We start from the raw sequence: 72,089 nt of genomic DNA, 5'->3' as shown, positions 1-72,089 counted from the left end.
GCTCATCTCTAATTATGACATCATAATGGAATTTTGCATTATGACATCATTATGGAATTTTACATTATGACATCATAATAGAATTTTTACATTATGACAGCATAATGGAATTTTGCATTATGACATCATAATGGAATTTTTACATTATGACATCATAATGGAATTTTGCATTATGACATCATAATGGAATTTTACATTATGACATCATAATAGAATGTTGCATTATGACATCATAATGGGATTTTACATTATGACATCATAATGGAATGTTGCATTATGACATCATAATGGAATTTTGCATTATGACATCATAATGGAATTTTGCATTAGGACATCATAATGGAATGTTACATTATGACATCATAATGGAATTTTGCATTATGACATCATAATTCAATTTTTACATTATGACATCATAATGGCATTTTGCATTATGACATCATAATTCAATTTTTACATTATGACATCATAATGGAATTTTGCATTATGACATCATAATTGAATTTTGCATTATGACATCATAATTGAATTTTTACATTATGACATCATAATGGAATTTTACATTATGACGTCATAATGGAATTTTTACATTATGACATCATAATAAAATTTTGCATTATGACATCATAATGGAATTTTTACATTATGACATCATAATGGAATTTTGCATTATGACATCATAACGGAATGTTGCATTATGACATCATAACGGAATGTTGCATTATGACATCATAATGGAATTTTTACATTATGACATCATAATGGAATTTTGCATTATGACATCATAATGGAATGTTACATTATGACATCATAATGGAATTTTGCATTATGACATCATAATAGACTTTTTACATTATGACATCATAATGGAATTTTGCATTATGACATCATAATGGAATTTTACATTATGACATCACAATGGAATTTTACATTATGACATCATAATGGAATTTTGCATTATGATATCATAAAAAATTTTTTACATTATGACATCATAATGGAATTTTGCATTATGACATCATAATGGAATGTTACATTATGACATCATAATGGAATGTTGCATTATGACATCATAATGGAATTTTACATTATGACATCATAATGGAATGTTGCATTATTACATCATAATGGAATTTTACATTATGCCATCATAATGGAATGTTGCATTATGACATCATAATGGAATTTTACATTATGACATCATAATGGAATTTTGCATTATGACATCATAATGGAATGTTACATTATGACATCATAATGAAATGTCACATTATGACATCATAATGGAATTTTGCATTATGACATCATAATGGAATGTTACATTATGACATCGTAATGGAATTTTACATTATGACATCATAATGGAATTTTGCATTATGACATCATAATGGAATTTTACATTATGACATCATAATGGAATTTTGCATTATGACATCGTAATGGAATTTTACATTATGACATCATAATGGAATTTTGCATTATGACATCGTAATGGAATTTTACATTATGACATCATAATGGAATTTTGCATTATGACATCATAATGGAATTTTACATTATGACATCATAATGGAATTTTGCATTATGACATCATAGTGGAATTTTACATTATGACATCATAATGGAATTTTGCATTATGACATTGTAATGGAATTTTTACATTATGACATCATAATGGAATTTTACATTATGACATCATAATGGAATTTTGCATTATGACATCATAATGGAATTTTACATTATGACATCATAATGGAATGTTGCATTATGACATCATAATGGAATTTTACATTATGACATCATAATGGAATGTTGCATTATGACATCATAATGGAATTTTACATTATGACATCATAATGGAATGTTGCATTACGACATCATAATGGAATTTTACATTATGACATCATAATGGAATGTTGCATTACGACATCATAATGGAATTTTACATTATGACATCATAATGGAATGCTGCATTATGACATCATAATGGAATGTTGCATTATGACATCATAATGGAATTTTACATTATGACATCATAATGGAATTTTACATTATGACATCATAATGGAATTTTGCATTATGCCATCATAATGGAATTTTTACATTATGACATCATAATGGAATGTTGCATTATGACATCATAATGGAATTTTACATTATGACATCATAATGGAATTTTACATTATGACATCATAATGGAATTTTGCATTATGACATCATAATGGAATTTTACATTATGACATCATAATGGAATTTTGCATTATGACATTGTAATGGAATTTTTACATTATGACATCATAATGGAATTTTGCATTATGACATCGTAATGGAATTTTTACATTATGACATCATAATGGAATTTTGCATTATGACATCATAATGGAATTTTACATTATGACATCATAATGGAATGTTGCATTATGACATCATAATGGAATTTTACATTATGACATCATAATGGAATGTTGCATTATGACATCATAATGGAATTTTACATTATGACATCATAATGGAATGTTGCATTACGACATCATAATGGAATTTTACATTATGACATCATAATGGAATGTTGCATTACGACATCATAATGGAATTTTACATTATGACATCATAATGGAATGCTGCATTATGACATCATAATGGAATGTTGCATTATGACATCATAATGGAATTTTACATTATGACATCATAATGGAATTTTTACATTATGACATCATAATGGAATTTTGCATTATGCCATCATAATGGAATTTTTACATTATGACATCATAATGGAATTTTGCATTATGACATCATAATGGAATTTTACATTATGACATCATAATGGAATTTTACATTATGACATCATAATGGAATTTTGCATTATGATATCATAATAAAATTTTTACATTATGACATCATAATGGAATTTTGAATTATGACATCATAATGGAATGTTACATTATGACATCATAATGGAATGTTGCATTATGACATCATAATGGAATTTTACATTATGACATCATAATGGAATGTTGCATTATTACATCATAATGGAATTTTACATTATGCCATCATAATGGAATGTTGCATTATGACATCATAATGGAATTTTGCATTATGACATCATAATGGAATGTTGCATTATGACATCATAATGGAATTTTGCATTATGACATCATAATGGAATTTTACATTATGACATCATAATGGAATTTTACATTATGACATCATAATGGAATTTTGCATTATGCCATCATAATGGAATTTTTACATTATGACATCATAATGGAATGTTGCATTATGACATCATAATGGAATTTTACATTATGCCATCATAATGGAATGTTGCATTATGACATCATAATGGAATTTTGCATTATGACATCATAATGGAATGTTGCATTATGACATGATAATGGAATTTTGCATTATGACATCATAATGGAATGTTGCATTATGACATCATAATGGAATTTTGCATTATGACATCATAATGGAATTTTACATTATGACATCATAATGGAATTTTACATTATGACATCATAATGGAATTTTGCATTATGATATCATAATAAAATTTTTACATTATGACATCATAATGGAATTTTGCATTATGACATCATAATGGAATGTTACATTATGACATCATAATGGAATGTTGCATTATGACATCATAATGGAATTTTACATTATGACATCATAATGGAATGTTGCATTATTACATCATAATGGAATTTTACATTATGCCATCATAATGGAATGTTGCATTATGACATCATAATGGAATTTTGCATTATGACATCATAATGGAATGTTGCATTATGACATCATAATGGAATTTTGCATTATGACATCATAATGGAATTTTGCATTATGACATCATAATGGAATTTTTACATTGTGACATCATAATGGAATTTTACATTCTGACATCATAATGGAATTTTGCATTATGACATCATAATGGAATGTTACATTATGACATCATAATGGAATGTCACATTATGACATCATAATGGAATTTTGCATTATGACATCATTATGGAATGTTACATTATGACATCGTAATGGAATTTTACATTATGACATCATAATGGAATTTTGCATTATGACATCATAATGGAATTTTACATTATGACATCATAATGGAATTTTGCATTATGAGATCATAATGGAATTTTACATTATGACATCATAATGGAATTTTGCATTATGACATTGTAATGGAATTTTTACATTATGACATCGTAATGGAATTTTTACATTATGACATCATAATGGAATGTTGCATTATTACATCATAATGGAATTTTACATTATGCCATCATAATGGAATGTTGCATTATGACATCATAATGGAATTTTGCATTATGACATCATAATGGAATGTTGCATTATGACATGATAATGGAATTTTGCATTATGATATCATAATGGAATGTTGCATTATGACATCATAATGGAATTTTGCATTATGACATCATAATGGAACTTTACATTATGACATCATAATGGAATTTTACATTATGACATCATAATGGAATTTTGCATTATGATATCATAATAAAATTTTTACATTATGACATCATAATGGAATTTTGAATTATGACATCATTATGGAATGTTACATTATGACATCATAATGGAATGTTGCATTATGACATCATAATGGAATTTTACATTATGACATCATAATGGAATGTTGCATTATGACATCATAATGGAATTTTACATTATGACATCATAATGGAATTTTGCATTATGACATCGTAATGGAATTTTACATTATGACATCATAATGGAATTTTGCATTATGACATCGTAATGGAATTTTACATTATGACATCATAATGGAATTTTGCATTATGATATCATAATGGAATTTTACATTATGACATCATAATGGAATTTTGCATTATGACATCATAGTGGAATTTTACGTTATGACATCATAATGGAATTTTGCATTATGACATTGTAATGGAATTTTTACATTATGACATCATAATGGAATTTTGCATTATGACATCGTAATGGAATTTTTACATTATGACATCATAATGGAATTTTGCATTATGACATCATAATGGAATGTTGCATTATTACATCATAATGGAATTTTACATTATGCCATCATAATGGAATGTTGCATTATGACATCATAATGGAATTTTGCATTATGACATCATAATGGAATGTTGCATTATGACATCATAATGGAATGTTGCATTATGACATCATAATGGAATTTTGCATTATGACATCATAATGGAATTTTACATTATGACATCATAATGGAATTTTACATTATGACATCATAATGGAATTTTGCATTATGCCATCATAATGGAATTTTTACATTATGACATCATAATGGAATGTTGCATTATTACATCATAATGGAATTTTACATTATGCCATCATAATGGAATGTTGCATCATGACATCATAATGGAATTTTGCATTATGACATCATAATGGAATTTTTACATTATGACATCATAATGGAATTTTGCATTATGACATCATTATGGAATTTTACATTATGACATCATAATAGAATTTTTACATTATGACAGCATAATGGAATTTTGCATTATGACATCATAATGGAATTTTTACATTATGACATCATAATGGAATTTTGCATTATGACATCATAATGGAATTTTACATTATGACATCATAATAGAATGTTGCATTATGACATCATAATGGGATTTTACATTATGACATCATAATGGAATGTTGCATTATGACATCATAATGGAATTTTGCATTATGACATCATAATGGAATTTTGCATTAGGACATCATAATGGAATGTTACATTATGACATCATAATGGAATTTTGCATTATGACATCATAATTCAATTTTTACATTATGACATCATAATGGCATTTTGCATTATGACATCATAATTCAATTTTTACATTATGACATCATAATGGAATTTTGCATTATGACATCATAATTGAATTTTTACATTATGACATCATAATGGAATTTTACATTATGACGTCATAATGGAATTTTTACATTATGACATCATAATAAAATTTTGCATTATGACATCATAATGGAATTTTTACATTATGACATCATAATGGAATTTTGCATTATGACATCATAACGGAATGTTGCATTATGACATCATAACGGAATGTTGCATTATGACATCATAATGGAATTTTTACATTATGACATCATAATGGAATTTTGCATTATGACATCATAATGGAATGTTACATTATGACATCATAATGGAATTTTGCATTATGACATCATAATTCAATTTTTACATTATGACATCATAATGGCATTTTGCATTATGACATCATAATGGAATTTTTACATTATGACATCATAATGGAATTTTTACATTATGACATCATAATGGAATTTTGCATTATGACATCATAATAGACTTTTTACATTATGACATCATAATGGAATTTTGCATTATGACATCATAATGGAATGTTACATTATGACATCATAATGGAATGTTGCATTATGACATCATAATGGAATTTTACATTATGACATCATAATGGAATGTTGCATTATTACATCATAATGGAATTTTACATTATGCCATCATAATGGAATGTTGCATTATGACATCATAATGGAATTTTGCATTATGACATCATAATCGAATGATGCATTATGACATCATAATGGAATTTTGCATTATGACATCATAATGGAATTTTGCATTATGACATCATAATGGAATTTTTACATTATGCCATCATAATGGAATTTTACATTATGACATCATAATGGAATTTTGCATTATGACATCATAATGGAATGTTACATTATGACATCATAATGGAATGTCACATTATGACATCATAATGGAATTTTGCATTATGACATCATAATGGAATGTTACATTATGACATCGTAATGGAATTTTACATTATGACATCATAATGGAATTTTGCATTATGACATCATAATGGAATTTTACATAATGACATCATAATGGAATTTTGCATTATGACATCGTAATGGAATGTTGCATTATGACATCATAATGGAATTTTGCATTATGACATCGTAATGGAATTTTACATTATGACATCATAATGGAATTTTGCATTATGACATCATAATGGAATTTTACATTATGACATCATAATGGAATTTTGCATTATGACATCATAGTGGAATTTTACATTATGACATCATAATGGAATTTTGCATTATGACATTGTAATGGAATTTTTACATTATGACATCATAATGGAATTTTGCATTATGACATCGTAATGGAATTTTTACATTATGACATCATAATGGAATTTTGCATTATGACATCATAATGGAATTTTACATTATGACATCATAATGGAATGTTGCATTATGACATCATAATGGAATTTTACATTATGACATCATAATGGAATGTTGCATTATGACATCATAATGGAATTTTACATTATGACATCATAATGGAATGTTGCATTACGACATCATAATGGAATTTTACATTATGACATCATAATGGAATGTTGCATTACGACATCATAATGGAATTTTACATTATGACATCATAATGGAATGCTGCATTATGACATCATAATGGAATGTTGCATTATGACATCATAATGGAATTTTACATTATGACATCATAATGGAATTTTACATTATGACATCATAATGGAATTTTGCATTATGCCATCATAATGGAATTTTTACATTATGACATCATAATGGAATGTTGCATTATGACATCATAATGGAATTTTACATTATGACATCATAATGGAATTTTACATTATGACATCATAATGGAATTTTGCATTATGACATCATAATGGAATTTTACATTATGACATCATAATGGAATTTTGCATTATGACATTGTAATGGAATTTTTACATTATGACATCATAATGGAATTTTGCATTATGACATCGTAATGGAATTTTTACATTATGACATCATAATGGAATTTTGCATTATGACATCATAATGGTATTTTACATTATGACATCATAATGGAATGTTGCATTATGACATCATAATGGAATTTTACATTATGACATCATAATGGAATGTTGCATTATGACATCATAATGGAATTTTACATTATGACATCATAATGGAATGTTGCATTACGACATCATAATGGAATTTTACATTATGACATCATAATGGAATGTTGCATTACGACATCATAATGGAATTTTACATTATGACATCATAATGGAATGCTGCATTATGACATCATAATGGAATGTTGCATTATGACATCATAATGGAATTTTACATTATGACATCATAATGGAATTTTACATTATGACATCATAATGGAATTTTGCATTATGCCATCATAATGGAATTTTTACATTATGACATCATAATGGAATTTTGCATTATGACATCATAATGGAATTTTACATTATGACATCATAATGGAATTTTACATTATGACATCATAATGGAATTTTGCATTATGATATCATAATAAAATTTTTACATTATGACATCATAATGGAATTTTGAATTATGACATCATAATGGAATGTTACATTATGACATCATAATGGAATTTTGCATTATGACATCATAATGGAATTTTACATAATGACATCATAATGGAATTTTGCATTATGACATCGTAATGGAATGTTGCATTATGACATCATAATGGAATTTTGCATTATGACATCGTAATGGAATTTTACATTATGACATCATAATGGAATTTTGCATTATGACATCATAATGGAATTTTACATTATGACATCATAATGGAATTTTGCATTATGACATCATAGTGGAATTTTACATTATGACATCATAATGGAATTTTGCATTATGACATTGTAATGGAATTTTTACATTATGACATCATAATGGAATTTTGCATTATGACATCGTAATGGAATTTTTACATTATGACATCATAATGGAATTTTGCATTATGACATCATAATGGAATTTTACATTATGACATCATAATGGAATGTTGCATTATGACATCATAATGGAATTTTACATTATGACATCATAATGGAATGTTGCATTATGACATCATAATGGAATTTTACATTATGACATCATAATGGAATGTTGCATTACGACATCATAATGGAATTTTACATTATGACATCATAATGGAATGTTGCATTACGACATCATAATGGAATTTTACATTATGACATCATAATGGAATGCTGCATTATGACATCATAATGGAATGTTGCATTATGACATCATAATGGAATTTTACATTATGACATCATAATGGAATTTTACATTATGACATCATAATGGAATTTTGCATTATGCCATCATAATGGAATTTTTACATTATGACATCATAATGGAATGTTGCATTATGACATCATAATGGAATTTTACATTATGACATCATAATGGAATTTTACATTATGACATCATAATGGAATTTTGCATTATGACATCATAATGGAATTTTACATTATGACATCATAATGGAATTTTGCATTATGACATTGTAATGGAATTTTTACATTATGACATCATAATGGAATTTTGCATTATGACATCGTAATGGAATTTTTACATTATGACATCATAATGGAATTTTGCATTATGACATCATAATGGTATTTTACATTATGACATCATAATGGAATGTTGCATTATGACATCATAATGGAATTTTACATTATGACATCATAATGGAATGTTGCATTATGACATCATAATGGAATTTTACATTATGACATCATAATGGAATGTTGCATTACGACATCATAATGGAATTTTACATTATGACATCATAATGGAATGTTGCATTACGACATCATAATGGAATTTTACATTATGACATCATAATGGAATGCTGCATTATGACATCATAATGGAATGTTGCATTATGACATCATAATGGAATTTTACATTATGACATCATAATGGAATTTTACATTATGACATCATAATGGAATTTTGCATTATGCCATCATAATGGAATTTTTACATTATGACATCATAATGGAATTTTGCATTATGACATCATAATGGAATTTTACATTATGACATCATAATGGAATTTTACATTATGACATCATAATGGAATTTTGCATTATGATATCATAATAAAATTTTTACATTATGACATCATAATGGAATTTTGAATTATGACATCATAATGGAATGTTACATTATGACATCATAATGGAATGTTGCATTATGACATCATAATGGAATTTTACATTATGACATCATAATGGAATGTTGCATTATTACATCATAATGGAATTTTACATTATGCCATCATAATGGAATGTTGCATTATGACATCATAATGGAATTTTGCATTATGACATCATAATGGAATGTTGCATTATGACATCATAATGGAATTTTGCATTATGACATCATAATGGAATTTTACATTATGACATCATAATGGAATTTTACATTATGACATCATAATGGAATTTTGCATTATGCCATCATAATGGAATTTTTACATTATGACATCATAATGGAATGTTGCATTATTACATCATAATGGAATTTTACATTATGCCATCATAATGGAATGTTGCATTATGACATCATAATGGAATTTTGCATTATGACATCATAATGGAATGTTGCATTATGACATGATAATGGAATTTTGCATTATGACATCATAATGGAATGTTGCATTATGACATCATAATGGAATTTTGCATTATGACATCATAATGGAATTTTACATTATGACATCATAATGGAATTTTACATTATGACATCATAATGGAATTTTGCATTATGATATCATAATAAAATTTTTACATTATGACATCATAATGGAATTTTGCATTATGACATCATAATGGAATGTTACATTATGACATCATAATGGAATGTTGCATTATGACATCATAATGGAATTTTACATTATGACATCATAATGGAATGTTGCATTATTACATCATAATGGAATTTTACATTATGCCATCATAATGGAATGTTGCATTATGACATCATAATGGAATTTTGCATTATGACATCATAATGGAATGTTGCATTATGACATCATAATGGAATTTTGCATTATGACATCATAATGGAATTTTGCATTATGACATCATAATGGAATTTTTACATTGTGACATCATAATGGAATTTTACATTCTGACATCATAATGGAATTTTGCATTATGACATCATAATGGAATGTTACATTATGACATCATAATGGAATGTCACATTATGACATCATAATGGAATTTTGCATTATGACATCATTATGGAATGTTACATTATGACATCGTAATGGAATTTTACATTATGACATCATAATGGAATTTTGCATTATGACATCATAATGGAATTTTACATTATGACATCATAATGGAATTTTGCATTATGAGATCATAATGGAATTTTACATTATGACATCATAATGGAATTTTGCATTATGACATTGTAATGGAATTTTTACATTATGACATCGTAATGGAATTTTTACATTATGACATCATAATGGAATGTTGCATTATTACATCATAATGGAATTTTACATTATGCCATCATAATGGAATGTTGCATTATGACATCATAATGGAATTTTGCATTATGACATCATAATGGAATGTTGCATTATGACATGATAATGGAATTTTGCATTATGACATCATAATGGAATGTTGCATTATGACATCATAATGGAATTTTGCATTATGACATCATAATGGAACTTTACATTATGACATCATAATGGAATTTTACATTATGACATCATAATGGAATTTTGCATTATGATATCATAATAACATTTTTACATTATGACATCATAATGGAATTTTGAATTATGACATCATTATGGAATGTTACATTATGACATCATAATGGAATGTTGCATTATGACATCATAATGGAATTTTACATTATGACATCATAATGGAATGTTGCATTATTACATCATAATGGAATTTTACATTATGCCATCATAATGGAATGTTGCATTATGACATCATAATGGAATTTTGCATTATGACATCATAATGGAATGTTGCATTATGACATCATAATGGAATTTTACATTATGACATCATAATGGAATTTTGCATTATGACATCGTAATGGAATTTTACATTATGACATCATAATGGAATTTTGCATTATGACATCGTAATGGAATTTTACATTATGACATCATAATGGAATTTTGCATTATGACATCATAATGGAATTTTACATTATGACATCATAATGGAATTTTGCATTATGACATCATAGTGGAATTTTACGTTATGACATCATAATGGAATTTTGCATTATGACATTGTAATGGAATTTTTACATTATGACATCATAATGGAATTTTGCATTATGTCATCGTAATGGAATTTTTACATTATGACATCATAATGGAATTTTGCATTATGACATCATAATGGAATTTTACATTATGACATCATAATGGAATGTTGCATTATGACATCATAATGGAATTTTACATTATGACATCATAATGGAATGTTGCATTATGACATCATAATGGAATTTTACATTATGACATCATAATGGAATGTTGCATTACGACATCATAATGGAATTTTACATTATGACATCATAATGGAATGTTGCATTACGACATCATAATGGAATTTTACATTATGACATCATAATGGAATGCTGCATTATGACATCATAATGGAATGTTGCATTATGACATCATAATGGAATTTTACATTATGACATCATAATGGAATTTTACATTATGACATCATAATGGAATTTTGCATTATGCCATCATAATGGAATTTTTACATTATGACATCATAATGGAATTTTGCATTATGACATCATTATGGAATGTTACATTATGACATCATAATGGAATGTTGCATTATGACATCATAATGGAATTTTACATTATGACATCATAATGGAATGTTGCATTATTACATCATAATGGAATTTTACATTATGCCATCATAATGGAATGTTGCATTATGACATCATAATGGAATTTTGCATTATGACATCATAATGGAATGTTGCATTATGACATCATAATGGAATTTTACATTATGACATCATAATGGAATTTTGCATTATGACATCGTAATGGAATTTTACATTATGACATCATAATGGAATTTTGCATTATGACATCGTAATGGAATTTTACATTATGACATCATAATGGAATTTTGCATTATGACATCATAATGGAATTTTACATTATGACATCATAATGGAATTTTGCATTATGACATCATAGTGGAATTTTACGTTATGACATCATAATGGAATTTTGCATTATGACATTGTAATGGAATTTTTACATTATGACATCATAATGGAATTTTGCATTATGACATCGTAATGGAATTTTTACATTATGACATCATAATGGAATTTTGCATTATGACATCATAATGGAATTTTACATTATGACATCATAATGGAATGTTGCATTATGACATCATAATGGAATTTTACATTATGACATCATAATGGAATGTTGCATTATGACATCATAATGGAATTTTACATTATGACATCATAATGGAATGTTGCATTACGACATCATAATGGAATTTTACATTATGACATCATAATGGAATGTTGCATTACGACATCATAATGGAATTTTACATTATGACATCATAATGGAATGCTGCATTATGACATCATAATGGAATGTTGCATTATGACATCATAATGGAATTTTACATTATGACATCATAATGGAATTTTACATTATGACATCATAATGGAATTTTGCATTATGCCATCATAATGGAATTTTTACATTATGACATCATAATGGAATTTTGCATTATGACATCATAATGGAATTTTACATTATGACATCATAATGGAATTTTACATTATGACATCATAATGGAATTTTGCATTATGATATCATAATAAAATTTGTACATTATGACATCATAATGGAATTTTGAATTATGACATCATAATGGAATGTTACATTATGACATCATAATGGAATGTTGCATTATGACATCATAATGGAATTTTACATTATGACATCATAATGGAATGTTGCATTATTACATCATAATGGAATTTTACATTATGCCATCATAATGGAATGTTGCATTATGACATCATAATGGAATTTTGCATTATGACATCATAATGGAATGTTGCATTATGACATCATAATGGAATGTTGCATTATGACATCATAATGGAATTTTGCATTATGACATCATAATGGAATTTTACATTATGACATCATAATGGAATTTTACATTATGACATCATAATGGAATTTTGCATTATGCCATCATAATGGAATTTTTACATTATGACATCATAATGGAATGTTGCATTATTACATCATAATGGAATTTTACATTATGCCATCATAATGGAATGTTGCATTATGACATCATAATGGAATTTTGCATTATGACATCATAATGGAATTTTTACATTATGACTAGAGATGAGCGAACACGTTCGGCCCCGCCCCTTTTTCGCCCGAACACCGAACTTTGCGAACACCTCGGTGTTCGGGCGAAAAAGTTCGGGGGCCGCCGTGGCAGCGCGGGGGGGTGCGGCGGGGAGCGGGGGGGAGAGGGAGAGAGAGAGGGCTCCCCCCTGTTCCCCGCTACTGCCGCCCGCGCCGCCGCGCATCTCCCCGCCCCCCGGCGGCACCCGGACACTTACGCGCGAACACTCCAGTGTTCGCTAAAGCCGGTGTCCGGGTGCGGATGTGTCCGTTACGGACACGTTCGCTCATCTCTAATTATGACATCATAATGGAATTTTGCATTATGACATCATTATGGAATTTTACATTATGACATCATAATAGAATTTTTACATTATGACAGCATAATGGAATTTTGCATTATGACATCATAATGGAATTTTTACATTATGACATCATAATGGAATTTTGCATTATGACATCATAATGGAATTTTACATTATGACATCATAATAGAATGTTGCATTATGACATCATAATGGGATTTTACATTATGACATCATAATGGAATGTTGCATTATGACATCATAATGGAATTTTGCATTATGACATCATAATGGAATTTTGCATTAGGACATCATAATGGAATGTTACATTATGACATCATAATGGAATTTTGCATTATGACATCATAATTCAATTTTTACATTATGACATCATAATGGCATTTTGCATTATGACATCATAATTCAATTTTTACATTATGACATCATAATGGAATTTTGCATTATGACATCATAATTGAATTTTTACATTATGACATCATAATGGAATTTTACATTATGACGTCATAATGGAATTTTTACATTATGACATCATAATAAAATTTTGCATTATGACATCATAATGGAATTTTTACATTATGACATCATAATGGAATTTTGCATTATGACATCATAACGGAATGTTGCATTATGACATCATAACGGAATGTTGCATTATGACATCATAATGGAATTTTTACATTATGACATCATAATGGAATTTTGCATTATGACATCATAATGGAATGTTACATTATGACATCATAATGGAATTTTGCATTATGACATCATAATAGACTTTTTACATTATGACATCATAATGGAATTTTGCATTATGACAACATAATGGAATTTTACATTATGACATCACAATGGAATTTTACATTATGACATCATAATGGAATTTTGCATTATGATATCATAATAAAATTTTTACATTATGACATCATAATGGAATTTTGCATTATGACATCATAATGGAATGTTACATTATGACATCATAATGGAATGTTGCATTATGACATCATAATGGAATTTTACATTATGACATCATAATGGAATGTTGCATTATTACATCATAATGGAATTTTACATTATGCCATCATAATGGAATGTTGCATTATGACATCATAATGGAATTTTGCATTATGACATCATAATGGAATGTTGCATTATGACATCATAATGGAATGTTGCATTATGACATCATAATGGAATTTTGCATTATGACATCATAATGGAATTTTACATTATGACATCATAATGGAATTTTACATTATGACATCATAATGGAATTTTGCATTATGCCATCATAATGGAATTTTTACATTATGACATCATAATGGAATGTTGCATTATTACATCATAATGGAATTTTACATTATGCCATCATAATGGAATGTTGCATTATGACATCATAATGGAATTTTGCATTATGACATCATAATGGAATTTTTACATTATGACTAGAGATGAGCGAACACGTTCGGCCCCGCCCCTTTTTCGCCCGAACACCGAACTTTGCGAACACCTCGGTGTTCGGGCGAAAAAGTTCGGGGGCCGCCGTGGCAGCGCGGGGGGGTGCGGCGGGGAGCGGGGGGGAGAGGGAGAGAGAGAGGGCTCCCCCCTGTTCCCCGCTACTGCCGCCCGCGCCGCCGCGCATCTCCCCGCCCCCCGGCGGCACCCGGACACTTACGCGCGAACACTCCAGTGTTCGCTAAAGCCGGTGTCCGGGTGCGGATGTGTCCGTTACGGACACGTTCGCTCATCTCTAATTATGACATCATAATGGAATTTTGCATTATGACATCATTATGGAATTTTACATTATGACATCATAATAGAATTTTTACATTATGACAGCATAATGGAATTTTGCATTATGACATCATAATGGAATTTTTACATTATGACATCATAATGGAATTTTGCATTATGACATCATAATGGAATTTTACATTATGACATCATAATAGAATGTTGCATTATGACATCATAATGGGATTTTACATTATGACATCATAATGGAATGTTGCATTATGACATCATAATGGAATTTTGCATTATGACATCATAATGGAATTTTGCATTAGGACATCATAATGGAATGTTACATTATGACATCATAATGGAATTTTGCATTATGACATCATAATTCAATTTTTACATTATGACATCATAATGGCATTTTGCATTATGACATCATAATTCAATTTTTACATTATGACATCATAATGGAATTTTGCATTATGACATCATAATTGAATTTTTACATTATGACATCATAATGGAATTTTACATTATGACGTCATAATGGAATTTTTACATTATGACATCATAATAAAATTTTGCATTATGACATCATAATGGAATTTTTACATTATGACATCATAATGGAATTTTGCATTATGACATCATAACGGAATGTTGCATTATGACATCATAACGGAATGTTGCATTATGACATCATAATGGAATTTTTACATTATGACATCATAATGGAATTTTGCATTATGACATCATAATGGAATGTTACATTATGACATCATAATGGAATTTTGCATTATGACATCATAATAGACTTTTTACATTATGACATCATAATGGAATTTTGCATTATGACAACATAATGGAATTTTACATTATGACATCACAATGGAATTTTACATTATGACATCATAATGGAATTTTGCATTATGATATCATAATAAAATTTTTACATTATGACATCATAATGGAATTTTGCATTATGACATCATAATGGAATGTTACATTATGACATCATAATGGAATGTTGCATTATGACATCATAATGGAATTTTACATTATGACATCATAATGGAATGTTGCATTATTACATCATAATGGAATTTTACATTATGCCATCATAATGGAATGTTGCATTATGACATCATAATGGAATTTTGCATTATGACATCATAATGGAATGTTGCATTATGACATCATAATGGAATTTTGCATTATGACATCATAATGGAATTTTGCATTATGACATCATAATGGAATTTTTACATTATGCCATCATAATGGAATTTTACATTATGACATCATAATGGAATTTTGCATTATGCCATCATAATGGAATTTTTACATTATGACATCATAATGGAATGTTGCATTATGACATCATAATGGAATTTTACATTATGCCATCATAATGGAATGTTGCATTATGACATCATAATGGAATTTTGCATTATGACATCATAATGGAATGTTGCATTATGACATGATAATGGAATTTTGCATTATGACATCATAATGGAATGTTGCATTATGACATCATAATGGAATTTTGCATTATGACATCATAATGGAATTTTACATTATGACATCATAATGGAATTTTACATTATGACATCATAATGGAATTTTGCATTATGATATCATAATAAAATTTTTACATTATGACATCATAATGGAATTTTGCATTATGACATCATAATGGAATGTTACATTATGACATCATAATGGAATGTTGCATTATGACATCATAATGGAATTTTACATTATGACATCATAATGGAATGTTGCATTATTACATCATAATGGAATTTTACATTATGCCATCATAATGGAATGTTGCATTATGACATCATAATGGAATTTTGCATTATGACATCATAATGGAATGTTGCATTATGACATCATAATGGAATTTTGCATTATGACATCATAATGGAATTTTGCATTATGACATCATAATGGAATTTTTACATTGTGACATCATAATGGAATTTTACATTCTGACATCATAATGGAATTTTGCATTATGACATCATAATGGAATGTTACATTATGACATCATAATGGAATGTCACATTATGACATCATAATGGAATTTTGCATTATGACATCATTATGGAATGTTACATTATGACATCGTAATGGAATTTTACATTATGACATCATAATGGAATTTTGCATTATGACATCATAATGGAATTTTACATTATGACATCATAATGGAATTTTGCATTATGAGATCATAATGGAATTTTGCATTATGACATCATAATGGAATTTTGCATTATGACATTGTAATGGAATTTTTACATTATGACATCGTAATGGAATTTTTACATTATGACATCATAATGGAATGTTGCATTATTACATCATAATGGAATTTTACATTATGCCATCATAATGGAATGTTGCATTATGACATCATAATGGAATTTTGCATTATGACATCATAATGGAATGTTGCATTATGACATGATAATGGAATTTTGCATTATGATATCATAATGGAATGTTGCATTATGACATCATAATGGAATTTTGCATTATGACATCATAATGGAACTTTACATTATGACATCATAATGGAATTTTACATTATGACATCATAATGGAATTTTGCATTATGATATCATAATAAAATTTTTACATTATGACATCATAATGGAATTTTGAATTATGACATCATTATGGAATGTTACATTATGACATCATAATGGAATGTTGCATTATGACATCATAATGGAATTTTACATTATGACATCATAATGGAATGTTGCATTATGACATCATAATGGAATTTTACATTATGACATCATAATGGAATTTTGCATTATGACATCGTAATGGAATTTTACATTATGACATCATAATGGAATTTTGCATTATGACATCGTAATGGAATTTTACATTATGACATCATAATGGAATTTTGCATTATGATATCATAATGGAATTTTACATTATGACATCATAATGGAATTTTGCATTATGACATCATAGTGGAATTTTACGTTATGACATCATAATGGAATTTTGCATTATGACATTGTAATGGAATTTTTACATTATGACATCATAATGGAATTTTGCATTATGACATCGTAATGGAATTTTTACATTATGACATCATAATGGAATTTTGCATTATGACATCATAATGGAATGTTGCATTATTACATCATAATGGAATTTTACATTATGCCATCATAATGGAATGTTGCATTATGACATCATAATGGAATTTTGCATTATGACATCATAATGGAATGTTGCATTATGACATCATAATGGAATGTTGCATTATGACATCATAATGGAATTTTGCATTATGACATCATAATGGAATTTTACATTATGACATCATAATGGAATTTTACATTATGACATCATAATGGAATTTTGCATTATGCCATCACAATGGAATTTTTACATTATGACATCATAATGGAATGTTGCATTATTACATCATAATGGAATTTTACATTATGCCATCATAATGGAATGTTGCATCATGACATCATAATGGAATTTTGCATTATGACATCATAATGGAATTTTTACATTATGACATCATAATGGAATTTTGCATTATGACATCATTATGGAATTTTACATTATGACATCATAATAGAATTTTTACATTATGACAGCATAATGGAATTTTGCATTATGACATCATAATGGAATTTTTACATTATGACATCATAATGGAATTTTGCATTATGACATCATAATGGAATTTTACATTATGACATCATAATAGAATGTTGCATTATGACATCATAATGGGATTTTACATTATGACATCATAATGGAATGTTGCATTATGACATCATAATGGAATTTTGCATTATGACATCATAATGGAATTTTGCATTAGGACATCATAATGGAATGTTACATTATGACATCATAATGGAATTTTGCATTATGACATCATAATTCAATTTTTACATTATGACATCATAATGGCATTTTGCATTATGACATCATAATTCAATTTTTACATTATGACATCATAATGGAATTTTGCATTATGACATCATAATTGAATTTTTACATTATGACATCATAATGGAATTTTACATTATGACGTCATAATGGAATTTTTACATTATGACATCATAATAAAATTTTGCATTATGACATCATAATGGAATTTTTACATTATGACATCATAATGGAATTTTGCATTATGACATCATAACGGAATGTTGCATTATGACATCATAACGGAATGTTGCATTATGACATCATAATGGAATTTTTACATTATGACATCATAATGGAATTTTGCATTATGACATCATAATGGAATGTTACATTATGACATCATAATGGAATTTTGCATTATGACATCATAATTCAATTTTTACATTATGACATCATAATGGCATTTTGCATTATGACATCATAATGGAATTTTTACATTATGACATCATAATGGAATTTTTACATTATGACATCATAATGGAATTTTGCATTATGACATCATAATAGACTTTTTACATTATGACATCATAATGGAATTTTGCATTATGACATCATAATGGAATTTTACATTATGACATCACAATGGAATTTTACATTATGACATCATAATGGAATTTTGCATTATGATATCATAATAAAATTTTTACATTATGACATCATAATGGAATTTTTACATTATGACATCATAATAAAATTTTGCATTATGACATCATAATGGAATTTTTACATTATGACATCATAATGGAATTTTGCATTATGACATCATAACGGAATGTTGCATTATGACATCATAACGGAATGTTGCATTATGACATCATAATGGAATTTTTACATTATGACATCATAATGGAATTTTGCATTATGACATCATAATGGAATGTTACATTATGACATCATAATGGAATTTTGCATTATGACATCATAATTCAATTTTTACATTATGACATCATAATGGCATTTTGCATTATGACATCATAATGGAATTTTTACATTATGACATCATAATGGAATTTTTACATTATGACATCATAATGGAATTTTGCATTATGACATCATAATAGACTTTTTACATTATGACATCATAATGGAATTTTGCATTATGACATCATAATGGAATGTTACATTATGACATCATAATGGAATGTTGCATTATGACATCATAATGGAATTTTACATTATGACATCATAATGGAATGTTGCATTATTACATCATAATGGAATTTTACATTATGCCATCATAATGGAATGTTGCATTATGACATCATAATGGAATTTTGCATTATGACATCATAATCGAATGATGCATTATGACATCATAATGGAATTTTGCATTATGACATCATAATGGAATTTTGCATTATGACATCATAATGGAATTTTTACATTATGCCATCATAATGGAATTTTACATTATGACATCATAATGGAATTTTGCATTATGACATCATAATGGAATGTTACATTATGACATCATAATGGAATGTCACATTATGACATCATAATGGAATTTTGCATTATGACATCATAATGGAATGTTACATTATGACATCGTAATGGAATTTTACATTATGACATCATAATGGAATTTTGCATTATGACATCATAATGGAATTTTACATAATGACATCATAATGGAATTTTGCATTATGACATCGTAATGGAATTTTACATTATGACATCATAATGGAATTTTGCATTATGACATCGTAATGGAATTTTACATTATGACATCATAATGGAATTTTGCATTATGACATCATAATGGAATTTTACATTATGACATCATAATGGAATTTTGCATTATGACATCATAGTGGAATTTTACATTATGACATCATAATGGAATTTTGCATTATGACATTGTAATGGAATTTTTACATTATGACATCATAATGGAATTTTGCATTATGACATCGTAATGGAATTTTTACATTATGACATCATAATGGAATTTTGCATTATGACATCATAATGGAATTTTACATTATGACATCATAATGGAATGTTGCATTATGACATCATAATGGAATTTTACATTATGACATCATAATGGAATGTTGCATTATGACATCATAATGGAATTTTACATTATGACATCATAATGGAATGTTGCATTACGACATCATAATGGAATTTTACATTATGACATCATAATGGAATGTTGCATTATGACATCATAATGGAATTTTACATTATGACATCATAATGGAATGTTGCATTATGACATCATAATGGAATTTTACATTATGACATCATAATGGAATGTTGCATTACGACATCATAATGGAATTTTACATTATGACATCATAATGGAATGCTGCATTATGACATCATAATGGAATGTTGCATTATGACATCATAATGGAATTTTACATTATGACATCATAATGGAATTTTACATTATGACATCATAATGGAATTTTGCATTATGCCATCATAATGGAATTTTTACATTATGACATCATAATGGAATGTTGCATTATGACATCATAATGGAATTTTACATTATGACATCATAATGGAATTTTACATTATGACATCATAATGGAATTTTGCATTATGACATCATAATGGAATTTTACATTATGACATCATAATGGAATTTTGCATTATGACATTGTAATGGAATTTTTACATTATGACATCATAATGGAATTTTGCATTATGACATCGTAATGGAATTTTTACATTATGACATCATAATGGAATTTTGCATTATGACATCATAATGGTATTTTACATTATGACATCATAATGGAATGTTGCATTATGACATCATAATGGAATTTTACATTATGACATCATAATGGAATGTTGCATTATGACATCATAATGGAATTTTACATTATGACATCATAATGGAATGTTGCATTACGACATCATAATGGAATTTTACATTATGACATCATAATGGAATGTTGCATTACGACATCATAATGGAATTTTACATTATGACATCATAATGGAATGCTGCATTATGACATCATAATGGAATGTTGCATTATGACATCATAATGGAATTTTACATTATGACATCATAATGGAATTTTACATTATGACATCATAATGGAATTTTGCATTATGCCATCATAATGGAATTTTTACATTATGACATCATAATGGAATTTTGCATTATGACATCATAATGGAATTTTACATTATGACATCATAATGGAATTTTACATTATGACATCATAATGGAATTTTGCATTATGATATCATAATAAAATTTTTACATTATGACATCATAATGGAATTTTGAATTATGACATCATAATGGAATGTTACATTATGACATCATAATGGAATGTTGCATTATGACATCATAATGGAATTTTACATTATGACATCATAATGGAATGTTGCATTATTACATCATAATGGAATTTTACATTATGCCATCATAATGGAATGTTGCATTATGACATCATAATGGAATTTTGCATTATGACATCATAATGGAATGTTGCATTATGACATCATAATGGAATTTTGCATTATGACATCATAATGGAATTTTACATTATGACATCATAATGGAATTTTACATTATGACATCATAATGGAATTTTGCATTATGCCATCATAATGCAATTTTTACATTATGACATCATAATGGAATGTTGCATTATTACATCATAATGGAATTTTACATTATGCCATCATAATGGAATGTTGCATTATGACATCATAATGGAATTTTGCATTATGACATCATAATGGAATGTTGCATTATGACATGATAATGGAATTTTGCATTATGACATCATAATGGAATGTTGCATTATGACATCATAATGGAATTTTGCATTATGACATCATAATGGAATTTTACATTATGACATCATAATGGAATTTTACATTATGACATCATAATGGAATTTTGCATTATGATATCATAATAAAATTTTTACATTATGACATCATAATGGAATTTTGCATTATGACATCATAATGGAATGTTACATTATGACATCATAATGGAATGTTGCATTATGACATCATAATGGAATTTTACATTATGACATCATAATGGAATGTTGCATTATTACATCATAATGGAATTTTACATTATGACATCATAATGGAATGTTGCATTATGACATCATAATGGAATTTTGCATTATGACATCATAATGGAATGTTGCATTATGACATCATAATGGAATTTTGCATTATGACATCATAATGGAATTTTGCATTATGACATCATAATGGAATTTTTACATTGTGACATCATAATGGAATTTTACATTCTGACATCATAATGGAATTTTGCATTATGACATCATAATGGAATGTTACATTATGACATCATAATGGAATGTCACATTATGACATCATAATGGAATTTTGCATTATGACATCATTATGGAATGTTACATTATGACATCGTAATGGAATTTTACATTATGACATCATAATGGAATTTTGCATTATGACATCATAATGGAATTTTACATTATGACATCATAATGGAATTTTGCATTATGAGATCATAATGGAATTTTACATTATGACATCATAATGGAATTTTGCATTATGACATTGTAATGGAATTTTTACATTATGACATCGTAATGGAATTTTTACATTATGACATCATAATGGAATGTTGCATTATTACATCATAATGGAATTTTACATTATGCCATCATAATGGAATGTTGCATTATGACATCATAATGGAATTTTGCATTATGACATCATAATGGAATGTTGCATTATGACATGATAATGGAATTTTGCATTATGACATCATAATGGAATGTTGCATTATGACATCATAATGGAATTTTGCATTATGACATCATAATGGAACTTTACATTATGACATCATAATGGAATTTTACATTATGACATCATAATGGAATTTTGCATTATGATATCATAATAAAATTTTTACATTATGACATCATAATGGAATTTTGAATTATGACATCATTATGGAATGTTACATTATGACATCATAATGGAATGTTGCATTATGACATCATAATGGAATTTTACATTATGACATCATAATGGAATGTTGCATTATTACATCATAATGGAATTTTACATTATGCCATCATAATGGAATGTTGCATTATGACATCGTAATGGAATTTTACATTATGACATCATAATGGAATTTTGCATTATGACATCATAATGGAATTTTACATTATGACATCATAATGGAATTTTGCATTATGACATCATAGTGGAATTTTACGTTATGACATCATAATGGAATTTTGCATTATGACATTGTAATGGAATTTTTACATTATGACATCATAATGGAATTTTGCATTATGACATCGTAATGGAATTTTTACATTATGACATCATAATGGAATTTTGCATTATGACATCATAATGGAATTTTACATTATGACATCATAATGGAATGTTGCATTATGACATCATAATGGAATTTTACATTATGACATCATAATGGAATGTTGCATTATGACATCATAATGGAATTTTACATTATGACATCATAATGGAATGTTGCATTACGACATCATAATGGAATTTTACATTATGACATCATAATGGAATGTTGCATTACGACATCATAATGGAATTTTACATTATGACATCATAATGGAATGCTGCATTATGACATCATAATGGAATGTTGCATTATGACATCATAATGGAATTTTACATTATGACATCATAATGGAATTTTACATTATGACATCATAATGGAATTTTGCATTATGCCATCATAATGGAATTTTTACATTATGACATCATAATGGAATTTTGCATTATGACATCATTATGGAATGTTACATTATGACATCATAATGGAATGTTGCAATATGACATCATAATGGAATTTTACATTATGACATCATAATGGAATGTTGCATTATGACATCATAATGGAATTTTACATTATGCCATCATAATGGAATGTTGCATTATGACATCATAATGGAATTTTGCATTATGACATCATAATGGAATGTTGCATTATGACATCATAATGGAATTTTACATTATGACATCATAATGGAATTTTGCATTATGACATCGTAATGGAATTTTACATTATGACATCATAATGGAATTTTGCATTATGACATCGTAATGGAATTTTACATTATGACATCATAATGGAATTTTGCATTATGACATCATAATGGAATTTTACATTATGACATCATAATGGAATTTTGCATTATGACATCATAGTGGAATTTTACGTTATGACATCATAATGGAATTTTGCATTATGACATTGTAATGGAATTTTTACATTATGACATCATAATGGAATTTTGCATTATCACATCGTAATGGAATTTTTACATTATGACATCATAATGGAATTTTGCATTATGACATCATAATGGAATTTTACATTATGACATCATAATGGAATGTTGCATTATGACATCATAATGGAATTTTACATTATGACATCATAATGGAATGTTGCATTATGACATCATAATGGAATTTTACATTATGACATCATAATGGAATTTTACATTATGACATCATAATGGAATGTTGCATTACGACATCATAATGGAATTTTACATTATGACATCATAATGGAATGTTGCATTACGACATCATAATGGAATTTTACATTATGACATCATAATGGAATGCTGCATTATGACATCATAATGGAATGTTGCATTATGACATCATAATGGAATTTTACATTATGACATCATAATGGAATTTTACATTATGACATCATAATGGAATTTTGCATTATGCCATCATAATGGAATTTTTACATTATGACATCATAATGGAATTTTGCATTATGACATCATAATGGAATTTTACATTATGACATCATAATGGAATTTTACATTATGACATCATAATGGAATTTTGCATTATGATATCATAATAAAATTTGTACATTATGACATCATAATGGAATTTTGAATTATGACATCATAATGGAATGTTACATTATGACATCATAATGGAATGTTGCATTATGACATCATAATGGAATTTTACATTATGACATCATAATGGAATGTTGCATTATTACATCATAATGGAATTTTACATTATGCCATCATAATGGAATGTTGCATTATGACATCATAATGGAATTTTGCATTATGACATCATAATGGAATGTTGCATTATGACATCATAATGGAATGTTGCATTATGACATCATAATGGAATTTTGCATTATGACATCATAATGGAATTTTACATTATGACATCATAATGGAATTTTACATTATGACATCATAATGGAATTTTGCATTATGCCATCATAATGGAATTTTTACATTATGACATCATAATGGAATGTTGCATTATTACATCATAATGGAATTTTACATTATGCCATCATAATGGAATGTTGCATTATGACATCATAATGGAATTTTGCATTATGACATCATAATGGAATTTTTACATTATGACTAGAGATGAGCGAACACGTTCGGCCCCGCCCCTTTTTCGCCCGAACACCGAACTTTGCGAACACCTCGGTGTTCGGGCGAAAAAGTTCGGGGGCCGCCGTGGCAGCGCGGGGGGGTGCGGCGGGGAGCGGGGGGGAGAGGGAGAGAGAGAGGGCTCCCCCCTGTTCCCCGCTACTGCCGCCCGCGCCGCCGCGCATCTCCCCGCCCCCCGGCGGCACCCGGACACTTACGCGCGAACACTCCAGTGTTCGCTAAAGCCGGTGTCCGGGTGCGGATGTGTCCGTTACGGACACGTTCGCTCATCTCTAATTATGACATCATAATGGAATTTTGCATTATGACATCATTATGGAATTTTACATTATGACATCATAATAGAATTTTTACATTATGACAGCATAATGGAATTTTGCATTATGACATCATAATGGAATTTTTACATTATGACATCATAATGGAATTTTGCATTATGACATCATAATGGAATTTTACATTATGACATCATAATAGAATGTTGCATTATGACATCATAATGGGATTTTACATTATGACATCATAATGGAATGTTGCATTATGACATCATAATGGAATTTTGCATTATGACATCATAATGGAATTTTGCATTAGGACATCATAATGGAATGTTACATTATGACATCATAATGGAATTTTGCATTATGACATCATAATTCAATTTTTACATTATGACATCATAATGGCATTTTGCATTATGACATCATAATTCAATTTTTACATTATGATATCATAATGGAATTTTGCATTATGACATCATAATTGAATTTTTACATTATGACATCATAATGGAATTTTACATTATGACGTCATAATGGAATTTTTACATTATGACATCATAATAAAATTTTGCATTATGACATCATAATGGAATTTTTACATTATGACATCATAATGGAATTTTGCATTATGACATCATAACGGAATGTTGCATTATGACATCATAACGGAATGTTGCATTATGACATCATAATGGAATTTTTACATTATGACATCATAATGGAATTTTGCATTATGACATCATAATGGAATGTTACATTATGACATCATAATGGAATTTTGCATTATGACATCATAATAGACTTTTTACATTATGACATCATAATGGAATTTTGCATTATGACATCATAATGGAATTTTACATTATGACATCACAATGGAATTTTACATTATGACATCATAATGGAATTTTGCATTATGATATCATAATAAAATTTTTACATTATGACATCATAATGGAATTTTGCATTATGACATCATTATGGAATGTTACATTATGACATCATAATGGAATGTTGCATTATGACATCATAATGGAATTTTACATTATGACATCATAATGGAATGTTGCATTATTACATCATAATGGAATGTTACATTATGCCATCATAATGGAATGTTGCATTATGACATCATAATGGAATTTTGCATTATGACATCATAATGGAATGTTGCATTATGACATCATAATGGAATTTTGCATTATGACATCATAATGGAATTTTGCATTATGACATCATAATGGAATTTTTACATTATGCCATCATAATGGAATTTTACATTATGACATCATAATGGAATTTTGCATTATGACATCATAATGGAATGTTACATTATGACATCATAATGAAATGTCACATTATGACATCATAATGGAATTTTGCATTATGACATCATAATGGAATGTTACATTATGACATCGTAATGGAATTTTACATTATGACATCATAATGGAATTTTGCATTATGACATCATAATGGAATTTTACATTATGACATCATAATGGAATTTTGCATTATGACATCGTAATGGAATTTTACATTATGACATCATAATGGAATTTTGCATTATGACATCGTAATGGAATTTTACATTATGACATCATAATGGAATTTTGCATTATGACATCATAATGGAATTTTACATTATGACATCATAATGGAATTTTGCATTATGACATCATAGTGGAATTTTACATTATGACATCATAATGGAATTTTGCATTATGACATTGTAATGGAATTTTTACATTATGACATCATAATGGAATTTTGCATTATGACATCATAATGGAATTTTGCATTATGACATCATAATGGAATGTTACATTATGACATCGTAATGGAATTTTACATTATGACATCATAATGGAATTTTGCATTATGACATCATAATGGAATTTTACATTATGACATCATAATGGAATTTTGCATTATGACATCGTAATGGAATTTTACATTATGACATCATAATGGAATTTTGCATTATGACATCATAATGGAATTTTACATTATGACATCATAATGGAATTTTGCATTATGACATCGTAATGGAATTTTACATTATGACATCATAATGGAATTTTGCATTATGCCATCATAATGGAATTTTTACATTATGACATCATAATGGAATGTTGCATTATTACATCATAATGGAATTTTACATTATGCCATCATAATGGAATGTTGCATTATGACATCATAATGGAATTTTGCATTATGACATCATAATGGAATGTTGCATTATGACATGATAATGGAATTTTGCATTATGACATCATAATGGAATGTTGCATTATGACATCATAATGGAATTTTGCATTATGACATCATAATGGAATTTTACATTATGACATCATAATGGAATTTTACATTATGACATCATAATGGAATTTTGCATTATGATATCATAATAAAATTTTTACATTATGACATCATAATGGAATTTTGCATTATGACATCATAATGGAATGTTACATTATGACATCATAATGGAATGTTGCATTATGACATCATAATGGAATTTTACATTATGACATCATAATGGAATGTTGCATTATTACATCATAATGGAATTTTACATTATGCCATCATAATGGAATGTTGCATTATGACATCATAATGGAATTTTGCATTATGACATCATAATGGAATGTTGCATTATGACATCATAATGGAATTTTGCATTATGACATCATAATGGAATTTTGCATTATGACATCATAATGGAATTTTTACATTGTGACATCATAATGGAATTTTACATTCTGACATCATAATGGAATTTTGCATTATGACATCATAATGGAATGTTACATTATGACATCATAATGGAATGTCACATTATGACATCATAATGGAATTTTGCATTATGACATCATTATGGAATGTTACATTATGACATCGTAATGGAATTTTACATTATGACATCATAATGGAATTTTGCATTATGACATCATAATGGAATTTTACATTATGACATCATAATGGAATTTTGCATTATGAGATCATAATGGAATTTTACATTATGACATCATAATGGAATTTTGCATTATGACATTGTAATGGAATTTTTACATTATGACATCGTAATGGAATTTTTACATTATGACATCATAATGGAATGTTGCATTATTACATCATAATGGAATTTTACATTATGCCATCATAATGGAATGTTGCATTATGACATCATAATGGAATTTTGCATTATGACATCATAATGGAATGTTGCATTATGACATGATAATGGAATTTTGCATTATGACATCATAATGGAATGTTGCATTATGACATCATAATGGAATTTTGCATTATGACATCATAATGGAACTTTACATTATGACATCATAATGGAATTTTACATTATGACATCATAATGGAATTTTGCATTATGATATCATAATAAAATTTTTACATTATGACATCATAATGGAATTTTGAATTATGACATCATTATGGAATGTTACATTATGACATCATAATGGAATGTTGCATTATGACATCATAATGGAATTTTACATTATGACATCATAATGGAATGTTGCATTATTACATCATAATGGAATTTTACATTATGCCATCATAATGGAATGTTGCATTATGACATCATAATGGAATTTTGCATTATGACATCATAATGGAATGTTGCATTATGACATCATAATGGAATTTTACATTATGACATCATAATGGAATTTTGCATTATGACATCGTAATGGAATTTTACATTATGACATCATAATGGAATTTTGCATTATGACATCGTAATGGAATTTTACATTATGACATCATAATGGAATTTTGCATTATGACATCATAATGGAATTTTACATTATGACATCATAATGGAATTTTGCATTATGACATCATAGTGGAATTTTACGTTATGACATCATAATGGAATTTTGCATTATGACATTGTAATGGAATTTTTACATTATGACATCATAATGGAATTTTGCATTATGACATCGTAATGGAATTTTTACATTATGACATCATAATGGAATTTTGCATTATGACATCATAATGGAATTTTACATTATGACATCATAATGGAATGTTGCATTATGACATCATAATGGAATTTTACATTATGACATCATAATGGAATGTTGCATTATGACATCATAATGGAATTTTACATTATGACATCATAATGGAATGTTGCATTACGACATCATAATGGAATTTTACATTATGACATCATAATGGAATGTTGCATTACGACATCATAATGGAATTTTACATTATGACATCATAATGGAATGCTGCATTATGACATCATAATGGAATGTTGCATTATGACATCATAATGGAATTTTACATTATGACATCATAATGGAATTTTACATTATGACATCATAATGGAATTTTGCATTATGCCATCATAATGGAATTTTTACATTATGACATCATAATGGAATTTTGCATTATGACATCATTATGGAATGTTACATTATGACATCATAATGGAATGTTGCAATATGACATCATAATGGAATTTTACATTATGACATCATAATGGAATGTTGCATTATTACATCATAATGGAATTTTACATTATGCCATCATAATGGAATGTTGCATTATGACATCATAATGGAATTTTGCATTATGACATCATAATGGAATGTTGCATTATGACATCATAATGGAATTTTACATTATGACATCATAATGGAATTTTGCATTATGACATCGTAATGGAATTTTACATTATGACATCATAATGGAATTTTGCATTATGACATCGTAATGGAATTTTACATTATGACATCATAATGGAATTTTGCATTATGACATCATAATGGAATTTTACATTATGACATCATAATGGAATTTTGCATTATGACATCATAGTGGAATTTTACGTTATGACATCATAATGGAATTTTGCATTATGACATTGTAATGGAATTTTTACATTATGACATCATAATGGAATTTTGCATTATCACATCGTAATGGAATTTTTACATTATGACATCATAATGGAATTTTGCATTATGACATCATAATGGAATTTTACATTATGACATCATAATGGAATGTTGCATTATGACATCATAATGGAATTTTACATTATGACATCATAATGGAATGTTGCATTATGACATCATAATGGAATTTTACATTATGACATCATAATGGAATTTTACATTATGACATCATAATGGAATGTTGCATTACGACATCATAATGGAATTTTACATTATGACATCATAATGGAATGTTGCATTACGACATCATAATGGAATTTTACATTATGACATCATAATGGAATGCTGCATTATGACATCATAATGGAATGTTGCATTATGACATCATAATGGAATTTTACATTATGACATCATAATGGAATTTTACATTATGACATCATAATGGAATTTTGCATTATGCCATCATAATGGAATTTTTACATTATGACATCATAATGGAATTTTGCATTATGACATCATAATGGAATTTTACATTATGACATCATAATGGAATTTTACATTATGACATCATAATGGAATTTTGCATTATGATATCATAATAAAATTTGTACATTATGACATCATAATGGAATTTTGAATTATGACATCATAATGGAATGTTACATTATGACATCATAATGGAATGTTGCATTATGACATCATAATGGAATTTTACATTATGACATCATAATGGAATGTTGCATTATTACATCATAATGGAATTTTACATTATGCCATCATAATGGAATGTTGCATTATGACATCATAATGGAATTTTGCATTATGACATCATAATGGAATGTTGCATTATGACATCATAATGGAATGTTGCATTATGACATCATAATGGAATTTTGCATTATGACATCATAATGGAATTTTACATTATGACATCATAATGGAATTTTACATTATGACATCATAATGGAATTTTGCATTATGCCATCATAATGGAATTTTTACATTATGACATCATAATGGAATGTTGCATTATTACATCATAATGGAATTTTACATTATGCCATCATAATGGAATGTTGCATTATGACATCATAATGGAATTTTGCATTATGACATCATAATGGAATTTTTACATTATGACTAGAGATGAGCGAACACGTTCGGCCCCGCCCCTTTTTCGCCCGAACACCGAACTTTGCGAACACCTCGGTGTTCGGGCGAAAAAGTTCGGGGGCCGCCGTGGCAGCGCGGGGGGGTGCGGCGGGGAGCGGGGGGGAGAGGGAGAGAGAGAGGGCTCCCCCCTGTTCCCCGCTACTGCCGCCCGCGCCGCCGCGCATCTCCCCGCCCCCCGGCGGCACCCGGACACTTACGCGCGAACACTCCAGTGTTCGCTAAAGCCGGTGTCCGGGTGCGGATGTGTCCGTTACGGACACGTTCGCTCATCTCTAATTATGACATCATAATGGAATTTTGCATTATGACATCATTATGGAATTTTACATTATGACATCATAATAGAATTTTTACATTATGACAGCATAATGGAATTTTGCATTATGACATCATAATGGAATTTTTACATTATGACATCATAATGGAATTTTGCATTATGACATCATAATGGAATTTTACATTATGACATCATAATAGAATGTTGCATTATGACATCATAATGGGATTTTACATTATGACATCATAATGGAATGTTGCATTATGACATCATAATGGAATTTTGCATTATGACATCATAATGGAATTTTGCATTAGGACATCATAATGGAATGTTACATTATGACATCATAATGGAATTTTGCATTATGACATCATAATTCAATTTTTACATTATGACATCATAATGGCATTTTGCATTATGACATCATAATTCAATTTTTACATTATGATATCATAATGGAATTTTGCATTATGACATCATAATTGAATTTTTACATTATGACATCATAATGGAATTTTACATTATGACGTCATAATGGAATTTTTACATTATGACATCATAATAAAATTTTGCATTATGACATCATAATGGAATTTTTACATTATGACATCATAATGGAATTTTGCATTATGACATCATAACGGAATGTTGCATTATGACATCATAACGGAATGTTGCATTATGACATCATAATGGAATTTTTACATTATGACATCATAATGGAATTTTGCATTATGACATCATAATGGAATGTTACATTATGACATCATAATGGAATTTTGCATTATGACATCATAATAGACTTTTTACATTATGACATCATAATGGAATTTTGCATTATGACATCATAATGGAATTTTACATTATGACATCACAATGGAATTTTACATTATGACATCATAATGGAATTTTGCATTATGATATCATAATAAAATTTTTACATTATGACATCATAATGGAATTTTGCATTATGACATCATTATGGAATGTTACATTATGACATCATAATGGAATGTTGCATTATGACATCATAATGGAATTTTACATTATGACATCATAATGGAATGTTGCATTATTACATCATAATGGAATGTTACATTATGCCATCATAATGGAATGTTGCATTATGACATCATAATGGAATTTTGCATTATGACATCATAATGGAATGTTGCATTATGACATCATAATGGAATTTTGCATTATGACATCATAATGGAATTTTGCATTATGACATCATAATGGAATTTTTACATTATGCCATCATAATGGAATTTTACATTATGACATCATAATGGAATTTTGCATTATGACATCATAATGGAATGTTACATTATGACATCATAATGAAATGTCACATTATGACATCATAATGGAATTTTGCATTATGACATCATAATGGAATGTTACATTATGACATCGTAATGGAATTTTACATTATGACATCATAATGGAATTTTGCATTATGACATCATAATGGAATTTTACATTATGACATCATAATGGAATTTTGCATTATGACATCGTAATGGAATTTTACATTATGACATCATAATGGAATTTTGCATTATGACATCGTAATGGAATTTTACATTATGACATCATAATGGAATTTTGCATTATGACATCATAATGGAATTTTACATTATGACATCATAATGGAATTTTGCATTATGACATCATAGTGGAATTTTACATTATGACATCATAATGGAATTTTGCATTATGACATTGTAATGGAATTTTTACATTATGACATCATAATGGAATTTTGCATTATGACATCATAATGGAATTTTGCATTATGACATCATAATGGAATGTTACATTATGACATCGTAATGGAATTTTACATTATGACATCATAATGGAATTTTGCATTATGACATCATAATGGAATTTTACATTATGACATCATAATGGAATTTTGCATTATGACATCGTAATGGAATTTTACATTATGACATCATAATGGAATTTTGCATTATGACATCATAATGGAATTTTACATTATGACATCATAATGGAATTTTGCATTATGACATCGTAATGGAATTTTACATTATGACATCATAATGGAATTTTGCATTATGCCATCATAATGGAATTTTTACATTATGACATCATAATGGAATGTTGCATTATTACATCATAATGGAATTTTACATTATGCCATCATAATGGAATGTTGCATTATGACATCATAATGGAATTTTGCATTATGACATCATAATGGAATGTTGCATTATGACATGATAATGGAATTTTGCATTATGACATCATAATGGAATGTTGCATTATGACATCATAATGGAATTTTGCATTATGACATCATAATGGAATTTTACATTATGACATCATAATGGAATTTTACATTATGACATCATAATGGAATTTTGCATTATGATATCATAATAAAATTTTTACATTATGACATCATAATGGAATTTTGCATTATGACATCATAATGGAATGTTACATTATGACATCATAATGGAATGTTGCATTATGACATCATAATGGAATTTTACATTATGACATCATAATGGAATGTTGCATTATTACATCATAATGGAATTTTACATTATGCCATCATAATGGAATGTTGCATTATGACATCATAATGGAATTTTGCATTATGACATCATAATGGAATGTTGCATTATGACATCATAATGGAATTTTGCATTATGACATCATAATGGAATTTTGCATTATGACATCATAATGGAATTTTTACATTGTGACATCATAATGGAATTTTACATTCTGACATCATAATGGAATTTTGCATTATGACATCATAATGGAATGTTACATTATGACATCATAATGGAATGTCACATTATGACATCATAATGGAATTTTGCATTATGACATCATTATGGAATGTTACATTATGACATCGTAATGGAATTTTACATTATGACATCATAATGGAATTTTGCATTATGACATCATAATGGAATTTTACATTATGACATCATAATGGAATTTTGCATTATGAGATCATAATGGAATTTTACATTATGACATCATAATGGAATTTTGCATTATGACATTGTAATGGAATTTTTACATTATGACATCGTAATGGAATTTTTACATTATGACATCATAATGGAATGTTGCATTATTACATCATAATGGAATTTTACATTATGCCATCATAATGGAATGTTGCATTATGACATCATAATGGAATTTTGCATTATGACATCATAATGGAATGTTGCATTATGACATGATAATGGAATTTTGCATTATGACATCATAATGGAATGTTGCATTATGACATCATAATGGAATTTTGCATTATGACATCATAATGGAACTTTACATTATGACATCATAATGGAATTTTACATTATGACATCATAATGGAATTTTGCATTATGATATCATAATAAAATTTTTACATTATGACATCATAATGGAATTTTGAATTATGACATCATTATGGAATGTTACATTATGACATCATAATGGAATGTTGCATTATGACATCATAATGGAATTTTACATTATGACATCATAATGGAATGTTGCATTATTACATCATAATGGAATTTTACATTATGCCATCATAATGGAATGTTGCATTATGACATCATAATGGAATTTTGCATTATGACATCATAATGGAATGTTGCATTATGACATCATAATGGAATTTTACATTATGACATCATAATGGAATTTTGCATTATGACATCGTAATGGAATTTTACATTATGACATCATAATGGAATTTTGCATTATGACATCGTAATGGAATTTTACATTATGACATCATAATGGAATTTTGCATTATGACATCATAATGGAATTTTACATTATGACATCATAATGGAATTTTGCATTATGACATCATAGTGGAATTTTACGTTATGACATCATAATGGAATTTTGCATTATGACATTGTAATGGAATTTTTACATTATGACATCATAATGGAATTTTGCATTATGACATCGTAATGGAATTTTTACATTATGACATCATAATGGAATTTTGCATTATGACATCATAATGGAATTTTACATTATGACATCATAATGGAATGTTGCATTATGACATCATAATGGAATTTTACATTATGACATCATAATGGAATGTTGCATTATGACATCATAATGGAATTTTACATTATGACATCATAATGGAATGTTGCATTACGACATCATAATGGAATTTTACATTATGACATCATAATGGAATGTTGCATTACGACATCATAATGGAATTTTACATTATGACATCATAATGGAATGCTGCATTATGACATCATAATGGAATGTTGCATTATGACATCATAATGGAATTTTACATTATGACATCATAATGGAATTTTACATTATGACATCATAATGGAATTTTGCATTATGCCATCATAATGGAATTTTTACATTATGACATCATAATGGAATTTTGCATTATGACATCATTATGGAATGTTACATTATGACATCATAATGGAATGTTGCAATATGACATCATAATGGAATTTTACATTATGACATCATAATGGAATGTTGCATTATTACATCATAATGGAATTTTACATTATGCCATCATAATGGAATGTTGCATTATGACATCATAATGGAATTTTGCATTATGACATCATAATGGAATGTTGCATTATGACATCATAATGGAATTTTACATTATGACATCATAATGGAATTTTGCATTATGACATCGTAATGGAATTTTACATTATGACATCATAATGGAATTTTGCATTATGACATCGTAATGGAATTTTACATTATGACATCATAATGGAATTTTGCATTATGACATCATAATGGAATTTTACATTATGACATCATAATGGAATTTTGCATTATGACATCATAGTGGAATTTTACGTTATGACATCATAATGGAATTTTGCATTATGACATTGTAATGGAATTTTTACATTATGACATCATAATGGAATTTTGCATTATCACATCGTAATGGAATTTTTACATTATGACATCATAATGGAATTTTGCATTATGACATCATAATGGAATTTTACATTATGACATCATAATGGAATGTTGCATTATGACATCATAATGGAATTTTACATTATGACATCATAATGGAATGTTGCATTATGACATCATAATGGAATTTTACATTATGACATCATAATGGAATTTTACATTATGACATCATAATGGAATGTTGCATTACGACATCATAATGGAATTTTACATTATGACATCATAATGGAATGTTGCATTACGACATCATAATGGAATTTTACATTATGACATCATAATGGAATGCTGCATTATGACATCATAATGGAATGTTGCATTATGACATCATAATGGAATTTTACATTATGACATCATAATGGAATTTTACATTATGACATCATAATGGAATTTTGCATTATGCCATCATAATGGAATTTTTACATTATGACATCATAATGGAATTTTGCATTATGACATCATAATGGAATTTTACATTATGACATCATAATGGAATTTTACATTATGACATCATAATGGAATTTTGCATTATGATATCATAATAAAATTTGTACATTATGACATCATAATGGAATTTTGAATTATGACATCATAATGGAATGTTACATTATGACATCATAATGGAATGTTGCATTATGACATCATAATGGAATTTTACATTATGACATCATAATGGAATGTTGCATTATTACATCATAATGGAATTTTACATTATGCCATCATAATGGAATGTTGCATTATGACATCATAATGGAATTTTGCATTATGACATCATAATGGAATGTTGCATTATGACATCATAATGGAATGTTGCATTATGACATCATAATGGAATTTTGCATTATGACATCATAATGGAATTTTACATTATGACATCATAATGGAATTTTACATTATGACATCATAATGGAATTTTGCATTATGCCATCATAATGGAATTTTTACATTATGACATCATAATGGAATGTTGCATTATTACATCATAATGGAATTTTACATTATGCCATCATAATGGAATGTTGCATTATGACATCATAATGGAATTTTGCATTATGACATCATAATGGAATTTTTACATTATGACATCATAATGGAATTTTGCATTATGACATCATTATGGAATTTTACATTATGACATCATAATAGAATTTTTACATTATGACAGCATAATGGAATTTTGCATTATGACATCATAATGGAATTTTTACATTATGACATCATAATGGAATTTTGCATTATGACATCATAATGGAATTTTACATTATGACATCATAATAGAATGTTGCATTATGACATCATAATGGGATTTTACATTATGACATCATAATGGAATGTTGCATTATGACATCATAATGGAATTTTGCATTATGACATCATAATTCAATTTTTACATTATGACATCATAATGGAATTTTGCATTATGACATCATAATTGAATTTTTACATTATGACATCATAATGGAATTTTACATTATGACGTCATAATGGAATTTTTACATTATGACATCATAATAAAATTTTGCATTATGACATCATAATGGAATTTTTACATTATGACATCATAATGGAATTTTGCATTATGACATCATAACGGAATGTTGCATTATGACATCATAACGGAATGTTGCATTATGACATCATAATGGAATTTTTACATTATGACATCATAATGGAATTTTGCATTATGACATCATAATGGAATGTTACATTATGACATCATAATGGAATTTTGCATTATGACATCATAATAGACTTTTTACATTATGACATCATAATGGAATTTTGCATTATGACATCATAATGGAATTTTACATTATGACATCACAATGGAATTTTACATTATGACATCATAATGGAATTTTGCATTATGATATCATAATAAAATTTTTACATTATGACATCATAATGGAATTTTGCATTATGACATCATAATGGAATGTTACATTATGACATCATAATGGAATGTTGCATTATGACATCATAATGGAATTTTACATTATGACATCATAATGGAATGTTGCATTATTACATCATAATGGAATTTTACATTATGCCATCATAATGGAATGTTGCATTATGACATCATAATGGAATTTTGCATTATGACATCATAATGGAATGTTGCATTATGACATCATAATGGAATTTTGCATTATGACATCATAATGGAATTTTGCATTATGACATCATAATGGAATTTTTACATTATGCCATCATAATGGAATTTTACATTATGACATCATAATGGAATTTTGCATTATGACATCATAATGGAATGTTACATTATGACATCATAATGGAATGTCACATTATGACATCATAATGGAATTTTGCATTATGACATCATAATGGAATGTTACATTATGACATCGTAATGGAATTTTACATTATGACATCATAATGGAATTTTGCATTATGACATCATAATGGAATTTTACATTATGACATCATAATGGAATTTTGCATTATGACATCGTAATGGAATTTTACATTATGACATCATAATGGAATTTTGCATTATGACATCGTAATGGAATTTTACATTATGACATCATAATGGAATTTTGCATTATGACATCATAATGGAATTTTACATTATGACATCATAATGGAATTTTGCATTATGACATCATAGTGGAATTTTACATTATGACATCATAATGGAATTTTGCATTATGACATTGTAATGGAATTTTTACATTATGACATCATAATGGAATTTTGCATTATGACATCATAATGGAATTTTGCATTATGACATCATAATGGAATGTTACATTATGACATCGTAATGGAATTTTACATTATGACATCATAATGGAATTTTGCATTATGACATCATAATGGAATTTTACATTATGACATCATAATGGAATTTTGCATTATGACATCGTAATGGAATTTTACATTATGACATCATAATGGAATTTTGCATTATGACATCGTAATGGAATTTTACATTATGACATCATAATGGAATTTTGCATTATGACATCATAATGGAATTTTACATTATGACATCATAATGGAATTTTGCATTATGACATCATAGTGGAATTTTACATTATGACATCATAATGGAATTTTGCATTATGACATTGTAATGGAATTTTTACATTATGACATCATAATGGAATGTTGCATTACGACATCATAATGGAATTTTACATTATGACATCATAATGGAATGTTGCATTACGACATCATAATGGAATTTTACATTATGACATCATAATGGAATGCTGCATTATGACATCATAATGGAATGTTGCATTATGACATCATAATGGAATTTTACATTATGACATCATAATGGAATTTTACATTATGACATCATAATGGAATTTTGCATTATGCCATCATAATGGAATTTTTACATTATGACATCATAATGGAATGTTGCATTATGACATCATAATGGAATTTTACATTATGACATCATAATGGAATTTTACATTATGACATCATAATGGAATTTTGCATTATGACATCATAATGGAATTTTACATTATGACATCATAATGGAATTTTGCATTATGACATTGTAATGGAATTTTTACATTATGACATCATAATGGAATTTTGCATTATGACATCGTAATGGAATTTTTACATTATGACATCATAATGGAATTTTGCATTATGACATCATAATGGAATTTTACATTATGACATCATAATGGAATGTTGCATTATGACATCATAATGGAATTTTACATTATGACATCATAATGGAATGTTGCATTATGACATCATAATGGAATTTTACATTATGACATCATAATGGAATGTTGCATTACGACATCATAATGGAATTTTACATTATGACATCATAATGGAATGTTGCATTACGACATCATAATGGAATTTTACATTATGACATCATAATGGAATGCTGCATTATGACATCATAATGGAATGTTGCATTATGACATCATAATGGAATTTTACATTATGACATCATAATGGAATTTTACATTATGACATCATAATGGAATTTTGCATTATGCCATCATAATGGAATTTTTACATTATGACATCATAATGGAATTTTGCATTATGACATCATAATGGAATTTTACATTATGACATCATAATGGAATTTTACATTATGACATCATAATGGAATTTTGCATTATGATATCATAATAAAATTTTTACATTATGACATCATAATGGAATTTTGAATTATGACATCATAATGGAATGTTACATTATGACATCATAATGGAATGTTGCATTATGACATCCTAATGGAATTTTACATTATGACATCATAATGGAATGTTGCATTATTACATCATAATGGAATTTTACATTATGCCATCATAATGGAATGTTGCATTATGACATCATAATGGAATTTTGCATTATGACATCATAATGGAATGTTGCATTATGACATCATAATGGAATTTTGCATTATGACATCATAATGGAATTTTACATTATGACATCATAATGGAATTTTACATTATGACATCATAATGGAATTTTGCATTATGCCATCATAATGGAATTTTTACATTATGACATCATAATGGAATGTTGCATTATTACATCATAATGGAATTTTACATTATGCCATCATAATGGAATGTTGCATTATGACATCATAATGGAATTTTGCATTATGACATCATAATGGAATGTTGCATTATGACATGATAATGGAATTTTGCATTATGACATCATAATGGAATGTTGCATTATGACATCATAATGGAATTTTGCATTATGACATCATAATGGAATTTTACATTATGACATCATAATGGAATTTTACATTATGACATCATAATGGAATTTTGCATTATGATATCATAATAAATTTTTTACATTATGACATCATAATGGAATTTTGCATTATGACATCATAATGGAATGTTACATTATGACATCATAATGGAATGTTGCATTATGACATCATAATGGAATTTTACATTATGACATCATAATGGAATGTTGCATTATTACATCATAATGGAATTTTACATTATGCCATCATAATGGAATGTTGCATTATGACATCATAATGGAATTTTGCATTATGACATCATAATGGAATGTTGCATTATGACATCATAATGGAATTTTGCATTATGACATCATAATGGAATTTTGCATTATGACATCATAATGGAATTTTTACATTGTGACATCATAATGGAATTTTACATTCTGACATCATAATGGAATTTTGCATTATGACATCATAATGGAATGTTACATTATGACATCATAATGGAATGTCACATTATGACATCATAATGGAATTTTGCATTATGACATCATTATGGAATGTTACATTATGACATCGTAATGGAATTTTACATTATGACATCATAATGGAATTTTGCATTATGACATCATAATGGAATTTTACATTATGACATCATAATGGAATTTTGCATTATGAGATCATAATGGAATTTTACATTATGACATCATAATGGAATTTTGCATTATGACATCATAATGGAATGTTGCATTATTACATCATAATGGAATTTTACATTATGCCATCATAATGGAATGTTGCATTATGACATCATAATGGAATTTTGCATTATGACATCATAATGGAATGTTGCATTATGACATCATAATGGAATTTTACATTATGACATCATAATGGAATTTTGCATTATGACATCGTAATGGAATTTTACATTATGACATCATAATGGAATTTTGCATTATGACATCGTAATGGAATTTTACATTATGACATCATAATGGAATTTTGCATTATGACATCATAATGGAATTTTACATTATGACATCATAATGGAATTTTGCATTATGACATCATAGTGGAATTTTACGTTATGACATCATAATGGAATTTTGCATTATGACATTGTAATGGAATTTTTACATTATGACATCATAATGGAATTTTGCATTATGACATCGTAATGGAATTTTTACATTATGACATCATAATGGAATTTTGCATTATGACATCATAATGGAATTTTACATTATGACATCATAATGGAATGTTGCATTATGACATCATAATGGAATTTTACATTATGACATCATAATGGAATGTTGCATTATGACATCATAATGGAATTTTACATTATGACATCATAATGGAATGTTGCATTACGACATCATAATGGAATTTTACATTATGACATCATAATGGAATGTTGCATTACGACATCATAATGGAATTTTACATTATGACATCATAATGGAATGCTGCATTATGACATCATAATGGAATGTTGCATTATGACATCATAATGGAATTTTACATTATGACATCATAATGGAATTTTTACATTATGACATCATAATGGAATTTTGCATTATGCCATCATAATGGAATTTTTACATTATGACATCATAATGGAATTTTGCATTATGACATCATAATGGAATTTTACATTATGACATCATAATGGAATTTTACATTATGACATCATAATGGAATTTTGCATTATGATATCATAATAAAATTTGTACATTATGACATCATAATGGAATTTTGAATTATGACATCATAATGGAATGTTACATTATGACATCATAATGGAATGTTGCATTATGACATCATAATGGAATTTTACATTATGACATCATAATGGAATGTTGCATTATTACATCATAATGGAATTTTACATTATGCCATCATAATGGAATGTTGCATTATGACATCATAATGGAATTTTGCATTATGACATCATAATGGAATGTTGCATTATGACATCATAATGGAATGTTGCATTATGACATCATAATGGAATTTTGCATTATGACATCATAATGGAATTTTACATTATGACATCATAATGGAATTTTACATTATGACATCATAATGGAATTTTGCATTATGCCATCATAATGGAATTTTTACATTATGACATCATAATGGAATGTTGCATTATGACATCATAATGGAATTTTACATTATGCCATCATAATGGAATGTTGCATTATGACATCATAATGGAATTTTGCATTATGACATCATAATGGAATTTTTACATTATGACATCATAATGGAATTTTGCATTATGACATCATTATGGAATTTTACATTATGACATCATAATAGAATTTTTACATTATGACAGCATAATGGAATTTTGCATTATGACATCATAATGGAATTTTTACATTATGACATCATAATGGAATTTTGCATTATGACATCATAATGGAATTTTACATTATGACATCATAATAGAATGTTGCATTATGACATCATAATGGGATTTTACATTATGACATCATAATGGAATGTTGCATTATGACATCATAATGGAATTTTGCATTATGACATCATAATTCAATTTTTACATTATGACATCATAATGGAATTTTGCATTATGACATCATAATTGAATTTTTACATTATGACATCATAATGGAATTTTACATTATGACGTCATAATGGAATTTTTACATTATGACATCATAATAAAATTTTGCATTATGACATCATAATGGAATTTTTACATTATGACATCATAATGGAATTTTGCATTATGACATCATAACGGAATGTTGCATTATGACATCATAACGGAATGTTGCATTATGACATCATAATGGAATTTTTACATTATGACATCATAATGGAATTTTGCATTATGACATCATAATGGAATGTTACATTATGACATCATAATGGAATTTTGCATTATGACATCATAATAGACTTTTTACATTATGACATCATAATGGAATTTTGCATTATGACATCATAATGGAATTTTACATTATGACATCACAATGGAATTTTACATTATGACATCATAATGGAATTTTGCATTATGATATCATAATAAAATTTTTACATTATGACATCATAATGGAATTTTGCATTATGACATCATAATGGAATGTTACATTATGACATCATAATGGAATGTTGCATTATGACATCATAATGGAATTTTACATTATGACATCATAATGGAATGTTGCATTATTACATCATAATGGAATTTTACATTATGCCATCATAATGGAATGTTGCATTATGACATCATAATGGAATTTTGCATTATGACATCATAATGGAATGTTGCATTATGACATCATAATGGAATTTTGCATTATGACATCATAATGGAATTTTGCATTATGACATCATAATGGAATTTTTACATTATGCCATCATAATGGAATTTTACATTATGACATCATAATGGAATTTTGCATTATGACATCATAATGGAATGTTACATTATGACATCATAATGGAATGTCACATTATGACATCATAATGGAATTTTGCATTATGACATCATAATGGAATGTTACATTATGACATCGTAATGGAATTTTACATTATGACATCATAATGGAATTTTGCATTATGACATCATAATGGAATTTTACATTATGACATCATAATGGAATTTTGCATTATGACATCGTAATGGAATTTTACATTATGACATCATAATGGAATTTTGCATTATGACATCGTAATGGAATTTTACATTATGACATCATAATGGAATTTTGCATTATGACATCATAATGGAATTTTACATTATGACATCATAATGGAATTTTGCATTATGACATCATAGTGGAATTTTACATTATGACATCATAATGGAATTTTGCATTATGACATCATAATGGAATTTTGCATTATGACATCATAATGGAATTTTACATTATGACATCATAATGGAATTTTACATTATGACATCATAATGGAATTTTGCATTATGATATCATAATAAAATTTTTACATTATGACATCATAATGGAATTTTGCATTATGACATCATAATGGAATGTTACATTATGACATCATAATGGAATGTTGCATTATGACATCATAATGGAATTTTACATTATGACATCATAATGGAATGTTGCATTATTACATCATAATGGAATTTTACATTATGCCATCATAATGGAATGTTGCATTATGACATCATAATGGAATTTTGCATTATGACATCATAATGGAATGTTGCATTATGACATCATAATGGAATTTTGCATTATGACATCATAATGGAATTTTGCATTATGACATCATAATGGAATTTTTACATTGTGACATCATAATGGAATTTTACATTCTGACATCATAATGGAATTTTGCATTATGACATCATAATGGAATGTTACATTATGACATCATAATGGAATGTCAGATTATGACATCATAATGGAATTTTGCATTATGACATCATTATGGAATGTTACATTATGACATCGTAATGGAATTTTACATTATGACATCATAATGGAATTTTGCATTATGACATCATAATGGAATTTTACATTATGACATCATAATGGAATTTTGCATTATGAGATCATAATGGAATTTTACATTATGACATCATAATGGAATTTTGCATTATGACATTGTAATGGAATTTTTACATTATGACATCGTAATGGAATTTTTACATTATGACATCATAATGGAATGTTGCATTATTACATCATAATGGAATTTTACATTATGCCATCATAATGGAATGTTGCATTATGACATCATAATGGAATTTTGCATTATGACATCATAATGGAATGTTGCATTATGACATGATAATGGAATTTTGCATTATGACATCATAATGGAATGTTGCATTATGACATCATAATGGAATTTTGCATTATGACATCATAATGGAACTTTACATTATGACATCATAATGGAATTTTACATTATGACATCATAATGGAATTTTGCATTATGATATCATAATAAAATTTTTACATTATGACATCATAATGGAATTTTGAATTATGACATCATTATGGAATGTTACATTATGACATCATAATGGAATGTTGCATTATGACATCATAATGGAATTTTACATTATGACATCATAATGGAATGTTGCATTATTACATCATAATGGAATTTTACATTATGCCATCATAATGGAATGTTGCATTATGACATCATAATGGAATTTTGCATTATGACATCATAATGGAATGTTGCATTATGACATCGTAATGGAATTTTACATTATGACATCATAATGGAATTTTGCATTATGACATCGTAATGGAATTTTACATTATGACATCATAATGGAATTTTGCATTATGACATCGTAATGGAATTTTACATTATGACATCATAATGGAATTTTGCATTATGACATCATAATGGAATTTTACATTATGACATCATAATGGAATTTTGCATTATGACATCATAGTGGAATTTTACGTTATGACATCATAATGGAATTTTGCATTATGACATTGTAATGGAATTTTTACATTATGACATCATAATGGAATTTTGCATTATGACATCGTAATGGAATTTTTACATTATGACATCATAATGGAATTTTGCATTATGACATCATAATGGAATTTTACATTATGACATCATAATGGAATGTTGCATTATGACATCATAATGGAATTTTACATTATGACATCATAATGGAATGTTGCATTATGACATCATAATGGAATTTTACATTATGACATCATAATGGAATGTTGCATTATGACATCATAATGGAATTTTACATTATGACATCATAATGGAATGTTGCATTACGACATCATAATGGAATTTTACATTATGACATCATAATGGAATGCTGCATTATGACATCATAATGGAATGTTGCATTATGACATCATAATGGAATTTTACATTATGACATCATAATGGAATTTTACATTATGACATCATAATGGAATTTTGCATTATGCCATCATAATGGAATTTTTACATTATGACATCATAATGGAATTTTGCATTATGACATCATAATGGAATTTTACATTATGACATCATAATGGAATTTTACATTATGACATCATAATGGAATTTTGCATTATGATATCATAATAAAATTTGTACATTATGACATCATAATGGAATTTTGAATTATGACATCATAATGGAATGTTACATTATGACATCATAATGGAATGTTGCATTATGACATCATAATGGAATTTTACATTATGACATCATAATGGAATGTTGCATTATTACATCATAATGGAATTTTACATTATGCCATCATAATGGAATGTTGCATTATGACATCATAATGGAATTTTGCATTATGACATCATAATGGAATGTTGCATTATGACATCATAATGGAATGTTGCATTATGACATCATAATGGAATTTTGCATTATGACATCATAATGGAATTTTACATTATGACATCATAATGGAATTTTACATTATGACATCATAATGGAATTTTGCATTATGCCATCATAATGGAATTTTTACATTATGACATCATAATGGAATGTTGCATTATTACATCATAATGGAATTTTACATTATGCCATCATAATGGAATGTTGCATTATGACATCATAATGGAATTTTGCATTATGACATCATAATGGAATTTTTACATTATGACATCATAATGGAATTTTGCATTATGACATCATTATGGAATTTTACATTATGACATCATAATAGAATTTTTACATTATGACAGCATAATGGAATTTTGCATTATGACATCATAATGGAATTTTTACATTATGACATCATAATGGAATTTTGCATTATGACATCATAATGGAATTTTACATTATGACATCATAATAGAATGTTGCATTATGACATCATAATGGGATTTTACATTATGACATCATAATGGAATGTTGCATTATGACATCATAATGGAATTTTGCATTATGACATCATAATGGAATTTTGCATTAGGACATCATAATGGAATGTTACATTATGACATCATAATGGAATTTTGCATTATGACATCATAATTCAATTTTTACATTATGACATCATAATGGCATTTTGCATTATGACATCATAATTCAATTTTTACATTATGACATCATAATGGAATTTTGCATTATGACATCATAATTGAATTTTTACATTATGACATCATAATGGAATTTTACATTATGACGTCATAATGGAATTTTTACATTATGACATCATAATAAAATTTTGCATTATGACATCATAATGGAATTTTTACATTATGACATCATAATGGAATTTTGCATTATGACATCATAACGGAATGTTGCATTATGACATCATAACGGAATGTTGCATTATGACATCATAATGGAATTTTTACATTATGACATCATAATGGAATTTTGCATTATGACATCATAGTGGAATTTTACGTTATGACATCATAATGGAATTTTGCATTATGACATTGTAATGGAATTTTTACATTATGACATCATAATGGAATTTTGCATTATGACATCGTAATGGAATTTTTACATTATGACATCATAATGGAATTTTGCATTATGACATCATTATGGAATTTTACATTATGACATCATAATAGAATTTTTACATTATGACAGCATAATGGAATTTTGCATTATGACATCATAATGGAATTTTTACATTATGACATCATAATGGAATTTTGCATTATGACATCATAATGGAATTTTACATTATGACATCATAATAGAATGTTGCATTATGACATCATAATGGGATTTTACATTATGACATCATAATGGAATGTTGCATTATGACATCATAATGGAATTTTGCATTATGACATCATAATTCAATTTTTACATTATGACATCATAATGGAATTTTGCATTATGACATCATAATTGAATTTTTACATTATGACATCATAATGGAATTTTACATTATGACGTCATAATGGAATTTTTACATTATGACATCATAATAAAATTTTGCATTATGACATCATAATGGAATTTTTACATTATGACATCATAATGGAATTTTGCATTATGACATCATAACGGAATGTTGCATTATGACATCATAACGGAATGTTGCATTATGACATCATAATGGAATTTTTACATTATGACATCATAATGGAATTTTGCATTATGACATCATAATGGAATGTTACATTATGACATCATAATGGAATTTTGCATTATGACATCATAATAGACTTTTTACATTATGACATCATAATGGAATTTTGCATTATGACATCATAATGGAATTTTACATTATGACATCACAATGGAATTTTACATTATGACATCATAATGGAATTTTGCATTATGATATCATAATAAAATTTTTACATTATGACATCATAATGGAATTTTGCATTATGACATCATAATGGAATGTTACATTATGACATCATAATGGAATGTTGCATTATGACATCATAATGGAATTTTACATTATGACATCATAATGGAATGTTGCATTATTACATCATAATGGAATTTTACATTATGCCATCATAATGGAATGTTGCATTATGACATCATAATGGAATTTTGCATTATGACATCATAATGGAATGTTGCATTATGACATCATAATGGAATTTTGCATTATGACATCATAATGGAATTTTGCATTATGACATCATAATGGAATTTTTACATTATGCCATCATAATGGAATTTTACATTATGACATCATAATGGAATTTTGCATTATGACATCATAATGGAATGTTACATTATGACATCATAATGGAATGTCACATTATGACATCATAATGGAATTTTGCATTATGACATCATAATGGAATGTTACATTATGACATCGTAATGGAATTTTACATTATGACATCATAATGGAATTTTGCATTATGACATCATAATGGAATTTTACATTATGACATCATAATGGAATTTTGCATTATGACATCGTAATGGAATTTTACATTATGACATCATAATGGAATTTTGCATTATGACATCGTAATGGAATTTTACATTATGACATCATAATGGAATTTTGCATTATGACATCATAATGGAATTTTACATTATGACATCATAATGGAATTTTGCATTATGACATCATAGTGGAATTTTACATTATGACATCATAATGGAATTTTGCATTATGACATCATAATGGAATTTTGCATTATGACATCATAATGGAATTTTACATTATGACATCATAATGGAATTTTACATTATGACATCATAATGGAATTTTGCATTATGATATCATAATAAAATTTTTACATTATGACATCATAATGGAATTTTGCATTATGACATCATAATGGAATGTTACATTATGACATCATAATGGAATGTTGCATTATGACATCATAATGGAATTTTACATTATGACATCATAATGGAATGTTGCATTATTACATCATAATGGAATTTTACATTATGCCATCATAATGGAATGTTGCATTATGACATCATAATGGAATTTTGCATTATGACATCATAATGGAATGTTGCATTATGACATCATAATGGAATTTTGCATTATGACATCATAATGGAATTTTGCATTATGACATCATAATGGAATTTTTACATTGTGACATCATAATGGAATTTTACATTCTGACATCATAATGGAATTTTGCATTATGACATCATAATGGAATGTTACATTATGACATCATAATGGAATGTCACATTATGACATCATAATGGAATTTTGCATTATGACATCATTATGGAATGTTACATTATGACATCGTAATGGAATTTTACATTATGACATCATAATGGAATTTTGCATTATGACATCATAATGGAATTTTACATTATGACATCATAATGGAATTTTGCATTATGAGATCATAATGGAATTTTACATTATGACATCATAATGGAATTTTGCATTATGACATTGTAATGGAATTTTTACATTATGACATCGTAATGGAATTTTTACATTATGACATCATAATGGAATGTTGCATTATTACATCATAATGGAATTTTACATTATGCCATCATAATGGAATGTTGCATTATGACATCATAATGGAATTTTGCATTATGACATCATAATGGAATGTTGCATTATGACATGATAATGGAATTTTGCATTATGACATCATAATGGAATGTTGCATTATGACATCATAATGGAATTTTGCATTATGACATCATAATGGAACTTTACATTATGACATCATAATGGAATTTTACATTATGACATCATAATGGAATTTTGCATTATGATATCATAATAAAATTTTTACATTATGACATCATAATGGAATTTTGAATTATGACATCATTATGGAATGTTACATTATGACATCATAATGGAATGTTGCATTATGACATCATAATGGAATGTTACATTATGACATCATAATGGAATGTTGCATTATTACATCATAATGGAATTTTACATTATGCCATCATAATGGAATGTTGCATTATGACATCATAATGGAATTTTGCATTATGACATCATAATGGAATGTTGCATTATGACATCGTAATGGAATTTTACATTATGACATCATAATGGAATTTTGCATTATGACATCGTAATGGAATTTTACATTATGACATCATAATGGAATTTTGCATTATGACATCGTAATGGAATTTTACATTATGACATCATAATGGAATTTTGCATTATGACATCATAATGGAATTTTACATTATGACATCATAATGGAATTTTGCATTATGACATCATAGTGGAATTTTACGTTATGACATCATAATGGAATTTTGCATTATGACATTGTAATGGAATTTTTACATTATGACATCATAATGGAATTTTGCATTATGACATCGTAATGGAATTTTTACATTATGACATCATAATGGAATTTTGCATTATGACATCATAATGGAATTTTACATTATGACATCATAATGGAATGTTGCATTATGACATCATAATGGAATTTTACATTATGACATCATAATGGAATGTTGCATTATGACATCATAATGGAATTTTACATTATGACATCATAATGGAATGTTGCATTATGACATCATAATGGAATTTTACATTATGACATCATAATGGAATGTTGCATTACGACATCATAATGGAATTTTACATTATGACATCATAATGGAATGCTGCATTATGACATCATAATGGAATGTTGCATTATGACATCATAATGGAATTTTACATTATGACATCATAATGGAATTTTACATTATGACATCATAATGGAATTTTGCATTATGCCATCATAATGGAATTTTTACATTATGACATCATAATGGAATTTTGCATTATGACATCATAATGGAATTTTACATTATGACATCATAATGGAATTTTACATTATGACATCATAATGGAATTTTGCATTATGATATCATAATAAAATTTGTACATTATGACATCATAATGGAATTTTGAATTATGACATCATAATGGAATGTTACATTATGACATCATAATGGAATGTTGCATTATGACATCATAATGGAATTTTACATTATGACATCATAATGGAATGTTGCATTATTACATCATAATGGAATTTTACATTATGCCATCATAATGGAATGTTGCATTATGACATCATAATGGAATTTTGCATTATGACATCATAATGGAATGTTGCATTATGACATCATAATGGAATGTTGCATTATGACATCATAATGGAATTTTGCATTATGACATCATAATGGAATTTTACATTATGACATCATAATGGAATTTTACATTATGACATCATAATGGAATTTTGCATTATGCCATCATAATGGAATTTTTACATTATGACATCATAATGGAATGTTGCATTATTACATCATAATGGAATTTTACATTATGCCATCATAATGGAATGTTGCATTATGACATCATAATGGAATTTTGCATTATGACATCATAATGGAATTTTTACATTATGACATCATAATGGAATTTTGCATTATGACATCATTATGGAATTTTACATTATGACATCATAATAGAATTTTTACATTATGACAGCATAATGGAATTTTGCATTATGACATCATAATGGAATTTTTACATTATGACATCATAATGGAATTTTGCATTATGACATCATAATGGAATTTTACATTATGACATCATAATAGAATGTTGCATTATGACATCATAATGGGATTTTACATTATGACATCATAATGGAATGTTGCATTATGACATCATAATGGAATTTTGCATTATGACATCATAATGGAATTTTGCATTAGGACATCATAATGGAATGTTACATTATGACATCATAATGGAATTTTGCATTATGACATCATAATTCAATTTTTACATTATGACATCATAATGGCATTTTGCATTATGACATCATAATTCAATTTTTACATTATGACATCATAATGGAATTTTGCATTATGACATCATAATTGAATTTTTACATTATGACATCATAATGGAATTTTACATTATGACGTCATAATGGAATTTTTACATTATGACATCATAATAAAATTTTGCATTATGACATCATAATGGAATTTTTACATTATGACATCATAATGGAATTTTGCATTATGACATCATAACGGAATGTTGCATTATGACATCATAACGGAATGTTGCATTATGACATCATAATGGAATTTTTACATTATGACATCATAATGGAATTTTGCATTATGACATCATAGTGGAATTTTACGTTATGACATCATAATGGAATTTTGCATTATGACATTGTAATGGAATTTTTACATTATGACATCATAATGGAATTTTGCATTATGACATCGTAATGGAATTTTTACATTATGACATCATAATGGAATTTTGCATTATGACATCATAATGGAATTTTACATTATGACATCATAATGGAATGTTGCATTATGACATCATAATGGAATTTTACATTATGACATCATAATGGAATGTTGCATTATGACATCATAATGGAATTTTACATTATGACATCATAATGGAATGTTGCATTACGACATCATAATGGAATTTTACATTATGACATCATAATGGAATGTTGCATTACGACATCATAATGGAATTTTACATTATGACATCATAATGGAATGCTGCATTATGACATCATAATGGAATGTTGCATTATGACATCATAATGGAATTTTACATTATGACATCATAATGGAATTTTACATTATGACATCATAATGGAATTTTGCATTATGCCATCATAATGGAATTTTTACATTATGACATCATAATGGAATTTTGCATTATGACATCATAATGGAATTTTACATTATGACATCATAATGGAATGTTGCATTATTACATCATAATGGAATTTTACATTATGCCATCATAATGGAATGTTGCATTATGACATCATAATGGAATTTTGCATTATGACATCATAATGGAATGTTGCATTATGACATCATAATGGAATGTTGCATTATGACATCATAATGGAATTTTGCATTATGACATCATAATGGAATTTTACATTATGACATCATAATGGAATTTTACATTATGACATCATAATGGAATTTTGCATTATGCCATCATAATGGAATTTTTACATTATGACATCATAATGGAATGTTGCATTATTACATCATAATGGAATTTTACATTATGCCATCATAATGGAATGTTGCATTATGACATCATAATGGAATTTTGCATTATGACATCATAATGGAATTTTTACATTATGACATCATAATGGAATTTTGCATTATGACATCATTATGGAATTTTACATTATGACATCATAATAGAATTTTTACATTATGACAGCATAATGGAATTTTGCATTATGACATCATAATGGAATTTTTACATTATGACATCATAATGGAATTTTGCATTATGACATCATAATGGAATTTTACATTATGACATCATAATAGAATGTTGCATTATGACATCATAATGGGATTTTACATTATGACATCATAATGGAATGTTGCATTATGACATCATAATGGAATTTTGCATTATGACATCATAATTCAATTTTTACATTATGACATCATAATGGAATTTTGCATTATGACATCATAATTGAATTTTTACATTATGACATCATAATGGAATTTTACATTATGACGTCATAATGGAATTTTTACATTATGACATCATAATAAAATTTTGCATTATGACATCATAATGGAATTTTTACATTATGACATCATAATGGAATTTTGCATTATGACATCATAACGGAATGTTGCATTATGACATCATAACGGAATGTTGCATTATGACATCATAATGGAATTTTTACATTATGACATCATAATGGAATTTTGCATTATGACATCATAATGGAATGTTACATTATGACATCATAATGGAATTTTGCATTATGACATCATAATAGACTTTTTACATTATGACATCATAATGGAATTTTGCATTATGACATCATAATGGAATTTTACATTATGACATCACAATGGAATTTTACATTATGACATCATAATGGAATTTTGCATTATGATATCATAATAAAATTTTTACATTATGACATCATAATGGAATTTTGCATTATGACATCATAATGGAATGTTACATTATGACATCATAATGGAATGTTGCATTATGACATCATAATGGAATTTTACATTATGACATCATAATGGAATGTTGCATTATTACATCATAATGGAATTTTACATTATGCCATCATAATGGAATGTTGCATTATGACATCATAATGGAATTTTGCATTATGACATCATAATGGAATGTTGCATTATGACATCATAATGGAATTTTGCATTATGACATCATAATGGAATTTTGCATTATGACATCATAATGGAATTTTTACATTATGCCATCATAATGGAATTTTACATTATGACATCATAATGGAATTTTGCATTATGACATCATAATGGAATGTTACATTATGACATCATAATGGAATGTCACATTATGACATCATAATGGAATTTTGCATTATGACATCATAATGGAATGTTACATTATGACATCGTAATGGAATTTTACATTATGACATCATAATGGAATTTTGCATTATGACATCATAATGGAATTTTACATTATGACATCATAATGGAATTTTGCATTATGACATCGTAATGGAATTTTACATTATGACATCATAATGGAATTTTGCATTATGACATCGTAATGGAATTTTACATTATGACATCATAATGGAATTTTGCATTATGACATCATAATGGAATTTTACATTATGACATCATAATGGAATTTTGCATTATGACATCATAGTGGAATTTTACATTATGACATCATAATGGAATTTTGCATTATGACATCATAATGGAATTTTGCATTATGACATCATAATGGAATTTTACATTATGACATCATAATGGAATTTTGCATTATGACATTGTAATGGAATTTTTACATTATGACATCGTAATGGAATTTTTACATTATGACATCATAATGGAATGTTGCATTATTACATCATAATGGAATTTTACATTATGCCATCATAATGGAATGTTGCATTATGACATCATAATGGAATTTTGCATTATGACATCATAATGGAATGTTGCATTATGACATCATAATGGAATTTTGCATTATGACATCATAATGGAATTTTGCATTATGACATCATAATGGAATTTTTACATTGTGACATCATAATGGAATTTTACATTCTGACATCATAATGGAATTTTGCATTATGACATCATAATGGAATGTTACATTATGACATCATAATGGAATGTCACATTATGACATCATAATGGAATTTTGCATTATGACATCATTATGGAATGTTACATTATGACATCGTAATGGAATTTTACATTATGACATCATAATGGAATTTTGCATTATGACATCATAATGGAATTTTACATTATGACATCATAATGGAATTTTGCATTATGAGATCATAATGGAATTTTACATTATGACATCATAATGGAATTTTGCATTATGACATTGTAATGGAATTTTTACATTATGACATCGTAATGGAATTTTTACATTATGACATCATAATGGAATGTTGCATTATTACATCATAATGGAATTTTACATTATGCCATCATAATGGAATGTTGCATTATGACATCATAATGGAATTTTGCATTATGACATCATAATGGAATGTTGCATTATGACATGATAATGGAATTTTGCATTATGACATCATAATGGAATGTTGCATTATGACATCATAATGGAATTTTGCATTATGACATCATAATGGAACTTTACATTATGACATCATAATGGAATTTTACATTATGACATCATAATGGAATTTTGCATTATGATATCATAATAAAATTTTTACATTATGACATCATAATGGAATTTTGAATTATGACATCATTATGGAATGTTACATTATGACATCATAATGGAATGTTGCATTATGACATCATAATGGAATTTTACATTATGACATCATAATGGAATGTTGCATTATTACATCATAATGGAATTTTACATTATGCCATCATAATGGAATGTTGCATTATGACATCATAATGGAATTTTGCATTATGACATCATAATGGAATGTTGCATTATGACATCATAATGGAATTTTACATTATGACATCATAATGGAATTTTGCATTATGACATCGTAATGGAATTTTACATTATGACATCATAATGGAATTTTGCATTATGACATCGTAATGGAATTTTACATTATGACATCATAATGGAATTTTGCATTATGACATCATAATGGAATTTTACATTATGACATCATAATGGAATTTTGCATTATGACATCATAGTGGAATTTTACGTTATGACATCATAATGGAATTTTGCATTATGACATTGTAATGGAATTTTTACATTATGACATCATAATGGAATTTTGCATTATGACATCGTAATGGAATTTTTACATTATGACATCATAATGGAATTTTGCATTATGACATCATAATGGAATTTTACATTATGACATCATAATGGAATGTTGCATTATGACATCATAATGGAATTTTACATTATGACATCATAATGGAATGTTGCATTATGACATCATAATGGAATTTTACATTATGACATCATAATGGAATGTTGCATTACGACATCATAATGGAATTTTACATTATGACATCATAATGGAATGTTGCATTACGACATCATAATGGAATTTTACATTATGACATCATAATGGAATGCTGCATTATGACATCATAATGGAATGTTGCATTATGACATCATAATGGAATTTTACATTATGACATCATAATGGAATTTTACATTATGACATCATAATGGAATTTTGCATTATGCCATCATAATGGAATTTTTACATTATGACATCATAATGGAATTTTGCATTATGACATCATAATGGAATTTTACATTATGACATCATAATGGAATTTTACATTATGACATCATAATGGAATTTTGCATTATGATATCATAATAAAATTTGTACATTATGACATCATAATGGAATTTTGAATTATGACATCATAATGGAATGTTACATTATGACATCATAATGGAATGTTGCATTATGACATCATAATGGAATTTTACATTATGACATCATAATGGAATGTTGCATTATTACATCATAATGGAATTTTACATTATGCCATCATAATGGAATGTTGCATTATGACATCATAATGGAATTTTGCATTATGACATCATAATGGAATGTTGCATTATGACATCATAATGGAATGTTGCATTATGACATCATAATGGAATTTTGCATTATGACATCATAATGGAATTTTACATTATGACATCATAATGGAATTTTACATTATGACATCATAATGGAATTTTGCATTATGCCATCATAATGGAATTTTTACATTATGACATCATAATGGAATGTTGCATTATTACATCATAATGGAATTTTACATTATGCCATCATAATGGAATGTTGCATTATGACATCATAATGGAATTTTGCATTATGACATCATAATGGAATTTTTAAATTATGACATCATAATGGAATTTTGCATTATGACATCATTATGGAATTTTACATTATGACATCATAATAGAATTTTTACATTATGACAGCATAATGGAATTTTGCATTATGACATCATAATGGAATTTTTACATTATGACATCATAATGGAATTTTGCATTATGACATCATAATGGAATTTTACATTATGACATCATAATAGAATGTTGCATTATGACATCATAATGGGATTTTACATTATGACATCATAATGGAATGTTGCATTATGACATCATAATGGAATTTTGCATTATGACATCATAATGGAATTTTGCATTAGGACATCATAATGGAATGTTACATTATGACATCATAATGGAATTTTGCATTATGACATCATAATTCAATTTTTACATTATGACATCATAATGGCATTTTGCATTATGACATCATAATTCAATTTTTACATTATGACATCATAATGGAATTTTGCATTATGACATCATAATTGAATTTTTACATTATGACATCATAATGGAATTTTACATTATGACGTCATAATGGAATTTTTACATTATGACATCATAATAAAATTTTGCATTATGACATCATAATGGAATTTTTACATTATGACATCATAATGGAATTTTGCATTATGACATCATAACGGAATGTTGCATTATGACATCATAACGGAATGTTGCATTATGACATCATAATGGAATTTTTACATTATGACATCATAATGGAATTTTGCATTATGACATCATAATGGAATGTTACATTATGACATCATAATGGAATTTTGCATTATGACATCATAATAGACTTTTTACATTATGACATCATAATGGAATTTTGCATTATGACATCATAATGGAATTTTACATTATGACATCACAATGGAATTTTACATTATGACATCATAATGGAATTTTGCATTATGATATCATAATAAAATTTTTACATTATGACATCATAATGGAATTTTGCATTATGACATCATAATGGAATGTTACATTATGACATCATAATGGAATGTTGCATTATGACATCATAATGGAATTTTACATTATGACATCATAATGGAATGTTGCATTATTACATCATAATGGAATTTTACATTATGCCATCATAATGGAATGTTGCATTATGACATCATAATGGAATTTTGCATTATGACATCATAATGGAATGTTGCATTATGACATCATAATGGAATTTTGCATTATGACATCATAATGGAATTTTGCATTATGACATCATAATGGAATTTTTACATTATGCCATCATAATGGAATTTTACATTATGACATCATAATGGAATTTTGCATTATGACATCATAATGGAATGTTACATTATGACATCATAATGGAATGTCACATTATGACATCATAATGGAATTTTGCATTATGACATCATAATGGAATGTTACATTATGACATCGTAATGGAATTTTACATTATGACATCATAATGGAATTTTGCATTATGACATCATAATGGAATTTTACATTATGACATCATAATGGAATTTTGCATTATGACATCGTAATGGAATTTTACATTATGACATCATAATGGAATTTTGCATTATGACATCGTAATGGAATTTTACATTATGACATCATAATGGAATTTTGCATTATGACATCATAATGGAATTTTACATTATGACATCATAATGGAATTTTGCATTATGACATCATAGTGGAATTTTACATTATGACATCATAATGGAATTTTGCATTATGACATCATAATGGAATTTTGCATTATGACATCATAATGGAATTTTACATTATGACATCATAATGGAATTTTGCATTATGACATTGTAATGGAATTTTTACATTATGACATCGTAATGGAATTTTTACATTATGACATCATAATGGAATGTTGCATTATTACATCATAATGGAATTTTACATTATGCCATCATAATGGAATGTTGCATTATGACATCATAATGGAATTTTGCATTATGACATCATAATGGAATGTTGCATTATGACATCATAATGGAATTTTGCATTATGACATCATAATGGAATTTTGCATTATGACATCATAATGGAATTTTTACATTGTGACATCATAATGGAATTTTACATTCTGACATCATAATGGAATTTTGCATTATGACATCATAATGGAATGTTACATTATGACATCATAATGGAATGTCACATTATGACATCATAATGGAATTTTGCATTATGACATCATTATGGAATGTTACATTATGACATCGTAATGGAATTTTACATTATGACATCATAATGGAATTTTGCATTATGACATCATAATGGAATTTTACATTATGACATCATAATGGAATTTTGCATTATGAGATCATAATGGAATTTTACATTATGACATCATAATGGAATTTTGCATTATGACATTGTAATGGAATTTTTACATTATGACATCGTAATGGAATTTTTACATTATGACATCATAATGGAATGTTGCATTATTACATCATAATGGAATTTTACATTATGCCATCATAATGGAATGTTGCATTATGACATCATAATGGAATTTTGCATTATGACATCATAATGGAATGTTGCATTATGACATGATAATGGAATTTTGCATTATGACATCATAATGGAATGTTGCATTATGACATCATAATGGAATTTTGCATTATGACATCATAATGGAACTTTACATTATGACATCATAATGGAATTTTACATTATGACATCATAATGGAATTTTGCATTATGATATCATAATAAAATTTTTACATTATGACATCATAATGGAATTTTGAATTATGACATCATTATGGAATGTTACATTATGACATCATAATGGAATGTTGCATTATGACATCATAATGGAATTTTACATTATGACATCATAATGGAATGTTGCATTATTACATCATAATGGAATTTTACATTATGCCATCATAATGGAATGTTGCATTATGACATCATAATGGAATTTTGCATTATGACATCATAATGGAATGTTGCATTATGACATCATAATGGAATTTTACATTATGACATCATAATGGAATTTTGCATTATGACATCGTAATGGAATTTTACATTATGACATCATAATGGAATTTTGCATTATGACATCGTAATGGAATTTTACATTATGACATCATAATGGAATTTTGCATTATGACATCATAATGGAATTTTACATTATGACATCATAATGGAATTTTGCATTATGACATCATAGTGGAATTTTACGTTATGACATCATAATGGAATTTTGCATTATGACATTGTAATGGAATTTTTACATTATGACATCATAATGGAATTTTGCATTATGACATCGTAATGGAATTTTTACATTATGACATCATAATGGAATTTTGCATTATGACATCATAATGGAATTTTACATTATGACATCATAATGGAATGTTGCATTATGACATCATAATGGAATTTTACATTATGACATCATAATGGAATGTTGCATTATGACATCATAATGGAATTTTACATTATGACATCATAATGGAATGTTGCATTACGACATCATAATGGAATTTTACATTATGACATCATAATGGAATGTTGCATTACGACATCATAATGGAATTTTACATTATGACATCATAATGGAATGCTGCATTATGACATCATAATGGAATGTTGCATTATGACATCATAATGGAATTTTACATTATGACATCATAATGGAATTTTACATTATGACATCATAATGGAATTTTGCATTATGCCATCATAATGGAATTTTTACATTATGACATCATAATGGAATTTTGCATTATGACATCATAATGGAATTTTACATTATGACATCATAATGGAATTTTACATTATGACATCATAATGGAATTTTGCATTATGATATCATAATAAAATTTGTACATTATGACATCATAATGGAATTTTGAATTATGACATCATAATGGAATGTTACATTATGACATCATAATGGAATGTTGCATTATGACATCATAATGGAATTTTACATTATGACATCATAATGGAATGTTGCATTATTACATCATAATGGAATTTTACATTATGCCATCATAATGGAATGTTGCATTATGACATCATAATGGAATTTTGCATTATGACATCATAATGGAATGTTGCATTATGACATCATAATGGAATGTTGCATTATGACATCATAATGGAATTTTGCATTATGACATCATAATGGAATTTTACATTATGACATCATAATGGAATTTTACATTATGACATCATAATGGAATTTTGCATTATGCCATCATAATGGAATTTTTACATTATGACATCATAATGGAATGTTGCATTATTACATCATAATGGAATTTTACATTATGCCATCATAATGGAATGTTGCATTATGACATCATAATGGAATTTTGCATTATGACATCATAATGGAATTTTTAAATTATGACATCATAATGGAATTTTGCATTATGACATCATTATGGAATTTTACATTATGACATCATAATAGAATTTTTACATTATGACAGCATAATGGAATTTTGCATTATGACATCATAATGGAATTTTTACATTATGACATCATAATGGAATTTTGCATTATGACATCATAATGGAATTTTACATTATGACATCATAATAGAATGTTGCATTATGACATCATAATGGGATTTTACATTATGACATCATAATGGAATGTTGCATTATGACATCATAATGGAATTTTGCATTATGACATCATAATGGAATTTTGCATTAGGACATCATAATGGAATGTTACATTATGACATCATAATGGAATTTTGCATTATGACATCATAATTCAATTTTTACATTATGACATCATAATGGCATTTTGCATTATGACATCATAATTCAATTTTTACATTATGACATCATAATGGAATTTTGCATTATGACATCATAATTGAATTTTTACATTATGACATCATAATGGAATTTTACATTATGACGTCATAATGGAATTTTTACATTATGACATCATAATAAAATTTTGCATTATGACATCATAATGGAATTTTTACATTATGACATCATAATGGAATTTTGCATTATGACATCATAACGGAATGTTGCATTATGACATCATAACGGAATGTTGCATTATGACATCATAATGGAATTTTTACATTATGACATCATAATGGAATTTTGCATTATGACATCATAATGGAATGTTACATTATGACATCATAATGGAATTTTGCATTATGACATCATAATAGACTTTTTACATTATGACATCATAATGGAATTTTGCATTATGACATCATAATGGAATTTTACATTATGACATCACAATGGAATTTTACATTATGACATCATAATGGAATTTTGCATTATGATATCATAATAAAATTTTTACATTATGACATCATAATGGAATTTTGCATTATGACATCATAATGGAATGTTACATTATGACATCATAATGGAATGTTGCATTATGACATCATAATGGAATTTTACATTATGACATCATAATGGAATGTTGCATTATTACATCATAATGGAATTTTACATTATGCCATCATAATGGAATGTTGCATTATGACATCATAATGGAATTTTGCATTATGACATCATAATGGAATGTTGCATTATGACATCATAATGGAATTTTGCATTATGACATCATAATGGAATTTTGCATTATGACATCATAATGGAATTTTTACATTATGCCATCATAATGGAATTTTACATTATGACATCATAATGGAATTTTGCATTATGACATCATAATGGAATGTTACATTATGACATCATAATGGAATGTCACATTATGACATCATAATGGAATTTTGCATTATGACATCATAATGGAATGTTACATTATGACATCGTAATGGAATTTTACATTATGACATCATAATGGAATTTTGCATTATGACATCATAATGGAATTTTACATTATGACATCATAATGGAATTTTGCATTATGACATCGTAATGGAATTTTACATTATGACATCATAATGGAATTTTGCATTATGACATCGTAATGGAATTTTACATTATGACATCATAATGGAATTTTGCATTATGACATCATAATGGAATTTTACATTATGACATCATAATGGAATTTTGCATTATGACATCATAGTGGAATTTTACATTATGACATCATAATGGAATTTTGCATTATGACATTGTAATGGAATTTTTACATTATGACATCATAATGGAATTTTGCATTATGACATCGTAATGGAATTTTTACATTATGACATCATAATGGAATTTTGCATTATGACATCATAATGGAATTTTACATTATGACATCATAATGGAATGTTGCATTATGACATCATAATGGAATTTTACATTATGACATCATAATGGAATGTTGCATTATGACATCATAATGGAATTTTACATTATGACATCATAATGGAATGTTGCATTACGACATCATAATGGAATTTTACATTATGACATCATAATGGAATGTTGCATTACGACATCATAATGGAATTTTACATTATGACATCATAATGGAATGCTGCATTATGACATCATAATGGAATGTTGCATTATGACATCATAATGGAATTTTACATTATGACATCATAATGGAATTTTACATTATGACATCATAATGGAATTTTGCATTATGCCATCATAATGGAATTTTTACATTATGACATCATAATGGAATGTTGCATTATGACATCATAATGGAATTTTACATTATGACATCATAATGGAATTTTACATTATGACATCATAATGGAATTTTGCATTATGACATCATAATGGAATTTTACATTATGACATCATAATGGAATTTTGCATTATGACATTGTAATGGAATTTTTACATTATGACATCATAATGGAATTTTGCATTATGACATCGTAATGGAATTTTTACATTATGACATCATAATGGAATTTTGCATTATGACATCATAATGGAATTTTACATTATGACATCATAATGGAATGTTGCATTATGACATCATAATGGAATTTTACATTATGACATCATAATGGAATGTTGCATTATGACATCATAATGGAATTTTACATTATGACATCATAATGGAATGTTGCATTACGACATCATAATGGAATTTTACATTATGACATCATAATGGAATGTTGCATTACGACATCATAATGGAATTTTACATTATGACATCATAATGGAATGTTGCATTACGACATCATAATGGAATTTTACATTATGACATCATAATGGAATGCTGCATTATGACATCATAATGGAATGTTGCATTATGACATCATAATGGAATTTTACATTATGACATCATAATGGAATTTTACATTATGACATCATAATGGAATTTTGCATTATGCCATCATAATGGAATTTTTACATTATGACATCATAATGGAATTTTGCATTATGACATCATAATGGAATTTTACATTATGACATCATAATGGAATTTTACATTATGACATCATAATGGAATTTTGCATTATGATATCATAATAAAATTTTTACATTATGACATCATAATGGAATTTTGAATTATGACATCATAATGGAATGTTACATTATGACATCATAATGGAATGTTGCATTATGACATCATAATGGAATTTTACATTATGACATCATAATGGAATGTTGCATTATTACATCATAATGGAATTTTACATTATGCCATCATAATGGAATGTTGCATTATGACATCATAATGGAATTTTGCATTATGACATCATAATGGAATGTTGCATTATGACATCATAATGGAATTTTGCATTATGACATCATAATGGAATTTTACATTATGACATCATAATGGAATTTTACATTATGACATCATAATGGAATTTTGCATTATGCCATCATAATGGAATTTTTACATTATGACATCATAATGGAATGTTGCATTATTACATCATAATGGAATTTTACATTATGCCATCATAATGGAATGTTGCATTATGACATCATAATGGAATTTTGCATTATGACATCATAATGGAATTTTGCATTATGACATCATAATTCAATTTTTACATTATGACATCATAATGGCATTTTGCATTATGACATCATAATTCAATTTTTACATTATGACATCATAATGGAATTTTGCATTATGACATCATAATTGAATTTTTACATTATGACATCATAATGGAATTTTACATTATGACGTCATAATGGAATTTTTACATTATGACATCATAATAAAATTTTGCATTATGACATCATAATGGAATTTTTACATTATGACATCATAATGGAATTTTGCATTATGACATCATAACGGAATGTTGCATTATGACATCATAACGGAATGTTGCATTATGACATCATAATGGAATTTTTACATTATGACATCATAATGGAATTTTGCATTATGACATCATAATGGAATGTTACATTATGACATCATAATGGAATTTTGCATTATGACATCATAATAGACTTTTTACATTATGACATCATAATGGAATTTTGCATTATGACATCATAATGGAATTTTACATTATGACATCACAATGGAATTTTACATTATGACATCATAATGGAATTTTGCATTATGATATCATAATAAAATTTTTACATTATGACATCATAATGGAATTTTGCATTATGACATCATAATGGAATGTTACATTATGACATCATAATGGAATGTTGCATTATGACATCATAATGGAATTTTACATTATGACATCATAATGGAATGTTGCATTATTACATCATAATGGAATTTTACATTATGCCATCATAATGGAATGTTGCATTATGACATCATAATGGAATTTTGCATTATGACATCATAATGGAATGTTGCATTATGACATCATAATGGAATTTTGCATTATGACATCATAATGGAATTTTGCATTATGACATCATAATGGAATTTTTACATTATGCCATCATAATGGAATTTTACATTATGACATCATAATGGAATTTTGCATTATGACATCATAATGGAATGTTACATTATGACATCATAATGGAATGTCACATTATGACATCATAATGGAATTTTGCATTATGACATCATAATGGAATGTTACATTATGACATCGTAATGGAATTTTACATTATGACATCATAATGGAATTTTGCATTATGACATCATAATGGAATTTTACATTATGACATCATAATGGAATTTTGCATTATGACATCGTAATGGAATTTTACATTATGACATCATAATGGAATTTTGCATTATGACATCGTAATGGAATTTTACATTATGACATCATAATGGAATTTTGCATTATGACATCATAATGGAATTTTACATTATGACATCATAATGGAATTTTGCATTATGACATCATAGTGGAATTTTACATTATGACATCATAATGGAATTTTGCATTATGACATTGTAATGGAATTTTTACATTATGACATCATAATGGAATTTTGCATTATGACATCGTAATGGAATTTTTACATTATGACATCATAATGGAATTTTGCATTATGACATCATAATGGAATTTTACATTATGACATCATAATGGAATGTTGCATTATGACATCATAATGGAATTTTACATTATGACATCATAATGGAATGTTGCATTATGACATCATAATGGAATTTTACATTATGACATCATAATGGAATGTTGCATTACGACATCATAATGGAATTTTACATTATGACATCATAATGGAATGTTGCATTACGACATCATAATGGAATTTTACATTATGACATCATAATGGAATGCTGCATTATGACATCATAATGGAATGTTGCATTATGACATCATAATGGAATTTTACATTATGACATCATAATGGAATTTTACATTATGACATCATAATGGAATTTTGCATTATGCCATCATAATGGAATTTTTACATTATGACATCATAATGGAATGTTGCATTATGACATCATAATG

Source organism: Eleutherodactylus coqui, chromosome 6 (assembly GCF_035609145.1).
Source record: "Eleutherodactylus coqui strain aEleCoq1 chromosome 6, aEleCoq1.hap1, whole genome shotgun sequence".
NCBI lineage: Eukaryota > Metazoa > Chordata > Amphibia > Anura > Eleutherodactylidae > Eleutherodactylus > Eleutherodactylus coqui.
The sequence above is the reverse complement of the archived record's forward strand: the minus strand, read 5'-3'. Positions refer to the sequence as shown.